The sequence below is a fragment of the Pholis gunnellus genome (genome assembly GCF_910591455.1).
Source record: "Pholis gunnellus genome assembly, chromosome: 3".
Lineage (NCBI taxonomy): Eukaryota > Metazoa > Chordata > Actinopteri > Perciformes > Pholidae > Pholis > Pholis gunnellus.
The window spans coordinates 8,236,586-8,298,359 of record NC_136529.1 but is presented as its reverse complement, the minus strand read 5'-3'; the positions used below and the strand labels follow the sequence as shown (position 1 = coordinate 8,298,359).

Below are 61,774 nucleotides of genomic sequence, written 5' to 3'. Positions count from 1 at the left end.
TCATCCTGAGTCTCATGGAGCTGCACTGGCATTGGTTTAGTTTCCGTGTTGGCAAGGAGTGGTAGGTTGGAATATGCCATGGAGGAAGATATATTGGTGGTATTGGTATCTTTAAACATCTTTTTGCTGTACGCTGTCATCAAGGGTGAAAAAGGGAAAGGTTACAAAATAATAATAAAAGGCCATAGTAACTTAAAAATAAAGTAATATATCAGAAGGCCAAAAAAGGCATCACTTGCAATGCCGGGATCAGACTACACATGTTTTTGACTCCGACCAGGCGGCAAAAAAAGTGAAGCCATGCTGAAGTGCCTTCAAGTTGCATTATCTCTACTGGCCAACAGGGGGCGACTCCTCTGGTTGCAAAAAAATCTGGATTGAATAGAAGTGAAAATGACTACTTCTCACTTGAAACTTCTTTACCGCTTGTTTGTACTTGTCTTCGCCCTCTCGTGTCACTTCTGCTGGCAAAAATTGAAGAGGGCAACGGACAAAATGCAGATCTCAAGGCTTTAAAACTGCAGTTCGCGAATAAATGGGTGACGTCCCCGACCAATCATGGCTTGCTATCTTCCACTCAACTTGCATAACATAAGGCATGAAAAAGGATGTTCCGAGGACAGACTTCAGTGTTTAACCAGACAGCGGCACCAACAAACAAATGCGCTGTGTGCAATGGGAGATGTTGCACTGACAGATTTAGTATAATCACGAGGGTGATAGTCAAAGTGTTACGGGTTCATCCAAATAGAATAAAACATCATTCCTCTTTCCCTCCCCATGTTTACACGTTGTGCATGGCCTCATGGATGATGAGGTTGTCAAACTAGGCGGTCGTTGTGAGACGTCCCACAGGCTGCATCGATAGTCTTCCTCCGGGACACATTACATAGGAGGGAGTAAACACCCCGGTGCTTATTTTCATTCCCGTTGCCACATGTCAGTCGGGTCGAGCCATCATTAGGCTGATATCGTATAATCTGCATTGGGCATAACATTATAACTATGAGCATTTACTTAATCTTGATCCATCATTGTTAGATTAGCAAATGCTGCATAGAATAGATAACTACGTTAGATGGGGGTGCTGATGGTTACTACTTACTTCTATCTCTCTCACTCTCTCTCTCATTTCCTGTCTGGCTCTGCACTGTCCGCTATCCAATAAAGGTGAAATTGACGTTACAATAACAAGAGGGCTGCAGGGAGTAATCAAGACTGCACTGCGCTGTTCGTGGAGGTAAAATTTGGTTTTATGCGGAAGGAAGAAATGATGGAGCAGCGTTAGAAATGGATCCCTCTTCAGCTCCTAAAAACGGTTGAGGAGTCAACGTTAACTCTCTCACAGAGATTGTTGGTCTGTTGGTTTAGTGCTGTCATTAGTCATTTTACTTGGGCTTCATTTCTTGGTAGTTCTTATCTGCTCAGTCAGTCGTTGGAGCTTAATAGTATGAGTATGAGGACCCGAGTGTTTATTCTAGAGTGACTTATATTGCTTTAAAGCAGCAAAATAATTTTCTGCTTCAGCAGACACATTGTTGGATGAAAAGTGGAAATAAAGCTTGAAGATCCACTTAGCATTACTTTGATCTTATTACAGCTTATGCCTGGCTCACGCATTCAGTTTATGTCAAAATACTTTTCACGGTTTTGAATATGCATTTTAAGCATTTTGTGACTGACTCAATATCAGACATGACAACAGAACTGCTGAGGGGGAAATCATTTTGGAAATTGACCTGAAAACTCGACGAACCTGTTGAAAATGCTAATTTCTCCAAAGTATCCTCAATGCAACCATGAAAGCATTTATCACCATAATGTGGTGTTTGAATTTTAACTGGGTTTTAGGTTTTGCATGTTTTTATCTTTTGTCAGCTCCGCTAATATTTGTAGAAAAGTTCCTCACTCATACAAAGTTTCAAATTCGAGACTTAAACCTAGAAATCAAAACTATAACCGGATTTATGCATCAGGTAGAAATCTGTTTCTAGTATTAACTTATAACTATTTGTCTACATGTATGGGTAATTAGCATTTAAGTATATAGATAGTTATTAATGTTAATAACACACTGTAGAGTAGTAACTCATTTAGGGACATGCGGTATAACAGTTGTAATCATAATAATCTTACTACACACAAATCAGTATGTTATGAAACATTATAATATATATATATAAATGTGTTCATGTATTAATGTTGAGCTTGAAGATTCCTCGTTAATTCAAGGACCTATTCGATTCGTCGGGGAGCTTTCAGCTGTATCTCGCGACCTTCAGGTTTGCTCAGTTGTCATAGAGAGAACTTAATAATACATACTCGATCAATAAATGTGGTCTGAATGAATAACACATATTTCACATTCATCTTTTATATAATATCTCTGATATATATGTTGTCAATCATTCATGATCTGTTATTGCTTCACATTAAGACTTCTAGTTGTTGAGGAACACATTTAAAGAAGTCTGTATTTATGCATACAACTACATAACAGTGTTGTAAACCATTTTAATTGTTTATAAACTGTTTATAAATGCTGCATGGCAGAGTTTGAAGATAAACGTATTATTTCCATCAACGTCATACTGGAAACTTAGTTTTTTAAGGAGTTTAAAGAGGACACAATCATTTGTGTTGCATATTAAAAAGTACTGAATGACGTACGGAAATAAATGTAACCGTACAATATGTCATGAATTAATTTCTCCCTTTAGAATTTTCATCCAACCCTCATTGTGATGCTTGGATGACGATGTATAGCGGGCCAAATGCAGTTTAGGCTTTCATTTGCATAGAATGTGACTGAATGGAAAAAAACAACAACCAAAGTGTGCTCTTAAAGCCAGCAGCTCTCTTTTAAACCTACAGTTTCCGACTCTTGCTCTGCTCCCCGTGCCTGTGCTGTGTGATGATGCATTAGGACAGCTATCTGATCCCCGCTGCGTTGTACCGTGTGTCCAGTAGCACAGAACATGCTGTGAGGACACGGGGTGAGTCAGAAGCGAGTCGACCACGCAGAACCACAATAGCGAGGGAGATAGAGAGATAGAGAGGGACAGAACCAGATAAAGGGACTAGCCGAGTGTGTCGGAGGACTCCAGCTCCACTGAGATGACCTCTGCCTCGGCACCCGAGGGGATGTTTTCCAAAAGGTCTGAGCCTAATGTTGGCTTCTGGATTCAAGCACTCGGCCTCCTCTGCTCTGCCGCTTCCAAAATAACACCACTCCAAGCCCGGCGGGGGGTTGAATGCTGGAACACGGCCACTGTCCTCCAACCCTGCCCACTAAATTCACTGCTGCTTTTCATAACTTCGAGTCTGCGAGTCACATAAAGTTTGATTGTGGCGAGTTATTGAACCAGAAGTAACCATGAAAATCAAGTTATTGTGCAGCAGAATTGGAAATCTGTTTCTCTCTTGCTCTTTCGCTATCTTTATAAAACACACTTGTAACCACAAATTCCCCAGTCAGAAAAATAGTCTGAATGGATGGCAATTTGTTCACCGGATGTCTTGGAGCCATTGTTAAATAGTGCAGACTAATGGGTCTTCCAACACTGTTGCTCTTGTCCCTGAGCACAGTGAGGCGAGCTTTAATTGATTGGTTGAAAAACACAACTGCGGGACTATGCCACACTGTTTTTGCCACATAATTTTGACTGAATGGATGTATTTTGGACTCCAAAATGCCACACTTTCTTTTCCCTCTTTTATACATATATTGTCAAGGGTGTGGGTTTGGTCTCAGAAATAGGGGGGGGGGGGGGGGGGGGGGGGGGGGTGTCACAATAAAGCCAGAAATTCAACAAAAAATATTAATATATGAACGCCATTTCCACAGTTTATTAATTTATATCAGCAAAACAATTGATGGTGGAATTGGTTATTGTATTAACCATATTAAAGTTAGTGTGACACAAAAATAGAAGTACTAAATTGCTGCATCATTAATGCACCAACTCAAAATGTACCAACATAAAATCATGCTTAGTTTCCATCTTGACTATAAAGAGCAGTGACCTTTACTTAATTATCCATAATTGATGTTTCATTCTAGTGTATTTAAGACAATAGTAATTCTGCATAACTAATGTAAAGACATGGATCATGATTTAATCTATGTTTTCATTTACAGTAGTTCATATTTTAATCCCAAAACATGCAGAAGTACTTTTTCCAGCGGTCTTCCCTGCACTTTTCTTCTCAGGCTGCAGTTCACCAACCTCCACCAAGATGAGGGCAGCATGTATGCTGCCTGAGATACGAAGTACGACTCAAAAAAAAGTCCCCAAAAGCTCTTTCAGCAGCTTGTAATGCTTGTTGTGAGCGCACTCTATTAATTAAAGGCGACTTAGATGAGCGTCTGTCAACATTTTGATCAACTCAGAAGTTCTCTCAGGATTATTATGGCTCGTCAATGCGATGAATCTATTCAGAGAGCTTTCATTAACTTGTACTTACATTACAGAAGTGTAATGAAACCACTGGTCTAAAAACATGTCACGATCTCGAACACGGTTGGCAGTAATACCAATTATATTTGATTGATAGTGAATGGGCTAAAGAATGAAAAAAAGTGCCTGTATTTTTAAATGATGAAGTTGAGATCCTAATTAGATCAAATATATACTAAGTGTAACACGCTTTCTATGTGTTTTAGATATGTCAATATGTGAGTTTGCCATTGTATCATTTGTCCATTTTCTGCACTTTTTCCTTCTTACTGCAGTTACAGGCTTGTTTTTAAGCTGTGCTCTATAAATACACTGACATGACTTATAACAAGCGTGAACCTGCAAGTTGGACACATTTTTTATCATTATTTGTTTTGATTTTGGAGCACAGAAAGACATAAATGAGAACAATTTTTTAGTTTTGCCCTCCTTGTATGATGCTGTCGTATTTACAGACTTAAAACATTTTGCACTTGGCTGCCAACTGAGCCATATGCTGTAGTGTAAATTGTGCATTTGATTACATGCCATGCACTATTCCCTAAGAAGTTTATAATTTTGTCAGGCAACCTGCTGAGTTAAAGCTGCCGCTGACAGGCTGCCTGATGCTCACCTGTCACTTGCCTTGTGATTTCCCCCGTGCAGTCAGTTGTGTAATGTGCAAATCTTTTTCCTGTTTCAAGTTATCTGGAGGATTGCTCAGGATTTGTGGGTACAAAGACACACTGGGGGCAAATTCTATCACTTTATGGAAATGGCCATTCCCTCAACCCATTCATCTAGGGATTTAAGTAGCGCACTTTCCCGCTCATCCTGTCATTACAGCCCTTCCGTGAAACTGTCGCTCCGACAGCGTTTTGAATCGGCATCAGCTTTGCTTCCAAGACATTTTATTGTTGTTATCAGGAAAAACACTTTAAAACAAGGGACAGACATCCTGTACATGTCAGAAATCTTCTCACACGCAGGAGAGGAAGGCACGAAGAAGTCACAATTATCACCAGAAAGCTTTTCATTTCACCCCTCCATGAAATGAGGTCCAGAGAGCAGCAGATCATCACAGACTCTCTCCGATCTATACGTAACACGAGGTTGTTATTTTGTCTTTAACGCTCATGACGTCTACTTTAATTCAGACATAAAAAGCATGGCTGTTTCCCTTAATTGTCTTAACACTCTAAAAATGATGTCAAACAGTGTGCGCTTTATGTCAGCACACTTAAAAGGGTTGGATTTTACTTACTTATTCACTGAAATTAAAGAGTACATAATGTTTGCAAACATTAGTGGAATGGAGCAGTCGATATAAAATGATTTGCTCTAAACATTGTACATCCCTCGGGCTAGCTGGACTTTTTCTAAACACATTTACCAATAAGATCCTTTCTTTTGAGTTTATAACAAGGTCAATGAACTGGTTGAATACGTGAACTTTTGTATATTTACTTACATTTCTGTATTGGGTGTAAGTTTACAGAAATAGATTTGTTAAAGTAAGTTTTATGCGTAAGTTCTAAGGGTTCAAGAGGTTAAGAAAAGTTGAGTTATATTGCTTCAGTATTTAAAGGAAAAGTGGATTTTTACAGTATTAATTGTAAAGCTTTAAGTCTGACATTCATTCATTCATTTCTTAATGTAGTCATTCAGATACATTGCATTCTTGGCTCAAACATTTGACCATTTGTATAGTTAGAGCTGAAATAATTAGGCGATACATTAATTATCAAAATAGTATTTGGACAGTTGTTCAGACAAAAGACCTCAGCTTGGACACTTTTTTTTCCACTGCCTGATGAAAAACTAAACAAATGAACGAGACAATAATGGGCAGATTAATCGTTTATGAAAATAATCATTAGTTATCTATAACCTCATGTATGCTAATATTACCTCTTGGTGAGTTTTGCTGTAAATCATCAGAGGAATAAAATGCTTTCAGATCTTTAGCCTGCTTCATTAACCTCTTAGCAAGCAGTTTCATTGCTTGTTATTCAGTCGTTACAAACTCAAGTTGTGAAGCCAAACAATTTTCAAACTTTATTTTATTTTCAAGTGGAAATTTTCCAACAATATTAAATATATCAGGCCTGAATATTTGAGAAGTTTGTACAAGATGACGCACAACACATCTAGAATATTTCCATTTGATGGAGCTAATACAGACAATGAACAACTACAAAGCTGGTTATGATTACGTTTATATGAATTTAATCAAGGCCCTAGCTATTAAGTGAAATACAATTTAAAAGATATGAAGTCTGAGAGTTGCAGCAGGACATTACCTTAAGGTGATGATGTACTTGGTTTCAGCAGACTCCATGTTTTCTATGTCAGTGTAATAAATGTCTATGTAACTGAGCGAAGGCTCGGCCCGGGGCATGACTGCTGGTACACAACCAACTGTGTGCCATATTTAGAGAGGAGGTAAACAGTGCTAACGCCTGACATAAACAGCAGCATTGTTTTGCCCTCCAACCACAGCGGCCACCTCGAGCTCGTCCACTCGGTGTCACGTATCGGCTGTAAACACACTCCTCTTTCTTAGTAGTCCCATTTACCCACTGCTGCTGCTGCTGCAAGACAATAGGTGCTCAGGGAGAAGTTTGTTCTGTGAAAGATTGTGCGAGTGTGTATGTGCGCACATTTGCGTGTCGGTTGTGTCTATCCATTAGGCCGTAATCAAAGAGGAGGCTTTTTTCACAATGAGCAGCAGTGAGACTCACTAACAGGAATAGCAGGAGATCAAAGGGTGTGAGGAGCGTTACTGTGCTGCGGTTGCTATGCAACACAAATTATATGCAAGATATAGTGTCAATTTAGTACTAGCTGCATATATCCTGAAATAAGAAAGGGAATAAAGTTAAAGGTGCAAGATCCGAGATTGGGAGCATTTCGACATGTCGACGGCGAGCTGGCGGACTATAGCTTTAGTGATTTTGGGGTTTTGCGTGTGCAGTTGATAGATACTCTCCCACAATGCAGTGCACAAAGAAAACAAAATAGTGTTGCTCACAGCTGATTTAAAAAGAGTAGATAGCTTGTGGTGAAACAGCTCCAGAAAGATCTTGGAAAACAAACAAGAATTTATTGATAATTTTGATTGAAAAGAAAAAAACATTTCTATTGAATTCTTTGTGTACTAACTGATAAAACAGCAAACTATGACAATTACATTAGTATTTATTTATTGGGGATCTTTCCCTAACCATAACTTAAGTGTTTTGAGATGCATAAACACAACCATGAAAACATTAGTTATTGGCTTTAGTCGACGTGAGACGATATTGAAGGTGAAATAAATCATATGTGTTGTGAACATTTTGAATGTGAATATTTTGTGACTCTGCAGACTCGTTCATTAAAGGTGCAATGTGTAATGCGGCACCTTTAATGAGCCCCTTACCTCCTCCCACCTTCCTCCAACATTCAAAATAGTCAAAATAACACTTCTATCTTATAATTTTCACATGTGGATTCTTCGTATAGTTTATGTTATAGCTTGCTTCGCTCAGTTTTGACAAGACCACAGCAGCAAGAACAACTGCCACATCAACCACATGTCAACGCCATTTGGAATGTTTGTCAGGTACAGTTTGTGTCGTCGATGCGTTTTGCTAAATAGCCTAGTTAGATGTCACTTATCAGTCTAAAAGAAACGTCGCAAGTTCAGCATCAACTCCGGTGGTGGAAAGCCACCACAAAAGCCTTTTCATATCACTGCCTTTCTTTGCCGCCTAATGTGGTTTAGTGTCGGGAGCCGGTGGTCGGGATGGTGATGAAGGTTGCTTGCCAAGAGCTTCCACCATCTTTCTGTGCGTTCCAATACTCATACTAGTTTGCCAAAAAAAGATTTAGTATGTCCCAACATATAGTATATCAAATGCAGTATGCGTACAGGATGTGCTACTGCATCCGGTAGCATTTTGCAGCATGCAAGCCAACATGCTCTTCTGGCTACGCTTACCCACAATCCTCTGCGCAGTGGATATTTGAGGAGGAGGGTCAAAGTTCAAGGTGCAACGTTATGGCGAAGTAGTACGTCCCAAGTGTATGCATACTGCGTGGAACACAGTGTTTGCGTTAAGTGTGTCGCTTACCGTGGGCGGTACCTTCAATGTGATTGACAGGCCGGACGCAAGTGGTGTTAGCCGGGGCTAGCTGTTTAGCATGCTCATTTCACTAGATACATAGACGTCTTTGACATAACGTCATCACTGTAACTTCATCACATTCTGCTGCACATTCTCTCACTATATAGGGTGTTATTGACACAAAGGGTGCACAGGTTGGACATGTGATACTGTGGAGAAACCAATTAAATTAACATGCTATCCAAACTACATATCCCACTAAATGTGTATGTGTGCCTCCAGCATGTACAACTCTGCCTGAACCTATCGCGAAATAGATTTACCCTGATCAGGCCATTTTGTGATGAGCCACCTGGTCTCAGTGCCACATCCATCAGGTGGAATAATTACCCTGTTAATAACCAGCTCCAACAGGCCACCTGAACACTGCCAGACACAAGAGGGAAGCTGTGGTATAAGACGCTTGTGCAGATTTAAATCTTGTTTGGAATAAAACAGTCACAGACTAACTGCGAGACATTTCATTCTCAACAGCTCAAACTCCAATTATTTCTGCTGTTCAGCTGTCAGAGCAGGTTTATTAGTTTTCTCCTTTTCTTGTTATCAATAGCGGCAAATAAGTAAGTTCTGTGTTTGCAGAAGCGGAAATACTTAATGTGCGCCTAATGTTTTGTTTTTTTCAAGATAAACACAGCTGAAAGATATTAAAAGTACTAAACTAAATGTGAGATTGCACGAGAAGTACTGCACTTGTCTATTTGGAAACAGAGCTGCAGTTTTGTTTTACCATAGTGAATCTTTAATTAGTGGTAATTATTAACCACTTGATCTGGTCCGGTGTTGGAGCCGGTGTGTCCTGGTGTTGAAACTAAGGGGGGGGAACAGGCGACAATTAGTTTTCTAGCTCTGTGGGAGTTAATTTAACTGGTTAGTCTCCAGAGAGCCACATCATTTACACCGGATGCTGCAGTGTGTTTCTCTTCACTAATGTAATGTTCTGAGAAGTCAGACAAATCCAGACAATGACTGTAGGCAACCACAACAGCTAGGTGTTGAAGCCACTGTGAAGTACTTTACCATGCAGTTCCTCAAATGACTTTTTAGAAGTTAAAAGGTAATAACGATGTTTACATTCACTATTTCTTACCAAAATGCATTGTGTTTATCCTTAAGCCCTAATACATTTGTTGAATGCATTTCCTTCCTCACATAATATAGCAGATTCTTTCTTTCTTTCTGTCTTTTGTTGGCACAACGCTACATTTCGTGGACAGTTACGGCCACCATCACATCGCCAGCTTGCATAGCTTGCAACCTCTCTCAAGTCCCCACATTTGATTTTATGTTTACATCAGTAAATCAAAATGTGCCTTGGTGGTTATCTTGGAACTTGATTTTCCAGAGGATATGGAGGTTTAGATAGATGTGTATTTACAGGCTGAGCTTGTCTAGATTGACATGTGTCTCATCCTGTCACAGTCAGCTCTTGTGGTTGACATTGTACGTTGGTCCACCTCAGGCTCCAACCCTTTTGCCCAAAGTCGGATCATTTGGCTTCCGCACCTGACCAGATGCGAACAAGCCTAAACGTAAAACTCACTGTAGTAATGTGGTGGTGATGTATCAGACCCTGTGGGTACATTTCTCTTCGGTTTGCATGCTCATAACATCCCGATTGCGTCAGTCTGTCTGATACTGTACAGAATTAGAGCCTTTCGCTAAGATCTCACCCAGCTCTGGCTGCCAGTACAAAGGCAGTCACGGCAAAAAACATCTCCCTCATATGCGAGCCTCTGCCAGATAAGCAGGAGTTGATCTCTCTTCATGAAACCAAGCATTTTAACTAATTTGAGTGGCTGCACTGGAACGGAGTTCAAAGCAGGGCTGTGATTTGCGACTGCTTCCTCACGAGATTGGAGGCCAGTTCTGTTGGCAGTAAGATGAGCCGCTGATTGCATTGCCTGCTCCACTCTCTCCACAGGCCTCTGAGATGGAGATGGAGAGTATTACTGGACAACAGCTCTCTGAAAGTACATTAAGATTACTGAGCTGAGCACATTAAGACAGACCACACAAACAGCATTACTCACCTCCCAGGTAGCAGGATGACAGAAAGTGGGAGAGAGTGAGACAGAGAGAGTAAGCAGACTTTATTTGTTCGAGCTGTCTCCGGATCTAAATTGGTGTTATGAATTGCAGTGTGTTTGTACACGGTTGCCAACTCACACTTTTGGCTTGAGTCGCCGGCTTTCAGACTTTGTCTCACGCTGCTCAAACTAATCTCACGCGAGGAAACCTGGCAAGGCACTCGATCTTGAAAAAAAGCATAGTTATATTGCTTACTCTGCACACAAGACAGAGTCTGAGCAACAGGCTTTTATATCCTCATTTCAGCACCAAGGTTGATCCGTAAACATTACAAACCTCAAAACAACTAAAGACCTTTCATTTCTAGTTTTGCCTCATTCACTTTGCTCAATGCCTCTTAATGTGATTAGTGATGAGCCTGTAACAGGTTAATTAGAATCACCAGTGAACCAGAATGAAAAAGTACCATGGTCGTATGATGGCATATTCTTTGTTTTACCGTGGTGCTGGCCTACACACCAGCACCTTATAAAGGTACTGGCCATTGTATAAAAAGTGTAACGTCAATTGAATTAAGGGACGGTGGTATTGATAAAGTCTTTAAGTCTTTACGTTTTTGGGTTGTCCATTTTGTCGTTTGGTATTCTCGTTGACCGAATACCTCAGGAAAGCCTGGATGGAAGTTCTACAAATATGGCATGAACATCAACTTGGACTCGAGGTAGAACTGATTACAATTTCAAAGGTCACCGTTACCTCACAAAAGATGTTTTTGGACTCAATAATTCATATTCTAATTATGACAATTTCACACAAATGTCTAATAGGATAAAATGATAGAGTCAGAGATGTAAACTGCAACTTGACACGTTTGCCGGAGGAATACAACCATAAGGCGGTAATTCTATTTTTTTTTTAAGTTAATAGGATCTTAAGTTTTATTGTTGCTTAAAGCTGTTTGTAAGATCCTTTCATCTGTGTTTATCAAATACCTGTAGCCGTCACTCAGCAGCTGGAACGATACGTGCATCTCCAAAGTGAGAGAGGCACTACCTTCATTAATTATTCATAGCTATTAATTATCCCCGACACAGCGACAGGATCGGTCAGGATCTAACGGATCTAATTGACCTTCTGTAGTTTTCTCCACTTCAGGGGACAGGCAGACTGTCACACACAGAACCCAGCCTGACAGGCTACAGTCAAATCACCTGTCGTCTCTCACAGCCAGACCTAACTTCACAGTGCTGTGTCAGCGCTAAAGAAAAGGTCTGGCTCCACACATCATCATTCTGGCTTGTTTTTGAATTCTTTCAGTTGTCTTGGGCGGCGCTAACAGAACGAGCAGAGATACAGCAAAACCCTCGCAAAACAGGGTTGTGTCTAGACGCTAACCCTCGAGTTGCAAAACTCGGAGGGGAAAGGGAAGCATAAGGGGAGGAGAATGCTGGCTGAAATACGTGGCCAATGGCAGGATGAGACCCACTGTCGAGGTCCAGTGAGTCCGACTCAATCATTTGTGACATAACGAACTGGCCGTTCTGACCTCACGTAAAAGCTATATGGGGATATTTTTATTTTTGGGGTTAACATTTTTACATTTAGATTTTTGGGGTTAACTGCTTAAATTCAAAGTTTCACAGTATTTGCAGCGTTGTGGCATTATTATACGCATGAATACTTTCCCATATACAGGACTTGACCTCTCTAATCATCAGATGAATAACAAAATATGGCAACTGTAACTATGAAAAGGCATTTTCTCTACACATGGATAGGTATTTTACCATTAAGAAAACTTTCATAATTCAAGTTATGACATTTTTTTGGTCAGCAACACAGACATAATGTTTAGGGTGATTTAGATGAATTATTTGAAGTACAATTGTATTGTGGGACTTAATGCTTCGTGGAGATGAACATTTGTAAATAGTTTTTTCTGGTTCAGGTTTTGTAGGTTTGCAGGTGAATGGAATTCAATTTGTGGCGCTCACAGCATTGAAATATATCTTTCCAGAATCAGTGCCCAATACCATTGAAATACATTTTTTATGGGGACATTTTCTCCTGAAGAAATAGTCCAGATGAAAACTGTTCAGAGTGAGAAAGTGGGAAATGTTCTCCTCCATTGTATAGAGTACTTTTCATCCCCTGTCTCAAAGTCAATAGGTTTTTTAAATGGGTTTTTTGGTTAGATGCCTGAAATAAAGTTTGTGGCTTTCAATATTTAGTAATACGACATGAAATATGTCAGTAAATACCAGTAACAGGACGGTACGGAGGACACGGAAAATAGTAGCAGGACAGCAATCAAAGGCAGGAGTCAGTTCTGCAGTTTCTCAGAGTATTTAATCAAACAAACTCCAAGTAACTCAAAAAACAGAAAACCTAGCTCAGTCCAGAGCTCGATCTCAAAACTAGAAAAATGTAACTCTTTCAGCCGGGCCGCTAGCCGACAGGTTTCAACTATCTCACAACCTGGAGATCTTGGGAAGAAGATCTGTTACTCTTTCATCATGTCCTCTCTGATTTTGAAGCTTTTACGGACCTTTTACGGAACAAAATGTAAAAAGTATCATCAACTTGTGTTTACCACATTTTCTGCAATAATCCAAAATCCAATGGTGGAGGCAGAAATCTTAAAGACAGGCTCGTTGAAAAAAACTTTTACCTTGTGGGGTAAAAGCTTTCCCAGCTAACTAGCTTGCTAACTGACAGCTAGCAAGCTTGTTAGCACGGTTGCTAATGGGACATTAAGTTCACACAGAGTTATTCATTCCGCTGCATGTTTATACTCCGACAGAGGAAGTTAAATAAAGCCGGATCGTGCAGCACAGCTAATAAGCTGGACTCTGGTCTCTGCCTTCAGGTCAGCAGTGTCAAGACGACTTGATATTCAACAGAGCAAATTTACATGTCAAAGTTCATCAAAGCTGAATTTAATGCATAACAATTAGCGCAGAGTGACTCCACCGCTGTGAGCAAATCCACTGATTGCTGCGATTGTGTGTGACTGGGCCTCAATGCTGCCGCTGATATGTGTGATCAATGTATTTATTTACATTTCTTAGTTAGTAGCCACACTTTGCGCACCAATGGCAACCTTATTGTGTGTGGTTCTCAGCAGGCCAAATCCTCAACACAGAAAAGGAGTCCATTTAAAGCTCTGCAGATCCAAGCGTTGTGATTTCAGGAGTTACTATAATTGACCACCTCTTGACTGCCAAGCTGAAGCTGTGGGAGCTTGTTGGCATGAGCCCAAGTGAGCCAACCTGCACATCTGAGTGTTTTTGTGATACTAATATGGCACACCGCTGATTATTTATTTTTCCTTTTTTTTCTGCAGAATGCGGGAGAGGGACCTACAGAGCATGTGCAGAAGGGCGCTGCTGCTGACCGTCTGTATGGTGTCTCTGTGGGGACAACTGACCAGTGCATCGTCACACAGAAGCCACATAGGTAAAGTACAACACTGCATGTGTTCCTCATGGTTATTTCTGCTGGGCATCTTGCCCAGACCAACCAAAGGCTGCTATAGCTGCTATACCAACAGTGTAGGTGGAGAGGCTGAGGATTAAAGAAACATACTGGTATTATTTTGTTAATTCATACTGTCCCTATTTCAGTCAATTCCCATGAAAAGTCTAAAAAAGAATTACCAGTTCTTTATGTAGTTTCGAAAATATTGGGATCTTTTGACTTCCAGGAGAGCTGGAGAACAGACAGTAGCATCGTCAGACTGTGGCAAATACTCCAGTTGGATAGATAAGAAAAACAACAATCAAATATGAATTATACAATACATTGGCAGTATCTTTTAAGTGTCTTGCTGAATAGACTGTAATGACTTGAAATTGTTGAAAAACAGAACATCACTCATTGATTGTCCATGCATACCTATGTTTATGAATGAATGGATTTTCCCAGCCATGTATGTTGAGACAATAAACTGACTCTTTCTGTTCGTGTTTAACGCTTTTAGAGAAGGTTTTATGAAAACAAATTGGAAAAAAGCTCCTAAAAATAGAAATTGTACAGATATTTATTGTCACCCTGAACAACAAATCATCACAATATCACTTGTAGGGTAAGTCCAATGGATTATAGTTCTCTCACTGACTACATCCTGAGAAAACAATCAAAACCAATTCCTTTCAGCTCAGTTCAGTAGCATGTGTTGGCCACAGTTCAACTCGCTGTCTTTTTCAACAGAAACTGAATAGATAGAATAGATATTATAGAATATTATAGAATATTGTATATATATGTATTGGATATTATAGAATATTGATAGAATTAGCCGAGCTTTCTTGCGGTCTTTGCTCACCAGCAAAGCACAGATTTACCGTGAGGTTGCAGTCATGCAAGTCGAGAATCACATAAAAAAAAGTACTACTAGTACAGTAAGTGTGTGCAAGCATGTGTGTGTGTGGCAGGGGACAATACCTTTCAATGTTATTTCCCTTAATGGAGAGATGGCCTTATCCCTGGGCTTATCGGTAGAAACTGTGACCACACATTGAAATAATGAGCCTTATTCCACTAGAGGCACACGTTGGCTGGAGGGACACAGCTGCACGTTAGCTGAAAACAACAACATGACCAGCAAAAGAAAAGAAGTTTGATTTCATAGAAGTCTATGAGACAATTACTCTACTTCTCATTTGATTTATTCCCTCAGCAAACATTGTGAACATGAGTTTATGGTCTCAATCGCCAGTTTCAGGTTTTCTTCAATACAGCATGATGTTCATTCAATAATTATGGCCCCATTTAGAGTGAACTGGACCCCGGGTATGCTTCCGGGGCGGGTTACCTTGTAATTGTCGGTACCAAGTCGCTACCACAGCGTTGTCCGATCTGGTAGTTGCCCGTGTTTATGTCTCAGCGCTTGAACCCTTTCATAGTTTATTTTACTGCAATTCTAACTGTTTTGTTTAGCTAAAAATGTCTATTTCAGAGTTTGATTGATGGTGACAGACTTTGTCGATCTTTATACGTCACCCTCCGACTTCCTCCTTTGCTCCCGTCATAATTGCTATGACCACTAGAGGTTTCCGACTGACAATATTGAACCTCCCTACGGTGATCCAGTTTACCTATAGATGATTACAGCTGTTAACGCCAGTTAGAAGGTAGATTAGGGCCATGCCACCTCAAATCATGGTCCCGATTTAATCTGAAAACAGCCATATAATCGGTTGTTAACATTCAAAGCCGTTTGTCAAAGACAGAAGAAGAAAAAGGCTGTGGTAGCAGAATTAACTCTCAGTCATTGTCACTTTTGACTTTAACGGTTCCTGAATAATTTAACCATGTCATAGTTTAATTTTAGATTCACTTGTGGCGAGCCTACAGGACGTAGGAGGCGACTACATGTTTTGAGTTAGAGTATAAGTAACATGTTAGTTCCTTTTTTTAAAATAAATTATTGGCCTGAAATTCACACAATGTACTATAACTATAAAGTATACACTACATACTTCATCTTCACATACTCAAGAAAAAGAAAGCAAGCAAAATGTCCGAGACATGAGCTCCGAGACAACAGTGACTTTGGAAAGCTGCTGCTGGTGTAGAATTAGTTTGGTGTAGAAGCCAAATGTTTGTCCAAAGATTTGCCATTTCATGTTTTTGTTCCTAAGATGCCATTTAAAATCTTGTTATTAAGTTAAGTGTGCAATATGGATGTGGTATGCAGTGTTTTCCTCATAATTACAATCAAGAAGTTCACGTTAAGGGAAATGCTGCAACTTAAAATTGTATTATAGACAATAGTGTGGTAACAATTTGGGAAATGCACTTTCCTATTTCAACACAACAATGCTCCTGTGCACAAAGTGAAGAAATGCTTTTCTGAGTTTAAAGAACTTAAATGGTCTGCACAATACCTTTGAACTGGAACACTGATAGCGAGTCAGAACATCAGCGGTCAGCCTCACTAATGCTGTTTTGGCTGAATGGGAGAACTCCTGCAGCCAGGCTCCAAGGCTGTGAAAGCAGCACGAATGGCCACTGCAACTCCATATCGCTCACGGGGCACCACATGCTTACTTTTCACCTTCTCATGAGATAATCTAACGCAGGGTTAGGCCACATGAGGCATGCAAGACCAATGTCACACTATAGCCCTAAAAACGTCCTCCTATTGGCCCATTTCATTCTTTCCAGAAGTAGTTACATTTATTGCTGGTGAACAAGATTGGTGGAAGTTAGTGTTAATGATTTCAACTCAGATGTGGATGTTTTCATAAGGATGGCAGCTGTCATATGTAATTAAAATGTGATAATTATAGGAGACATTTGTTTTTTTATTTTTTTTATTTTGCTACACTCGTTGGCTATAGGGATGGAATACATGTATAGATCCGTCTGAGATCTAATGTGGATGTGGTGTCATAATTAAGCTTAAGGTTGATAGGGCACACTGATAAACAAGAACATTAAAAAAAGGCAATTCAAATCAAAAAGATTGCCGACCCCCGATCTAATCAATACATAAAAAATGTTTTGAATAGACTTTATGATTACTGACAGTAGAGTGGTAAATCCCACTTGTGACTGCCAACGTGATGGATAAACAATTTAATCTTCAGGGCGGCGTACATCGCCGGCCCTTTGGTTTTGCATTTGTCCCGCTCTTGTGTTTTTTTTCGTGCGTATCCCTGTGATATATTAGCAGGGAGAGAGGGGGCCAACACAAGTAGCCCGGCCCCGTTCTCCCCGGGCTGCACTGACACTTAGGTAATCACGCCGCCCGTCCCTGAGCTACGGAGGTCAAGCCAAGGTGGACCCAGCAAACAAACCTCTTTAGCCCCTTTGTTTATTGAGGTGGGGGCTTCGCCAAAGCAATTGAACCTTTCACCACAGCCTGACTGGAGCAGCCTGAGCTTACAACGCGCACACATAACCCCTGTAAAAAGACCACCGCATCCCCCAGAGCACCATCTGCATTCATTAGCCAGTCATGAAAGAGTGGCGAGAGAGAGGAAGGGTGAGAGGAGAGTGGTCTGGATAGAGAGTGAGCGCGATAACAAGAACCCTTCGGCTGTGCAATTTCTTTTGGTCCTGTCGATAGGATTTAGACTGATGATGTGACCAGGTCAAATTGCAGCCTCATTACTCAGCTATTTAGATACTTGGATACTTTTTTTTTTCTTAACAGTATCTCACTCCGTCCCATTTGAAAAACAGTAATCAAGCTCTCTGTGGTTTCTTGGTTAGTTCCTTGCGAGGGGAAACGCTGAAACGTGGTAGAGAGGAAAACGGGCGTGAAAAACATTTCCCACTGAGGCTGTGTGATGCAAAGTGGCAGCAGCTCCCCTTTTTTAAGATAGAAACGCTCCGAGCAGTGCCGTTTACAGGTCGTAAACTCTGTTACATGTTTAAATATAAAGCATTCAGCCACGTGGCTAATGGATAACTCCACAAATTGGAATCAAAATGGCTTTGGAGCTCAGGTTTACGTTGGGTTTATATCACGGTCCCGTTCTACATTCACATGCACACAAGGGGCCGTGCTGCCTTATTAATGAGATGGAACTGTGCAGTGGCTCTCATTTGAATTCAGAGGAATATTTCCATATTTGCTTATGGTAGAGACTTTCTAAAAACAGTGTGATGCACTCTAACGGCTCATTCTCAAGCTGATTTTTCTTGCTTTAGGGTTGCTGTTATTTTGTCCCTGTTCATTTTCAGTGTTTCATTTTAGGAATAAACCGATTCTCCGGAGCCCAAATGAATGGCAGTATTCAACATACATATATATATATATATATATATATATATATATATATATATACCTTTTCAAAACTTTTTTCTTTTCCCTCCATTGTCCCAGTCAGATTATTATAATTGTTTGGGGAAAATATATATTATGATGTGCTACATTATTAAAAATTGTGAATTTGAATATGCTGACTAGATAAATCAAATTTGTTTCCGTGTTCCAGTCTGGAAGAAAAAAGGCCGTGAAGAGAGCTTTTCATGGTTGATGGGTCTTGATGAAAACCAGGCAGCAGCCAAGTTCTTTTTTTAGTGTCAAAAGGCTCAGATCATTTTAGAAATTACAAATAGTATAATTTCAGACAGTCCAACGTGGCTCTGGGGAAGATTTAGTCATTGGGTTTTGAACAATGAAAATATATTTAGTACCACTAAAGAAAGATTAAAAGGGAAATTGCAAGATGGTTGAAAAAAGAAGTTTATCTTTATACTGAACAGTAGTCCCATCATTTTATACTTATTAACCACTTTCTGCTTTTTCCTCATTAACATTCTACGGAGCCTCAAACTGACAAAATGTAGTAAAAGATTACCACAGCAGTCAACATGCCTGACCTTTTTGCACCAAAAGAGTGCAATAGAGGAGAACCATCAGATAAATTAAGCCTGACTGCAAAACAAGCCACTGATTCTAGTGGCTTGTTCAGTTTACAGACACAAATTAAGGCAAAACAATTCAGATGAGAAAACGTTTTGTGGGAAGATTTTGATCCCAGCCAACTGGACCCACACTGTGCATTTTCTACCTCGTTATTTCTCATCAGGAGCTTCAGTACACAAGTTCCCCCAGTTTACTGGCCTGTAATGAGCCCCGTAACGCAGTATACCTCCGCTGTTGTGCTGCAGCATACATCAGCCGGCCCCACGCTCCACACAGCAGGTCAGTGTGGAACCCTTGCCCAGGGGTAGCATGACATTATACCAAATCGGCGGCAGAGGCAGGTCACCCCGGCCCTGGGGACGTGTGGGGATGCGACTGCGGAGCATTCGTCCTGACATTTGGAGAGCAGGTGGAGGACACAATGGTAGACGGAGATAGTGAGTGGAGGGAGATTGAGATGGAGATGTGGGGCTGTTTGAGATGCACTGTGGGGATGACAGGGGTCAGCTCGCCCCATCTCCCGGTGGCAGCTAGCGAGATTAGAAAACCATCAAACGTCCTGTGCTATACGCATCGGAATGGCAGCAGATGAGCCATGAGTGTCTGCGTGTGGCCTTGGTGTGTGTGTGTGTATGTGTGTGTGTAGCCAGCAGAGGGGAGCAGGGGGAGAGAGTGTGTGTGCTGAGAGAATGTCAATAGTTTTATTCACATGTTTAGAGGAAATCAAAGTTCACTCCTGAGCTTGTTCTTTTTATCATGTTATGGTGATAAAAAAACAGAAAAGACCTTGGATACATCTGCAGAATTTTTAAGGGAATTTCTAGCTTCATACAACCTGATTCCTATTTTTACTTGGAGGGGAAAATGTGAAGGCTGTGTATCTGTAAGCGTGCAAGATTTTAAAAACAGGATTAAGGATCATTTGAATGGTAAATGGACTTGTATTTGAATAGAGCCTTTTTAGTCTCTCGACCACTCAAAGCGCTTTAACACTACATGTAATCATTCACCCATTCACACACTGATTGCAAGGGCTACCATGCAAGGGGCCACCGGCATCATTCATACCCGTTTATACATCGATGGCGCAGCCTTCGGGAGCAATTTGGGTGTCTTCCGAGCCACAGTCGCCCCATTTATTTGAGTACTGAATGTTCTTTTCTTAAATTTGGTTTTGTTTTAAGATTGTCATCTCTTTATGTGTTTTTAAAAAATGTCAACTACCGCTGTTTTGTTTTTAGGTCTGTTGTCTTTGTCTTTATATGGTGAAACTTTTACGCTGCCATCTTTTTTTATTTTAAATATATCAAGGGTTATGTTCGAAGTTGCATACTAACCTACTGCCTGCTACATCAATCAGTATGTGATGCCTACTGCGTACTCAATTAACTAGTCAGTGTGCCATTAACAGGAGACAGTTCACACTGAAGTAAACTCAAGCAATACGTCTTCTCTGCATCACATGATCGATGTACATGAGTCAATCACGACGTTAGCGGCTGAAGCTCCCTTTGAAAGGAGATTGTTTATCACAAATGTAACCTCTTCCCCTCAATTAAATATTTTCCAGTATTATTTTAACGCAAATTTAAATTATTGATAATTTTAGTGTTGAATTTTATTGTTGAATATGTTTTCTACAGTATAATTTGTTTCTCTTGCTGTCAATCGTAATTGTTTTATCCAGCCGGTTGTTTATTTAAACCGTCTGCCTCACAGTCCTCCGGTACACAGACTGAGGAGACACAATACATTTTGGGGCGGTTGAGTATTTTTAGTAAACCCACTTCAAATAATTCTTGCTAATCTAGTAGACATCATTTCTTGCGTACACAAAATACACATACTCTTTATTAGGTATTATTACCAACATTTCATGTGCGCTCGCCCTCAGTTTTACCTAAACAAACTAAACATCAATAGGCCTATTAACATACATTGTAGAAGTGCATCTTGAGAATGAGGGTTTAAGATAATCTGCATAAACTGATTAAACTGATTGACTATGTTGGCCGAGACGCAACGTTTTTTTACTTATCGGTATCTGTACTCTGCTTCTGCATCTGAGTGTTTAAGAAAATAGAAGAGAGAAAAAAACAGAAAATGTCCTGTACAAGTAGAATCTGTCTCTGTGTTTTATTGTCGCAGACAGGACCCATGCTGTGTCAGGATCAGATATACGCCAGCAGGCTACTATCTCCATCTCCTCTCTAATTACAGCTTAAACGTAAACCCATTATTCCTCGCTACATTATGAGTTACCTCCAGCTTTTCTGAAACTCCCAAGAAATGAGGATTTGGGGATTTTGATAGGAATCGAAAGGAGAGCCTGGTGATAACAATTTGAGCTGATGAATGCAATTAGCGGAGAAGTAATAACAGCATGGCGGTAATTGGGTCTTACAAACTAAAAGCCTGCCCTTACCCAGCAATTAGAGCAACCTCCTTTAAAGTTAGTCAATTGTATTGCTGTTAATGGTCTGTGCTTGGTTGAAGCTTAGCACGAGGAACCACAGTCCCCTTTCAAATTATCCACTCCTTGTCTCTGCTCTGTTGAACCTTTAATGTGTTGAAGAATTTCCGAAGCGATTAATTTGTTAGTGATGGTGATTCACTGCTCTACAGATGTTGCTACATAACATTAACTTTGGAATCAGTAATATATTACAATTTATGTATCATAAAGAGGAAAAGTGTCGTCATTCAGCTTTCAAACATTTTATTCCCATGCTCTGGTATTGTTGCTGTTCATTTTAAAGGAAGGAGGGGAAAGACGTACGCTTAGATTAGTATTATTTTGAATACTATGAATACAATTTCATCACACCTTCTGAAGGATAAAGGCCGCAAATCATTTGACTGACATTAATGGTATATACACAGATAATTCAACATCAATAAGCTCAAAGACCATAGAAAGGTAATTATTTTATATTTATGTAAAGATGCACACAAAAAACCCGTTATACTGTCATTTTTTACTTCATTACAATAAACTTTCTTTGCTTGACCATAAATAGTAATTATTTTGTAGATCGCTTGATTTGAAAGCAATCATCTAGATTTTTCTCTACTTTGTGTTTGTTTAGTTTTGATTTGCTGGTCCTGACGTTGGAGCCTTTCTTGGCAACGCACAATCTCTTGGTGGACTCTATTTCTATGTTCATGTGGATCACATATCCAATGCACTTTATTTGCCGCTCAGATAATTTGTGGTGTATATCCTTCTTCAGGATACAAACCACAAAATGGCGAAAACATGACACATAGAGTTATTATTAACTTAATATAGCTAATGTCAACCTCTGAGCCAGCAACGCTTTAAAAGAGTTTGCCCTTTCCCTCATTCCTTTGTGGGTAATTTTATTAATATCTTGCTGTACAAAGGTCACATTTTCTATTTCAATAAAGATAACGCTCTTAAAACAGCTTTAGTATAATGTCGTATAGGTCCTCTGTGCAAACAGCTTTTTAAGACCAATATATATTTTTATTCTTAAGTGGTGACTTATTATGGCTGAAGTAAGTGACCCTTTGCTAAGCCCCGCCCCCCTGCTGCCACTCCGTCAAGCTGTTGGATCTATACCCTGGAGCCCACACTGTCACCAACTGCCCTCTTTTAATAGATATTATCTAATTTTTGGGAAACCGAAGAAGTTATTGCAGAGAGAAGTGAACAAAGGTGTCTACAACATGCGTTTGAAGGATGTATCCAGGATATCAAACTGATTCAGCAGCGAAAACATTAAAAAGATAATGATAGAAGATAAAACTACAGATCACAGTGGAAAAGTGAACCCCCACATCACATCACCACATCATCAAGGAACAACACTGTTCCTCTTAATGTAAGCTCCACAGGTTTTTATATAGAAATTTAACATCTAGAAGCTTATATCTCCTTACAACCTCTCCAGGTAATGAGTATCACTAGTATACCACGTTTAATCATGACTAGCTCTAAATCCACAAAATCAGCCTGAAAATGAAGAAACTCTGAAACAATCCATGTGAGTCTTTAGATCAGAGCCGGTTAGTTGTCGGACCTTGTTCAGAGCTGACCGACGCTACGCTATGATTGGCCAGTCTGCGTTCAAAGGCGGGACTTAGCGAAGGGTCGATTATGACTGGAGCAAAGGGGGAAACGAGGTGACGTAGTATAAAGGTCAAAGTCCGAACCACCACAGGTCTTTCCCCAGGGAGGACACGACGTTCACAGCGTTCACAACATTCACAACATTCATGTCTTGTGTCAAACCAAAAGTTGATGTTGATTTTTTTTAAAGTTTTTTTAAATAAACATATGTAGGTTGACTTACGTGAGTTAAAATAAGCCGCCTTTTGCTGGTACTCTCCAGCGGTCATGTGTGTCATTTTGGGGGTCATTTGCAAAATTCTCGTTTAAGTATGAGGATGTGTTGGATCTGTCATGGTTTGCAAGATGGGGTTAATACGGTGGAGGAAATTTCTCATCGGGTGTGTGTGTGTGTGTGGTTCATTATGATATCATTTAGTTTTCCTGTGTGTGTAAAGAAAATATACAGGTAAAACTTGGACAAGAAGACTTGAACAATAATTAGGTATTGAGGTGATTGATTGGTGGCTGCCAGCATCCTCAGCATGTTTTTTTTTGCTTGAATCCCAAAAAAGTCCCTTCAACCTCCTACATTTTTGTGAGTGAATTAGTAGCAGCATGTATTCCAGCATGAAATCGCAGATTACACGTTTGCGTCTCTGATGTCTACTTCCATAGAACATTTCAAGCTCACATATATTTAATGAACCTTCGTAGGCAATAAGAATAGCACATGTCAAAGCTGCGGTTTAGTTGTGTTACGCTAGATGCTTTACAAATGGTTTCTCGCCGAGTGTTTCCCTGAGTGACACACACACACACACACACTGTATATGTCCATAAGAGTGTATCATAGCAGTTTAAATACCTTCAAAGCAGCAGGCAGCAATGCCTGAGTCATGGTGGGAACAAGCGCAGACAGGTGCAGCCACACTTAGAGAAGCCTGAGACGTGTTTGTGCATAACCAGTCAGACAGAGGACAGACAGAAAGAAAAGCAGGCAAAGATCATAGTATTGAACTTTATAGGGAAGGTTTTCATTCCCACTGTCAAGCTCCAAAGTAGTGCGTCAAAGTAAAACATAGCATTTACAGATAAAGCAGGTGACACTGAGGAAATGGGTCTACACTGATGGTGTGAGCAGATTGTCTGGTAGTTGGAGAGGGGCTTACAAACTCACTCTACCACAGTGATTGACTCAACGGAGCTGCCCCGATCTTATCAAGCAGATTTGATATTTACAACCCGATGTCTGGATGGTTCCTGCGGTGTGTGGGGGATTACAAACTTCAAAGAGCATCGACCACCCGCTGAGTTTATAGTGAGTTCAGGCAGAAGAATCAAAAACAAAAGTTAGAAATATGCACGGAATGAACGTCTTTCTGTTATGCTCCTATTTGCAAGTTACAAAAGGCTGATTAATTATGAATCAGTCCAAATGTAGTATCCAAATCAGCTTAATTCAAAGTGCCTGATTGGTAGTGGAGTCATGCCAGTTCACTTTTTTAGAGAGCACACTTAAAAACAAAGAAATATTGGCATTTGCTTTACAGAGAAGTTAAATGTACCTTTTATATCAAAGATTTTCAAACTATCACGCCGCTGGTCTCGCCGGGGACTATTTGTGTTCATTCGCGTGAATCGCTCTGGACGTGCCGGAGAGGGGGCGTGGCTTATCGCTCTGGAAGCCGTCGCAACTGTCCGCCATCAACCAATGAAAAAAAATAACCTCTATTTCTGCCTAGTACTTGTTGTGGAAGTCCCAGATATCGAAACGCCGTCATGTCTGGGTTCATAACATAGTCCAGAGGAGCTCCGTGGATTTGATCTTGTCGAGGTATTATCGCAGCGGCTGTGACACCTATCTGAACAAACAGATATGATGCACATATTTTCATAAATCAGCGTGCACTTTATAAGGATAAACTGGAAACAGGAACGGCTAATAGCATGTTCATCTTTTTAATAGTGCTATATTGCCTAAAGAAAACAGGCCTCATGATGTAGCCTACAGCGTAACTCACTGAATCAACACTGTGGCAACATTAAGCTTCCTGTTTACATCCCACTACACATTATGGTGGCTGTTGTTCTAAAATTCAGTTTGGGGCACATTTGTCTTGATTTTGCCTGATTTTGATGAACACATTCTGAGCAAAAGAAAAATATTCTGACGGCTAGCTTTGAGAAATAACATGATCAATTGAAATTAATCCTAAGTATTTTCTCTCTCACTGTGAGCGGCTGGTTCTTGTAACTCTGTCGTCATTAAGACCGGTTCCAACAGCTCAACATCTGTCTCTAAATTGGCGTGTAGTTTTATTTCAAGATGTCTGAGAACATGTTGGGAAAGTTTAACGTCCTCTCTAAACGCTAATTCCTTGTACTTACTATTACAGATATGCATCCTCCAATCGTAAATATAATCCATTTGCCTTAACAACTGTCCCCCGAAACCTCTTTTCCACGCAGTCTGATAATATAAATCCTGACAGACAGTCATGAGTGCTCATCTGTAGTCAGGCGATGTTGAGAGGGAAGTCGGAGAGAAACTCGTCAGCTGTTCAGCCTTGGGTGGTTTCTTTTTTTCTTTTAAAGTAATGCTACGCTATGGCCGGGTAGTTATTCACTAGAGGCTGGATACTGACTGAATAAAGTGAAATATAAGCTTCTAAAATGCAGTACATCAATTGCTTGCCTCCATCTTCCGGCTGCGCTCCATGACTTTTTGCCTCCTGGCTCACGCCTCCCCTGGAATGAAGTGTGCAGCGCCGGGTTTCCACATCGGACCATAAAAACAGCAACCGAGGCTGAGCATCAAGTTTATGTGAATGGACTGGTGCATAAAATGTAATGGGTGGAACCATTGGCGTTCTCCTGAAATGGCTTTTTTTTAAAAGGTTTGTCGACATATTTTCAGCAAGATGGTCTATTAAAAAAAGGAACATTTATATTGAGCTGTCAGTGGGTGGACAGGTCAGATGCTCCTTTAATAGTGTCCACGGGCGGCCCACAATTCAACAGGGGATCAGTGGCGATGGCTGCATCGCCGCTAACAAGATAATAATGTTTTCCAGGGCGAGGTTTTGATTTAGAGCGACTGTTTAAATATACCCCTCAGATAGCAGCATTTAATGTAATTACACGACAGTCTGATTTAGAGGAGAATCATCTCTGATCCTCAGCTATGAGTAATTTAAAGCAAACCATCCTTCTTGTATTCAAACTATGCTTGTTGTTCTACGTTTAGCGCAGTCTGTTGTCTCCACCTAATCCTCCACCTCATGAAGGAGGATCCATCTACGTCTTTTGAGATCGTCGTGTCACTGCTACAGAAATATTCAGTTTAACTGGGGAGCCCCCGTCCCCTTTTAGTTGAACCAATCCTTTGTGTTTCATATCTGTCACTCAGCTCTGAAAGGCATCAGTGGAATCTGCTCAAGATGAAAAACATGGGAATCCAGTCGGAGCGCAGAGACGGCAGCCGTTTAGAGCAGACATGACATCAGCTTGACAGATAACCAGCACGTGTGCGTGTCAGCTGAGAAACCAGAGGAGTGGAGGATCTCCGGCTTCTCTCTTGTCTGCCTCTATGGAGACCAACGCAGTCATGGTGACGCTGTTTGATTGCGCTCTAGAAAATCCACTTCCATGCATGCTATAATATTATTATTATGTTATACAGGTTACTGTAAACCATGGATGTTACTTATAAAGGAAAGCGATCAAGTACCCGTCAGCTGAAATGAGTGAAACTAAAACAACTGACTTAAAGGAAGAGGGGTTTCTGGATTCTCCTTCAGTTTGAGCTCAAAAAGGTTCTGGACTTAAGATGCTAGTAGTTTGCATCAGGAAATATTGTGTTGTAGGAAATGTAAAGCTGCAAAAAAAAAACATCTAGTGGATGAATGTTATCAATTTTATAATAGCATCTTTAATAAAAAATCATGACCTTTTGGATATCTTGTGGAGTTTGTTTTGGTAAACACAGTTAAGTGCATTAAGGGGCAAATTCGCAAAAGCATTGCACAGCTTTTCCTGCTTGAATAAAACAGAAAGAAACTTTCAAAGCACCCGCTAAGGGTGAAATGCACCCCTAACTTTGCTGCCTTGGTGCTCCTGTGCTATTTGCACTTATTTTAATTAGAAAACTTGCAAACATTTGGTGCAAAATGTTCCCCCTTTCTATGCAATTGAGCCTCATTGCAAAAACATTGTCAAATTCACAAAGATCAGCGCTAAAAGCCACATGCAGTTACAGTGAAATTATTAGCGTCTTCTGAGTGTTGGTGGTAACTGAAGCTACGCATCATTTAAATTAATTTCCTGAAGTTTTGAAGAATGCCTCTGCACCTCATCGGTCTAAAAATAAAATGTTCTTTTTCTCTGCCATTGTTCTACTCAGCGTGTGAGCAACATTTATACTTTTCCACATAAATAGTTGCAATTAGAAACAAAAGGCAAATCGCGCTCAGCTGTCATACATTATGGGCGCTGTTATGTTTGCTCTGTAACAACGCTGTAACAACGCTGTAACAACGCTGTAACAACGCTGTAACATCGTTTGTGAATTTGACCTTGAGGCCGGCAGAGAGCTATTGAAAGTGATGCACAATTGATGGTGCATTCAGCAGCTGCAATCCATTCTTTGTGAATTTGTCCCTCAGTTTTTCCTTGTGTTTATCCTTGAGGCATAACAAACCATCATCATGAATGTGTTATGCTTTGCCCATGTGCTTGTTTGTCAGATACAAATGTGATACAAACAAAGCGGGGACTCACTCATCAGAACATTGCTCCGTAGAGCTCCATCTGTGTTTTAGCCGCTTTAAAGGATGCAGAACTCAGATGCCAGCCTCCCGTGTCAAAAGTCATTGCTTTATATGCGCATCCCCACCCACACCGGCCTCCTGGATTGTTAAAAACCTTGCCAGTAAACCTAATCCAGGGAGAAATTATACTTCCACAAAACGTATTTGGTAAAGCAATTTAGTATAAATGAAGTTGGTATAAGAACGGGTCGGCCATGAGCACCACTGCTTTGTGTCAAAAAAGATTTCCCCTCAGCCATCCATGACCCTTAGCCTTGTGTTTGTTCTGGAGAGAGAGGAACACTTTGGGAAAATAGTTGTCTGCAGTTTTTGTATTCACACAGTAATTTGTAAGGATTTTAAATCAATGTTGCTTGTTTTTCATATCCTATTGGCTTCAAATTAATTCCAAGTAGCACAGAAAACAACTCAATAAATGTTGTCTGACTGTGAATGAGAGAACAAAACCCACTGTTTTACTAAGTTGGAACAGAAAGATAAAGGATTTCTCTTTTCCTTTTAACGTTATTGCATACGTTATTGAACCGGAGTCAAGATGAGACCGCACAGAGACGTTTCGCAGTTTCTGCTGGTAAATACAAACAAGAATGACATTACAGGTGATTTCTAATTGCCGGGTTTTCCTTTTCATAATACAACGTTTGACTAATAGTTAACATTCTCTGTAGTTATGCACCTCGCTTCATTTAGTGGTAGTCCATCAAATGAAATGATAATAAAAGCTAGATATTAGGTTTAAGCTTCAGCCTCAAGTGGGGTACCTTCGATGATTTCCAGGATGTTTCCCGATCTTAATGTAAAACAAAATACACGTATAGTGATAGACAATCATGGGATACATGTGTCAGACTGTTTCTATTAAAGTGCTTGCACTAGATGATCTTGCAATGTCAAGATGAGAAGATGGAAAAATGCTACAATGGTTCTTTGACGGTGTGTCTGAACATCCCTTATTACATTTTCAGTGACTGTCTACTCTAGAGAAAGAGTAACCGCGTCAAGACAACACTGTCTTTGCAGAAGGGTTTGAGTCCGTGTATGAGTCTTTTTCTGCCTCTCTGCCGCGGCTGTCCCTGGGTTTAATAACTTCAGTAGCCTCTCCCTTATAAAGCTGTATGATTCCTTGAGGGACTCCAATTGATCAGTCAGTTGTGGGCTCTAACATCTTGGCAGCCAGATGAATGGTACTGACATGGACTTCATCTAAACCGCAAAAGCATACACTCAGGGAATGTAAGGGCCCACTCATCTGTTTCTGCATTCTTTCTCTCGAAAGATTGTCCTCGGTGAGTCAAAGATTAAAACATAGAAGGAATCCTGCCACCAGAAAACAGACCTATGAGAATAAAGATCCATGAGAATAAAGATCCATGAGAATAAAGATCCATGAGCAAGCGACGCTCACACTTTATTCTAGTTGCAGTTGGGTTGTGGTTGGCTTGATTCTCTGTCTGGCTGCTCTCACAGGAATAATAAAGCACTGAATATGATATGCACAGCAAGCACTCCTTTAGCGGTAACTTACAGGATCTGTCAACCTGGTGGTTATTTCGTCCAGCATGATATAGCATTCATTCAACATTTTCTTACCATCTCTGTTGTCGAGAGGCAATGGGAAAATGGGAAATAGAGACTTTGCCAACAACTGCGTTGATGGGGGATCACGAAAAGTCTTCCAAACTGAAGTAGGTTGTTTTGACATAACTTCTCATAATGATCCATATTGGTGAGATGGCAAGAGAGGATAATTCAAACAGGGGTCTCCTACGCACCCATGCAATTGATTACATGTGGAGCAGACACAAAGCAACAACAGCATTCATTTGGAGTCTCCACCAACTGCTGAGAGATATATCTGACTCTTTAGCAACTAAATGCAACACCGTGTTCACCCGCTAGTGGCTAACTTTGTCTGCTGTACGGTGCCGGTCAGGTAGCGCACAGAGGGTACAGCTTTTCTGCTCAAAACGACGTCAATGAGAGGGGGTGTGTCTGAAACAAAGCCGTACACTTGCGGGCCATGAATAAGAAAGTTATACGCTAAAATATTTTGAAATAAATCAGGTGATGATTCTCTGTTGATATCTTTCCCATCTAGAAGTCGAGTAAAACATTTTCCTGACCAATATTCAGGTTGAGAGATACTGGGATTTCATTTGAAACTAAACTCCTGCTTCAGTCTCTCTCTCTCAGCTTATTTCTTGGGTCTTGCTGGGCCTGATTGCCGGCTCAGCAGGTTTACAGCTGGATGGAAATGAGTGAATCGCCTCTGAATATGGTAATCCCATTAAACACTGGTCTTGTGAGAGTTCTCTTCATGTTCCTCACCAGGCATGAATGTTTTATAAACTAATAATAGTATGTCTTTGGTGTGTTTGCAGCCTAATTAAAAGCCTTTTTTTTAAATGTGGAAGCAAACCATTTGAATGGTTTTACCTGAAACTACATTTAATACACAAGCACACACACACAGACACACACACACACACACACATACACATTTCCTTTTAATTAGTATTTTGTCTGTACGAGGTGAGCAGCTGTGGTCCTTAAGCGTCACAGGCTCGAAACGATGCTGCACTTCGTTGTGTTCAGCATGTTCAGAGGTTTTTGAGTCGACCAAAATGGGTATTCGGGATCTGGAGCAAACAGTATGATTTGAATCATTACTAATTCATAGGCTGTCTCCATTTTATGGCCTACAACCTCTGTTTTTATGGCTGCTGCTGTTTCTGCGGTCTGGGCCTCTGGCCAGGATGTGACTCTTTTTTTAGCGTTTTGATCTGCCTCCGCATTTGCCGACTGGAAAAGGCCGGCTGCCAGCACACTGCATGAGGTCGGATTGAAACAGAAAATACACACTGCATGTTTTGCTCTCCGTCCCTCTGTGGTGAAAGCCTACTGAAGCCGGACTTGTTGCGTCACGCCTCAGTGGATAAAGAAGTTTGTTTCCTGTCAGGCAGATGCGTCTGTTCTTGTCAACAGGGTGGTCAAAAAATGTCATTTGATTCGAGGTTAACGTTTTCGGGCACTCAAAATGATTGGTTACCAAGGGCTGTATAGTGTGCTTGTGTGACCTCTGCACTTGGTGTTTAGATGACCAGGTTATTGATTAGTGTGTGTTTTTACAAGTGACTGTAAATGGCTGTGTAATTGGTTTGATTATTAAAACGGTTGAGCTGTAATGTATTTCAGTAATTACGTTCCTCCATACAATCTCCGCTCCCTGGGTATAGGCGTGAAGATGTGCGGGAGCTTACACAGCTGATAACGGTATAAATCCTGTCCGTGATTCACTGCTTATTGATTCCTCTCTGGTTCAAAACACAGTCATTGAAGAAAGATATCATATTTTGCCCTCATCAGCGTTGGTGTTGTTTTTCGTGTCAGTGAATCTGCTTCCGAGTGGTGTAGCTAACCATTAAATTGCCTTATCTGAATATTTCACTGTCTAAAGTTATGTAACAGGTCATTGGCATTCAAGACTTTATGTCTTTTTCTCGTTCTCTGATGAATTCAAAAATGTATGTCCACTGAGCACCTTGAAGACAAAAGAGAGAAAACTCTTATTTAAACAATCCTGAGACGCAACTTGTTATTATAGATGACCTTCAGTTTTGTTTAACTTTGTGTTACACATCATTAATTTTCATGTTGCAGACGTGTTTGTTTGTTAATGATATTTAGGGGGTGTGCTTGGATTACTAACAGTGACTGGTAAAATAACAACACAATGAAAACTATTCATAATTCATAAATGTGATTTTGTTATTGTTGTACAAAATTAACAAGGAGGGCATTTTGAAGTATAATGACATTGACCAATATTTATTGTGATTTTTTTTATTTGTACTGGTAGTGGCAGTAGAGATACACTCAAAAATGTGAAAATCCATACCACTGTCATGTCTGTAAGTTAAATATGAAGCTAGGACCAGCAGCCAGTTAGCTTAGCTTAGCATAGAGACTGTAAACAGGGGGAAACCGCTATCCTGGCTCTGTCCAAAGGTAACAAAGCACCTCCAAAGCTCATTGAATAAAAGTTGATGTCTTATTTGTTTAATTTATACAAAAACTTTTGAGTCATTGCTGGGTGCCTGGCAACAGCATGGTGACAATTAAACTCCATGAAGTCACAGCTTCCAGGCAAGAAATGTGTTTGATCGATGATTGTCATTTTCACACTTTAATTTTTGTACTTTTAATACTGATTGTGTTTGACGTCCCTCCTCTTTGGTCCAACATGTATTCAGGTAGGCATATATCTACTATGAGTTCATATTTGCCGGCCAATATTTGGCTCTAGCTTTAATGTCATCTGTGAAATAGCACATTTACTGTGGTTGAGAAGTGTTGATTGGGTTTCTCAGGGTGTACCTGTTAAATTAGGAATCACTGATGCTGTCTTACTTTAGCACTTCAGTAAATCATTGATTTCAGAAGTTTTCGCTGCATACCAGCATAACAGAGAGGTTTGCATATGAAACACAAAAAGCACCGCCACTCCCGATATAGTTTTAAAGTTGTGGATGTCAACTTTAATGAGTGCTTTGTGATGTTAAGCAGTTGCGGGTTTTTTCAAGTTGGTTATGTAAATTTGCAGTCTTACAGTTTTCCATGTTGTTTTACCATCTGTCTTAGCCTGAGCCTTCAAACTTAGCCTATTATTTTAAAACAAAAAAATGATTCTGCCAGTGGAAGCAGGTAGTGTAAAATGTCTTCATGTACATTTTACCTTGTTTCAGAAATGTTCAACAAATTGGCAGGTTTAGGAACGATGTTAACCAAAATTGTTGCACAAAGAAAATGAATCTATCCCCAATGACAGAATCTTTTTAGTACTTAATCATATGCTTTTTTTCAACACAATGCTTCATCAGTGTCACAATGACATATATAACATCCTATGCATTATGTTTGACACATCATTTATTTCAGATTCTGGCTTGTTGCGATCGGTAAGGTCTCCCTGTCAGCATTCAAATCAACGGCATGCTTCTGTTTTTCTGACGTATCCCCCCGTTGTTCTTCGATTACTGTATGCTGTGCTTGACTGGCCAGGTGAGTTTGATCCGCCCAGTCATGCATATGACAGTTGGAGCAGTGTGTTGTTCTTGATGCCTCCCTACCTGCAGGTTAGATCAATTCTTTGATTGCTGCCGAAGCTGAAAGCAACCCGTGGCTTCGTTGTAACCCGCATGAATAGTTCTTTGACAACAACAGGACAGCGCTTTTCCTAGTGACCGGCAACAAGTTTCAGTCCACAAATGAATGTACAGCATTAAGGTTTCGGTTGTCCAGTGGGATTTCTCAAGGCCTTTCTGAGCTGGGACTGGATTTAGTTTGACACATTACTGCCTATTTTTAATGTATACGTGGCCTATATGAGATGATAGTTACAAAGGTCAGTTTCAAAACCCTGTTTATACATTAAAAATACATATTTAGTGTCAGATTGACCTTAGATTTAATATAGCCAATGGTATACTTGTTTAATTATGAAAGTCTCACTTTCTAAGAAAAGTCATCCATGTTTAATCAATGCTTTTAATGTCATTCAATGAAATCTCTTTATTATTAATTTATTGTGGGTGAAAGTGACTGACAGCCGGTTGAAATAAACAGATCATTTTGTCATTCAGGAGGAAGCTTTGGAACATAAAATCATGTGAAAACAAAATGCCTCAGAGAGTAAAAATGTACCCATAAAAAAATAATAAAGCCATGGTTTTCTTTTACTCTGCCCCTCTTTTGTCATCATGTTAGTGAACTGCTGCATAAAAAACATGAAATCAAGTCAAAGAGAGTGGAGCGGGTGACGGGCTAAATATGGAAATTGAAAGGAGAGTGCATCCGTCAATTTGTCTTTTTTTTATCTGTCAGAGGATTCACACACTGCAAGGTCTAATTTATAAATGCACTGTATCCTCATAAAAGTAATGACAGGTTTGTATTTTCTTCTTTTAGCTGTGCCACACTATTCACCATGAACCAATGCACAGTGCTGTGCAGCCCACAGTGTTTGACACACAGCAGTTTTATGAATAACTGCTGACTGCTTGTCAGAAATAGGCACATTTTTTTAACACTACTCACTGAATTTCTCTTTTGGTTTTTGTACATTTGTACGTGCAAGTTGTAGCACCTTTATATGACTCAAGGAGGGAAAAAACATTTATAATGTAAAGAGAATAAGTTGAGCACTTACAGTCTGAGGAAAGAAGCTGCTCTGTACTCTGGTAGTACAGCTGTTACTTTATATGTATCGCTTGTCTGATGGCAGCAGGGTGAACAGGCTGTGGCTGGAGTGGGTATTCTCTTTTAATTTCCTTTGGACTCTGCGCAGGCACCTCATCTCACCAATATCACGTTTTCTCCGTAGACGGGTACCAAGGATGTTTTGGGCGGTTTAAATCACCCGCTGCAGACTTCAAGTTATTTCAGGTTTTTCTATAAGCCAAGTTCTATTGAATTGCCTGTGTTTTTTCCCTACATAACTTTACAGCTGTGAAGGCTCGACAAGAAGAGGGAATTTTACTCCAACTAGCAGTGACGTGAATGTTGGTATATTTGTTATTAAACGTGAGGGATGCATGAGGACCATGCAACCGAACTGGTGTTCTCTTAACCAATGTAATTAATACGAACACAAATAGAGAATGTAATATTTGTGCACCAAATAAAAAGCATAAACGAAAAAGAAAAAAAAATGTGACAACATAGAAATAGATTTCATGTTTTATCACACAGTCTTAATCCTTTAATGCTAGGAGAAAACCTCTAAAACATACATTTGCTGTCCTGATAACTTGAAACAGATATACGTGTCATAAGTGTCCAGGTGTACAGAAGATATACAGTTTGTTTTACCGTTTTGTCCTCTTTTTTCCAGCCCTGTGCAGAGTCTGGTGGCATATTGGAATTGATCAATCAGGGATCGATGCGTATGATTGTAGTGCAGAGTGATCTGCTTCAGAGTGGTATTGATTGGCTGAGGGGTTGGGCCTCATGCCAGTTCTCATTAGTGGTCCCTGTCCTTTCACCTCTCTTTGTCTCTCATCTCTCCCTCTTGCTGATGTCGCTGCCTGGTGATTCTAACTGATGACAGTCCTAAGTGCTTTAATAGAAATGTATTGATCACAGGTGTTGTGAGCCATTCACACAAACACACACACACACAGAGAGAGAGCCCAGCAGCCTATCTGTATGTTGCACTTCACGACTCTTACACTCAGTGGCTCCCATTATAAAGAGCAGGGTTTGTACTGTGAACAGGGTGACTCTGGTGGTTGAACAGACCATTTTACAACCAGAGAACCAGAGGTTCAATGGTGCTCCAACCATTGTCAAATTGTCCTTGAGCAAAACATGGACCTCTTAACAGCCCAGAGCCGCAGCTGTATGCATTCATGTATGTTTGACTTAAAGGACGTAAATAGAAGTAATATATACACCTCTGGTTGTGTGAAATATGCCCAAAGTGTTTTCTAAATAATGAATGAATGTTGAATTATTCATAAAATGTTCTTGCCACTAAAATGCTTCTCCAGAACCCTTTAGTAGTCATTAACTTCTAACAAACTAGATCAAAAGCAGAACACAGAGGAAGAATGATAAGAATACTTCAATTCAAACTCTAATAAAATATACAATAAAATGCAAAACAAATAAAATACAGTTAAAGGAGAATTCCTCTCACATTTTAAAGAGAGGGAAGAAATTAGTTTGCTGATTACAAATTTTACATCATCCTTTCCACATTAAAAAAAAAATATCCTGAGTGAAATAGTTTGGGAAATGGGGGGATGGGAAACTTCTTGCGAAACTAATATGGCGTCATCCTAAGATAAAACAAAAAAAAAACACCCTTCATCTCTAAAGCTCACTAATTAACACTTGTTATGTCTTTTGTTTAATTCAATACAGTTGTGGTTTTACAGTGGGTTATGCTAAGCTAAGCTAACAATCTCATGGCTGTAGCTTCAATGGAGCGGGATCAATCGTCTCATCTAACGCCCTTATAGCTTAGCATGAAAAGCTAATGTGTAGTGTGTTTCCTAAAATGCAAAACCGTTTCTTTAATGTTGAGAATTTTACGAGTTAATCGATCAAATGTATCTTTCCATTTCATTAAGTCGAGGGTGCGCTCCACGTCTACATTTGTAGTAATATTTATTTTCTTCATTAGTTCAGTTTTGTTTTGTTCTTAACCCCGCTCGATTGTCTCACAGACACCATCTTCAGTATATCGTAACAACAGCAGTTGATGGTTGTTTCGTTACCAACTTCGTCTGACCACGGCGCTCTGCTCTCTGACCTCTCATCCTGTCTACACTGCATGGCGGTATAGGGTCCAGGCTCAGAGTCAGCGACCTTCGCCAGCAGCTCCAGTTTTAATCAGCAGCTCTTTCCACACGGGCAGCCCCGACCAGCCGCTTCCTGCACCTTAATGAGCCGAGCGTCCCTGGCCAGACATAACCGCAGCTCGCTCTGTAGCTTTTCCCTCCTCCTTTCCACATCACAGCAGAGTGGGCGTACATACAGCCAAACTACATCCAATGAAGCCGATCATTGTGCAAGACTAGCAGACAAGGTTGAGAGCATTTTAAAGGCTTTCAGTATGACATCTTTCCCCTGACGCTGTCTATTTTTGACAGCTAATTCAAATGGAATGTAGGAGTAATATATAAATATAGTAAATATTATCTTACTGTGTTGCCGTCTTGATTTGTGATTTGCAATGCTGCAGGGCCAGTTACAATTAGTGAGCTCTTTCTAGATAATCAGGTTATTTACAATGATTGTCTTTGCTCATTGCACCTTTTGTGATTGCCTATTGTCCATGCGCAGCTATCTCTTAAACAAAGTTTGAATATTCTATTCAAGCTATCCCAACTTTTGAAATTAACTTTGATCGGGGGGCTGGCTGGTGGCTTAAAGATAATCACATCAAGGGCATGGAGCCTGACCTGTTTTTGCATCAGTAAGTTTCTGCTCGGTCAAAAGCACTCAATCGGCAATTGTTGTCTTGCCTTTTGTGGGAATGTGAATAGCACCTTATTGATTGGAAGCAAAATGTTTTTAATGTTGTAGATGAGATTTCAGGATTGCTAGCTAATGGGAAGATGGGAGCTTGCTGCAATCTATTTTCAAGTCAAGTTCCAAATTGAAAATCTTTACAGGCATAATTAAGGCTTATCTGAAAGGAATGTCAAAACTTTTCAAATGCTTTTTTATTTATTTTTTTCACCCATCCAATCCTGATTGTTTCATGTAAATACACCAACATGCACAGAATAGTGATGAGTCTATGCAGAAAAGTAATGAATATAAAATAGAGAGCAGTATTGATGTTTGACCCAACTTAATGGGAGTGAAAACAACGTCCTTGTAATTGATATTGTAATGTTCTTCCACGTAAATAAGCAGTTAAGTGATGTTAATCCAGTCATTTTGTAGAAGTATATGTGTTTTTGATGTTCTATAACTATATTAATCTTATCCCAATGGATAAATTGTCTTTCCCATCCTCTGGTTGGGGTGCAGGGTCAGTGGATTAAGTGTGTTGCTCAAGTAATACGTGGGCAGGTAGAGCTGCAGTGGGGTTCAAAGTCAGGCTCCTCCACCTGGGGGGGCGACCTGAATTCATAAGTAGCCATTGGATGTTTGAAACAAGACTGTGCTGAGAGACTACTCAAATGTCCTCAGCATAACTAGCCATAGTGGTAACAATCTTCACATCTAACTTCCAGCAAGATTTTTTCCTAAAATGTTGAACTATTCAATATTTCATACAAAATACTGGCTCAAAATGTATGTATGAAGTTTGTATCTAGTACTATAGTGGAATGTTGACAAATATATGTTATACATCTTATATATTTTATTCCACTGTGCCACACAAAAACAAGTGAAAACAGGGGCACTGTATGTGAAACAGATTTTGAAACAACTCAATATATCCCGTTCTGGTGCCGTAAATATCCACTAATATGTATTCATCCGCAGATGAAAATAGTTCCCAACAAATGCACTTTTTACTCCTGTTTGAGTCATGTTTGCTAAAATATTTTCTCAAAATGACTTTTTTAAATTTATTTTTTTAAGAAACTATATGTTTGTGAACCTCATTTAAAAGCTGAGTGAGACAGACGTGGAAGTCAGTGAGAGAACAGACAAATGCTGTTTTTTACGGCCTTTTTTAATGGGATTTAGAATAACACAAGCCTGATCAAACAAAAACTGCCAAAAAGCATTTGACGCACGTGAACATAAAAGAAAAGACACAACGTTTACTAACATATATTTATCGTGTTCTATGATTTGTTGCTCTGACGGTTGGTGACAAGATGGAAATTACTGTTGCATTCTAACCATTGCGTACGTTTGTGCTTCTAGTTCACGTGAAAGCGGGAACCTGTGAGGTAATTGCTGCACACCGATGCTGCAACAAGAACAAGATCGAAGAGAGATCCCAGACTGTCAAGTGCTCCTGCTTCCCTGGACAGGTGGCGGGAACAACAAGAGCGGCTCCATCTTGTGTAGACGGTATGCCAGGCTTCTCATTATAGTTTTGGTAATGATAGGAGAGACTGACTTCTGATCAGGGTAGAAATGCAGGGACAAAATGGTCAGACCTGTCACAACGCTTCTGGTGCTCATTATCTGGGTATGAGATGTTTATTCTATGAAAGAAGAAAAAAAAGGATGTTGTGACCCTGCTGCTGTGTCTCGAAGGCTTTATAATCCTCAAAATCAAATCGCCCACCAGTTCATTCATTCGCCCCTGTTGTCCGTTGTCGAGACCATATCAGACCTTGTGTTCAGCGGAGTAAACAGAAGGCCAGGTCAGTTAATATCATGTCAAAGGTAGCCTCAGTTACAGGTGCATCGATCCCCATTTCCTCTTGTCACTGTAATGGCTCCGACAGGGAATTCCTCAGATTTGACAGTTCTCTTTTCACTTTAGAAATGTCAGGGGAAGCTGTTCCTCCCCTGGAGGCCTCCTCGGAGCAACTTAAGACCTTGACGCTCAACCGTCTGCTGCACGCTCTGTTACCCCCTCCTACATACTAACATTCACACTGCTCACACACCTGCTCACAACGCTCACCGGCTTGACATTGACCCACACACTGTAATTCAGACCTGAAAACACACTGGGGCCAGACTGGCGGATCTCCTCTATCTGGCAGAGATCAAGAGATGCTCTCTTCAATCACTGTGATGTTTATAGAGACCAAAAGAACTTGCTGTTGCTTTAGCCAGGGCAGAAGCTAGCTACACTTTAAAAAAAGCATGCTTTGAATTTCCTCCTTCTTCTTTTTTTTCTTACTGTATTCTTCTCCTCACAGCATCCATAGTTGCACAGAAGTGGTGGTGCCAGATGCATCCCTGCATGGATGGGGAAGAGTGTAAAGTGCTGCCAGATCTCAAAGGATGGAGCTGCAGTACAGGAAACAAAGTTAAGACAACCAAGGTGGGTACATATTCTTCTATTCGGATGAGTAAAAGTCTGGCCACGGCCTGGGATAATAACAGTTGTAACAAAATGCGACCCTAGAATAATGGAGGGCTTGATATGTGCTAGAAAATGAAAGAAACGAGATAGCACCAGAGGAGTTTTTTTCAGATGAGAGCTAACAGCAGGAGTAGGAGGCAGCAGGAGAGGAAGATGTGACTCACAGGGGAGATTCAGTGGAGTGTTTCTTAGAAAGTGGTCAGTTAAGTTCAGCTATCTATTTGGCAACATCTCGTAATTTGTTGTGGAAGGTTAAGTACAGTCAGTTTATTGTATTTTTACTTAAGTTGCTAATTCGGCAAAGTAGATCGGGTATCTAGAAATCGGGCAACACTGAGGGATCGAGCAGGAGGCCGAAGAATTCTTCCTGTAGCAGCGGAGAATCAGTGTTAATCTGTACAACATATTGTGAAATATGTCACTGATATACTGTACAGAGTCAAGTCACAATGCTCTTATAATGCTCTATTATTTCTGTGTGAGCTCATCGGAGAAGAACAAATAAACAAATAAGGTGCAGTGATACGATGCATTGCTTGCTGTCGATCTCCAGTATCTTAATTCCCCACATGGGGAATGTAGTGTTGATGATGCAGGATGACAGTCGCCAAAACTGTCCAATCAATGATTCACCTGAAAACAAGACACCAGCATGCTGGTGATGCCTCAATACTGTTCACTATTGCTTCCCTAGAGTGAGTGAATGCAGATGTTAATGGGGATTTGATATTAAATGAAGGGTCAACGATCTTTTGTCTTCTGTCTGCATGGACCCAAAGTATAATTTCACAAAGAATCTGAATTACAGGTTAGAAAGGATGTGTGTCAGATAGATGCACAGGAATAACAATAATTATATATAATAATAAATAAGATCAGGAATGAACTCTAAGTTGAGAAGAGAATGTATATAAAAAGATAAAATAAATATAGAAATGATCATCGTAAAACACTCAATTCTCAGTTGGTGGTTTAGGTGAGGAATGACATTTGGACGCATGTGGCACACAACAATTAATTATCACCTCTATAATAATCAGCATGATTGTACACAAGTGAGTCCAGAGGTACAAATTGGAAAACATTCCCTCTTGGGAACAGAGCAGAGATCCAGCTCACACGTCTCCACCTCATCCTCTTGGTTTTAGCATTACGGGTAAGGGAGCAGGCTGGAGTCGGGTCCCGCCTTTGAACTGTCAGAGCAGGCTTGCATATCACTTCAAAAGTGCCAGCGAGAAGCAAAACAAAGGCAAGTGAAGGCAGGAGAAATAGAAACAAACAACAAACAAAAATCCCCCCAGGAAGCCAAATAGTCGAGTAGGATGTGCTGAGGCAGGACAGGAGGGCTCAAGCTGTAGCATTCCTGAGATTAATAGAGGTTATCTGGACACGTGTTTTGGGTTTCAGGGTGTGGAGGACCTGAAGTGGATGCTAGGTGAGGCGGGAGAGGGGGGGGCACATGGGGCCCTTAGCCATCCATCACAGGCTAGTGTTTGACTCAACAAACGCCTGTAGTTCAGCTGCCTCTTCCATTATTCATGGCTACAGGAGGCATGGACGAAGCAGAGCTTTTTATTTTAGCCGGGTTAATAATTCATGCCCTCTCACACAGCCACGGGAAAGCAGAAACAGAGGCACAGACAAGCAGGGGTCCAGGTGGCTAGTAGAACCCGTCAGAACCTCGACTCTTTTTTTGATTTGGAAGTCAGCGGGGGTCGCTCCATGCTCGCGGCCCTGCTGCCTCCTACAGAGAGCCGGCAAGGGACAGCCGGTGTATGCTGGAGGACCTCTGTGCCCGAGCTTCCCGGACAGTTAACATCATTCTGAGGAACAAACGGAGCGTTCTGCTGAAGATTGAGCTCAGGGTGTGTTTCTTTTGAGAAAAGTAATCCAGCTTCTTTTAAAATGACTTACCTAGCCTGCATCCTTTGATAGAAAATATATTTGGACTTTTTTAATGTGATATGCCAGAATTCAGTCAAGTCACAAGTAAGCCCCCCCCCCCCCCCCTGCTAATCTGTCAGAGCTACCATGGAGCCCGCACTGTCACAGAAGGGTTTACAACATGTGTAGAATGTAGCAAAAACAGGTTAAAAATCAGAAGCCTACAGATCACAGTGTAAAAACCATCGCATCACCTGATGATCAAGACAGAAGAAAATGAAATTAAGGAGCAACACTGTTTCAATGTCAAAAAAGAAGCAATCAAACAGCTCTGCAATTCTATAGTACATGCCTTTTATTTCATATTTCCTCAAAGTGGATACATAATATAGATGTAAGCAAACATCTCAGTTGCAGTACATGCGCCATATAGTCCTAAAAATGATTTATTCTTTAATGTCCAGCGGTGGGATTGTTGATGAAGAATGATGTGTCATTTCACCTCATGATGAAGTCCCATCAATAAATCAGGCGACGTGGCACCCTGCAGGCTGCTTCTCGGACAACTCCCGTTGTTCGCTCTTTCTCTGCATGTCCGCGAGCAGCTCGTTTTACAGTCCTGCTGGTAATGTCAGGGATTATAACCCTGGCAGCTCCGGCGTTTCACTTTCTATCAATCAGAGATCAAAAGACCCACAGAGCCTTTCCACTTGACAGGCGCTGCGATGCTTGTTCAGAATGTGTAGAGGGCTGGTGATGGATAGCTGTTTGAGGCGGATTTCTTTTCGAGACACAATGGAAATACACCTTCAATTTTCTTAACCACTATCGTTTAAAGCTGATTCTGATTCTGATTCTGATTCACTACCCACTGTGTAATGACTTCCAGCTTGAAATGTAGAATTTTGTGTTTTTGTTTCTTGCTTGTGAGACAATTTCACTGTCCTGTGCTGTGCACTAATGTGCAATTCTCAATACATTTCGTACCACAGTATGCATGTACGTAGCTCCTGGTTGACGAAGGCAGAAGCTCATTAGGCAGTCATCTCCTGGACTGTTGCTGAGGCTGACCTCTAGATACCTTCTCTCAGTGAAGGATGGCTTATTGGTGCAGTTGAGCGGTGGGATTTCTATGAGAACGCTTATTTTAGAAGATAGATAATAACCTAGCGATCTTGCAGGGAAATCCCACATAAGACAAAAAGTTTAGTTCTCATGAAAGTATAACAAAGCAATCTAAGGACTACATATGTATTTAATAAAGGCATCAGGACCTAATTAGAAATATATATATATATACTTTTCCCACTGCAACTGTTGCCGAGTGGAGGTTGGGGGTGTAGCATTGTGAGATGGAGGTGCTAAAGCTGCTGCATAGAGTCTTTTTAAAACACAGTGAGAGTCAAGTCTAAATTAAGGTTTAATTAACAAGCCAAGAATATTCACATTCGAAGCGTCACTGTGAGGCAGTAACTAACATGGACATTCGTACTATCTACCCAGATTTAAGCAGTGCAATGCTGTCCTAACCAACCTGTAAGAGTCGCTCATGCAGTGACAATAACAATCCCTCGCTGGCTTCCCATCCACAAAACCTGCCGGCTACATTTCGCAGCAACAGCATTAAAAACAGCACGTCAGACTCTCCTGTTGCTTGAAATTACTTTCAAAGAAGTTAGCAGAACTCTCCTGATTGAGAGGGTTTATTTGCAGATCCTTTGGAAGCTGTACTCTCAGCCTACTCTACCAACCAACTTCAGTCAACGTATTAATGTAAAACCCCTTAAGGTATAAGTCGTGCAGTTGTTTTAAGACAAATAAGTGCTTGTGGTTTCAGTCTGCTTCATGTGTCTCATTTTCCCCTCAAAACAAACTAATGTCACTGAAGTTGAGCCATGCTGTGTGTTAGATTATAGCGCAGTGTATTGTCAGTCAGAAACAGTGTGTGAATGAACAGAGTTTTAGTGTTAAAAGGCTGAAAGACGACGTGAGATGTTTAGTCGATGGATAGCCTGAGAAGACGCTCCTCTTTTCAGTCTACTGACGATTGATCTGTTTTTTTATAGTACCTTGATACATTGCTGGAGGCTGACCTGACATGCAATTTGCAAATTTAGAGCAACATTAAAACCATGAAATAATATTCTTCAATAAAAGTCCAAAGGGATGAGACGAGATGATTGCATTCATAACTGAGGAAATTGAAAGATTATAGAGCTTAGTTATTTTAAGTAACTTTGTCTCGATAATAATGACCATGGGACACACACACACACACACACACACACACACACACACACACACACACACACACACACACACACACACACGTGCACATGTGTGCTTCAGTAGGTCTCCATCAAAGGTAGAGTCTTAGCACCTACAGCTGACCCGTCAATTGTGCTCTTTCATCCTGAAGTGGCTTAAGCATCAAACCCTGAGGATCTGCCCTCTGTTCTCCTGAGTCCCCTCTGTGTGTTTACTCACCGGCAGCCCTCACAGTGACACACCGCAGCACCACGCCATGCTAATTGCTTTGATAAGACTTCACTTGGCTTCACACGTTTGTTCCCGCCGCCATATACATTGCTTTGTTTCACTCTGTTTATTTTGTGTCTTTTATCCCTTCCACTTCTCCGTTGTGAGGTGAAATTCCCTTTCAGTGCTGCTCCTGCAATTAGAATTGTGTTCATGTTTGTGTGTCTTACCTTGTTTTCATGTTTCTTTTATAACAACAAAGAGCTCAGAAAGCGTGAAAAATAGAAATCGTGTACGTAACAACAATAAAAAACATGTTTGTAAGAGCATTTATTGGTTGATCACTACGACACTGCAGCCTAAATATGCCGGATCTATAAAAACATCTGATAATTCTGTTTGACCAAATAACACGGTTTAACTTAATGCATGAATGTTTGTCGACAAGCCGTCTGCAGCAGTAATAGCAAGACCAAATCATTTTCACATGCTCCCTCACGTTGTGGTTCCTGGGGATTGTCACATGGAAGTGAAAATGAAATTGTGGCTCCCTGAACAGCAGGACGGGCTGCAGCTCTTAGCAGAAAAATCCCACTTCCACAAAATATTAGAATTGTATCGCTCGGAAGACTGATTGTGAGCGGTAAGCTCCTCGCTGGTTCAACTGGTGAGACCCCACCAACTGCTAATTGAATGACAGTAATGTGCAAGTTTATTTGTGTGTGTGTGTGTGTGTGTGTGTGTGTCACAGTGCTTCTTACGTCAGAGGGAAAGTCAAAAAGTTACTTGTCTTCTACTTTTAAAGGGCAAACCAACAAGGAACAACATTCACCTCCCAGAGTATATTTATTGTTCTGCTTAAAGTGAGGGTAGTCCAAACTGCATCTTTCAATCTTTAAGATTAATATTCATGAGAAACGTCGGAGAAAACTCATGCCAGCAGTGTGTCGTCATGAATAAAGATATCCCCTGTTTGCATGGAAATCATTGAGCATTATGTTATTTGCATTACTGTACATCTGACTTCTAGCTGCTCACCATCTTCTCATTTCTGCTGCGTAACACCGCAGATGTTTGAATTATATACAGACCAGCTGGGAATACGCCCACCTTGAACCTGTCACAATTTTGACAGATGGGCTGTTTCGAGACGTGCAGCACCGAAACAAGAGTTTGCTTTAATGAGATTACATTTTGAATTAGAGCTGAAATGATCAATATAATAAATAGTCAATAGACAAGAACCTGATTGAGTCAGCCGCTATTTGAGTTAAATACTAACATCTGCATGCTATTATAAAGATAATGACAACATGCGGATGCTTAGCAGGTATTGTTTACGCAGTTCACTATCTTAGTTTAGCCCGATAGCATGCTAACATTTGCTAATTATAGAGCTGTTATGTAAGCAATTACTAGCTCGACATATGTGAATACTATGTTTTCTTAATCTTCTATTTAAGTAAATTGAATTATTTCGGGTTGTGATTGTAGGTCGATGAAATTAAGCAGTTTGAATATGTCAATTTGGGCTTAAGGGAATTGTTGTGGGACTTTGTCCATATTTTATGGCTTTCAACAGGCCAAACTATCAGTTAATCGAGAACGTAATCTTCGGATTAATCGATAATAACATAAACTTAAGTTGTCAAGTGATGTCTATTCTTTGAAATTATTAATATTTTATTGTACTACTGTGTATAGACGTTTGTCCTTGTTTACAAAACCACTTTTTTTCAACACTTGACTTTCTAATTTGAAAAATATGTTGTCTTTTTTCAATTGTGTGTCGTCCCTTCTGCTTATTTAAAGATGTCTCAACTAATAAGCACACTAAGTTTAATTATTCCACTGCTCTCTCTGTGGTTTCTGTCACATTGCATGTCAGATAGCACTGATTTTTAGAGTCGTACTTCTACTATTTGTCATCATTAATGAGTCAAATCTCTTTTTATCCCCAGCATCCATTCATGTAACTGACAAAATCTTCTTCTGATGCCTACCGCTGTTTTTCTTTTTCTTTCTCTTTCTGTGCAGGTCACGCGATAGTCCCCTGTTTCAAGGATAACCTCATTTGAAGCCAGACGTTTGTTTCTTTCACCAACACCGCGGGACGTTTGGATATCATGTGTTTTTGAGGACTTGTGGAAACCAGGGACCAACGAGGACAATAATCACGGACATTCCACCGAACGAATGGAGGAAAAGTACCAGGGAGCATCATATCCAAACATATTCCTGACTTTAGATCCAGCATCACCAGTAGCTGTCTCTGAACTCTACTGACCACCAGATCTCTCTTTGTATAATAGTTTTATTCCTATGGACTAGAAGACTTAACCATGAAGATATTTATTGACTTAAAGACTATGGATTACACCAGAAAAAAAAACCACCCCTAAAACAAAACCACGTGATGTGAAACTTTTGTGTTATTTTCTTGCCACAAAGAGCCCCAGGGACTCATGATGCATATCTGTGTTGAAGATCTCGTGAGATAATAAGCATTTTCATTCCTTTTAGCCTTATGGAGCGGAGATATCTCTTCTGATTCAGTTTTTTTTTTAAGTGTTTGGCTCTCTTAAGTTTGTTAGAATGTCGAGTCTTGTTTTTAAAGACAAACGACGATGCCACAACAACAAAACACAGAAAGAAATGTGATGATGAAGGGTCAACACAGCTGAGTTCTGGCAAATTGTTTTAATGGTATCTGTTGTTTTCAAAGCCTGGTGACTACCATCGATTACAAATGTCAATATTATATCAATAAATCTAACTCAAAGAATATCACTGTTAAGAAAAATCTGGATTTTTACAGTCTTGTGTTAATGCTCTTTTTCTACCGGGCCACCATGCTGTGTAGGCAGGAGCTGTTGAGACTTCAAATCAGCAGGTCAAGCCAATAGTTTGACAAAAAAGAAGGAGGAGGAGGAAGAGGAGGAGAACGCACAGCTAACCAACGCTGTGTTGGAACGGAAAATGTGACATTCAGCAAATGTAAAAATGGGCCATGTTCAAAAATACGAGGGGAAAATCTCACGGCGCTGTTTCTTAAAATGAACAGACCACAGAAAGCCATCAGAATTCTGGTCCGGGGAGAGACCGATAACTAGCTCTCACCCGAACACAACCCCTAATCCTATTTGATACATTTCCAAAACTAGACGTGGTCGTCATCCAAGCCTGCTTTTGTTGTGTTAAGTTAACGCTACCCATCACCAGCCAATGATTGGTTGTAGGGTGATGATTTCCAGACAGGCATTGCCTGTTAGAAATCCCAAAAGGATTGTTAGTGTGTGTCATTAAAAGCTTACAGAAAATAAACCTTCAGTCTGGGCAGCAGGAGGCTCGGCAAAAAGACGGAGAAAGACAGAGACCAAAGCACAATAGAAAAGAATTATATCGCCCTAGTGGCCATCCCAGCCAGTGGAACCTGTGTAGTCCAATGGCATATGAGATTTCCGTCCATTTAGACGTGTAGGCTGTATAATGTGGTTACCATCATTACTGATATCAACATGCAGCTCCATCCCCTCTATCTGTGGAAGCCAAACAGGTTTGAGGCAGGCTGCTCTGAGGAGGACGATGCATTTTTATTTCACCTGCGTCCATCATTTTCACCTTGGGGACAGAAACCATGGCATATATATATATATATATATATATATATATAGTGTATTATACAGGGACCCCTCATCTGATGTGATAATAAGAGACATTTCTGAAATGTATTTTTCCTGTATAGCTGTCATGATTATGACGGCAAGACAAACATCAGCACACCATCTGCGTAGGAACGATGATCAGAGAAGCTGTAGAAATGTTGCAAAGGCTGGTTGATACAAAGCAAAGCATAATTCAGCACGATGAAGCAGAGAAAGCTTTCGTCAATCGTGAGGGTGTCTCGACTCCAAACAAACCACTGCTTTATGGGGAATTACATATTTTGTGAGTCAATTTCCGTCTGTAATTGAAACAGTGCATTCATAGCAGAATGCTCCTTATACTAAACATAATTAATTAAGCAGAAATGTAGATGGCTCGCTCCCAAAGATCAGACCCGAGGGACCGGCGCTGAAGGGGAGGCGTGTGTGTGTGGGCGTGGGGGGGGGCTGCTATGGTTAGCGATCCAGGTTGCCTCTTGTTTGGTTAGAAATCATTAAATTACAGTAATGACTAATTTCTCATTCCTGCGTGCAATTCGCCGGAGACCACCATGGATTTAATAAAGAGCTGCCGATGAATTACAAACAGGCGAGCGGCTGAGGAAAGGCTACGTGATTATACAGAGTAATTCAAAAGTGCATTAATAAAACAATACAGAAACATGGCTAAATCATTTGAGATAAAGGCTATTTGCATAATTCATTAAGATTAATCAGACCAGGCAATCCACCACAGTGCTCCGAGGAACAGGGAGAGAAGACATGAATCCAATCCCCTGGAAAAACCCTTTCTATCTACAAACAATGATACAAATCTACCCTTGGATCAGAGAATTAACCTCTGTGCACTTTACAGCCCCTGCAGTGTTGAAACACAATCCTTCAGTCCTTCACCTTTATGTGGGCTAATATTCTATTATTAATGGAAGATCCTTTCATACCACAGCTCCTCTGGGATTTGTTGCTCTGCCATAAAAGACCTTCACAAAAGTTGAATGGAAATGTATTCCGCGGGTTTGGAAACCACAGTGCGGATCTGACGGCTGGTCGTTTGACAATTCCGTTCGTTTCTATTGACTTCGGGGTTTCATTCTCTGCAGTACAATGAGTCGGCCGGGATGCACATGGGATGAGTTTGGTCACGGATCACATACCGTGGATAAGTCACCTGTTGTGCTGGGGAAGACCACCTGTAACCAATGCAATCCCCACTCCACTCACTATAAGCTCAGGTGGGACCGATATGGATGTTTAAAAGTGACATTTTCTTTCTTGCTGAGTTAGATGAAGGAAATTGATATCGCTCATTGGTGGGGATTACATTTCACTTTGCTGGTTTGGATGGTTTTTGTGTTCACAGAAAACACCTAAGTTAGGTTTACGCAGCAAAATTACTTAGATTAAGAAAAGATTGTGGTTTCGGTTCAAATAAATACATTTGTTACGTTAAGTAGGCAACGTTGCGTAAGATATGTAATAATACGTAACTGAAACTAAGTCAATGTCTCCTGGGTGAAAGTCACGTTTTTGGGGATTCAACCAACCACCCCAACTTCCTCCCCATTTTGGACTTAAACTCTCAATACTTCGTAGCCTGACCTACTCGTTTACCCCTGTTATAAATATGGCCACTAAAGACAGCCCTTCATGTGCAAAACTGACTCTAGACCGGTGGGTGGAGCGTCATGATTTGATGTGTGCGCTGAATCGTGACAAGGAAACAAAAACCTGAACCCCCTTAAAGGCTCGTGTCTGGTGGTGTGACGTCACGTTGGCTATGTGGACACTCCCGACCCTTGCAGACGCGGCAAGCATCAATCATGCTTAATAAAGGCCACTGACCTTGCTGGTTCAAGCTGTTACATTCTGTTCAGTAAAAAACGTGCCACTACAAGCGCTGTTTATAAGGTCAATAGTTCATTACCCACAGATGTGAGCAGAGTTATCAGGTCATGATTGTTTATGTGACTTTTGTGGTCTTTAAATAAGCTTTGAAGATGGAAATTAATGCGCAGTATGTCGGGGCAGAGCTGACAACGGCGCTCCCAGTCACCAGTAAGTGGAGTTCCACTGCTGAAAGCTATGATTCATTCCGTGATGATAAGTGATTCATTGTAGTCAGTTCAGTTGGTAATTTTTTTTCAGCTATATCTTATCTCCCAATAACAAAATAGCAAATGTGTTTTCATTCAGCAGAAAACAGTATCAAAGGCACAGAGATTATTATAATTAGGCCTTCCTTCGTTTACATGTCAGGCATTTGAAAGATAATACGATTCCGTGTTAGAGTCTTTAAATACATGTCAGTAGCTTAGCTTAGCCCAAAAACTGGAAACGTGGAAACAGCCAGCCTGGTTCTGTCCAACTGTAACAATACCTGCCAACCAGCACCTCTAAAGCTCACAAACTAGCCCGTTATATTCTGTTTAATCCAAATAAAAAAACTGAGCTTTAAAAATGTCAAGTTTCTCTTTTACGGGGAGAATATGTTTTAGCTGTGAGCAGTGACGTCTTCACTGGTTACTGGATACGCAGCACGTTCTCATTGGGACTTGTCACATGCTGGTGCTTTGTCGTCACGTTCTAACACACTGGGTAGCCCAGCGCACAGTAATAGAGTAAACACGCGTTTCAATCAAAAACCCTTGCTTAGGTTTAGGCCGCAAAACCACTTAAGAGCAACATCATGGTTGGGCTTAAAATAACTATTGAAACTAAGTAAAGAGCGAACAATTTAATATCATTTCAGAAAACACGTCACAAACATCGTTAAAGTAACTCAGCAAGCATGTTGGGACACACCGGTCTCCTGGTTCAAAGGCTTGTGTTTGTTTGACCCAGTTGTTTGGGTCCAGAACCCTTTTGTCTGAATGACGTGCATGGATGGGTTTACATTGTAGTTACTTTAAAGCCAGGTGAGTCTCAGGCAGACACCAAAGGGTACCGTGTGCGTTAGCATCAGACGCCAAGGGCGTGACAAAGAATCCGTATTTTGACATCCTGGGAATGAGCTGCTCCCTGCCAAGATATAGTCTGGTAAGTCTTTGTGCTAAGCTACGCTCCCTGGCTGCTATTGGTAGCCTCATGTGTACAGGTATGATAGTGAAATCAGTCTCCTCAGCTAACTCATGGCAAGAAATTGAATAAAAGTATTTCCAAAAATGTGAAACAGTTCCTTAACAGCAAGCAATACCGTTTTCTGTGCCGGTAAATCTCTAAACATTACAGTTTTGTTCTCATACAATAAACTTCTCCACTGTAACTCCTACTAATGGGATTCTTCAAGGTAGGTTATGGTATGTATGTTATTAGTTTTGCTGGTATCATTGTGGGTTTTATAGACTGAAGCCTCTGAAGCTGTTGATTAAAGTTCCCCCACACCTCCTCCCTGGAATAAATCCCCTGGTCAGCCAGCTGAAATAGAAAATAGTATTGAAATAGTATTTTCTAGCTCTGGTCAGGGAGGTGCACACATGTTATTGGAAGTGGTTGACCCAATTCACCAATTCTATTTTTAATGGAGGGCCAGCAATATTTCAGTTCAACCCTATCTCAGAGTTCCAGCTTTCAATTTGTGTAATTTATTTAGTTTATTGAAGGATTTCTAAACTCTAAATTAATTAGGATAAAAGAACAAGTGAATATAAACTGAAGACTAACAACCAATTTGTTTGTTCGGCTTATCTAAATCAAACAAGATAGCAATCAGAGATTGGTAGAGACGATGTTCCTTCTCCCAAAGAAAAAAAGAAACAAACATTTTGATCTAAATGAAGAAGGTCTTGCTCTTTAAGAAATGTGCATGCAACAAACACCATCTGCTGGGTTTACCAGGGCTTTTGACAGGATGAATTAGTTTAAAAAACTGTCAGATACACCAAGCAAAATTAGATTTTCTCATTTCATAATGAAAGCTGACAGAGTGTAATGAAAAACCACTCGATCTTCAAACAGCCAAGATGAACTGTAAAAGTCTGGCTGGAAAAGTTTCCCGCTTTTTTAAAAATCTGATTGTGTTCTCTCTTTTCAATATCTGGTGCATTTTTCGTCCTTAAATTGGATGTTCTAATTCAGTTTGGGTCGCAGTTTGATGTTATTTCTGACGGCTGTTTGTGTTATTCTCGTCTTCCGTAAGCAGTTTATTTTGTGATGAGTTGTACCTCTCTCGCTCTGTGTGTGTGTGTGTGTGTTTGTGTGTGTGTGTGTGTGTGTGTGTGTGCACTGCTGTGACCTGAGGCATAATGGGATTATCCTGCTCAAGGCAAGACGAAGATGCCTTGAATTCTAATATCAAAGTATTCCTCGCTGTACCTGACACCTCCTCCTCTCTGTGTTTCTCATGCCTGACTGGACTGAGAGGCGATTAGCACATGAATCACGACGCAGCCCGCAAGCTGTTTCGCCAAGTCATTCACACATCCTGTTGAGACTTCCTATCCAAAGTTGTTTTTTTTTATCTTCCTGGTCTATTTACTACAGCACATACTGTACCGTCACATGCACACATCCTGTGTGAAGCAAGTGTCTGCTGGACAAAAAAAGCTGCAATCTGACGGAGCTGCTCAGCAAGTCTGAGGCGGTGCGGCGTCCTACAGGCTCCCCGCGTCCAAGTATACGGTGTTGACAAGACATTAGTGCTGGCCGGCGCATTTGCTCTCACCCCTCATCAGAGACACTCTCGGCTCCCACACTGCATTATTGCAAAGCCCTTGGGTCAGTGAAAAGGCCCGCTGTAATTTGAAAAGGAAATGATCTTTTGTAGAACTTACTCAAACAGACCAAAAGCAGGAGGAGAAGAAGGGAAGAAGAGGGCAGAGGGTGAGTGGGTGTCTATCGGCAAGGGGGGTTTGATGGAAAGGTGAAAACTGCGACTGTACTTCTGCTGTACTTCTTGGCAACCTGTGAACTGGTTAATGGGAAAGAGGTTCGCAATGAGCTGATATCTATCCGGACGGGCGGAGAGGGAGAGGCAGAGACACACAAAATGACATTCTGATGGATTTCTAACTGCCCTCTTTTTCTCCTTGGCCCCATTTTGACTGTGCATTTAGTTATTTATTTTCCTTGTTTCTTCGATGCCGAAAATAGCATCCCATTCTTTGCTAATGGTCAGGTTACATTACACCAGGAGCAGGGCCAGCCCCTCTACGACATTTATTTCATGATCGAGGGCACTAGAGGATGCTAGAGAAATCAAAGTGGTCTTTATATTTTTCTTTTAGAGGCAGGTAGGATCCTCTGTTATGTTGTGCAAATGTCCTTCACTGCTCACAGGATTCATATTAATACATTTTCCCCTTTTCATATAGCACAAATCATCTTTTTTGACCAAATAAGGTAATTCCCAAAAGCATGCTAACACACTAAACTAATATAGTGAACGCGTTACATTATAACACAAGATCATATCTGCTAAAAGCATGCTGATGTTAGCATTTAGCTGAAATCATGACAAAATGGTGAGCACTCAGGTAGAAGTCATACATCCCTTTAACACAGAATAAGCAAAAGCTGAGTTCAAAAGCAGTTTACAGTGGCGCAGTTGTTGAGAATCAGACGTGTGTGGGAATCCTCGCGTTTGATGCCATTTGCAGATAGCTACGTCTGCATCTCAAATATGATGCACAGAAAATTAGATTACCCACACACTTGAGGCTGTTTTTGTTTTTTTCAGGCTGAGATGAGAAATTAAACTATAAAGTAAAAAAGATGAGGTCCGAGAAACTTCAGAAATTCAGTTCTGTCTCGTTTGATATGTAGGTTAGTTTTCCACCGACTGAAGTTCACGCACCACCCCGCCACAGCCATATGGAAGTGTGCCGGTGGACCTTGCTGATTAATACAAATGATTTATCAAAGTAAATAGCTCGAGCTGCTTACTCTCCGCTCAGAGCCAAAGAATGATTTAAGATTTGTGGCCCGTGAGGTACAAGGGAACTTCTTCCAACAGATGTTCCTGACTAATTATCTATTGTTGCACGGATCCCACAATCCCTCAGTTCCTCTATTGTCTTCCGGTGGGAGCCTGGTCATCCCTGTTTCATATCCTTGGCTTGGTCTCCACTTACCTGGGGCACTCCTCTCCATCTGTGAAGGGAGCCAGAGAGACAGAGAGAGAGACTAGCCCACCAGCAACACGCAGCGCCACACACACACCTTTAACTGTCATTTTCAAGAGCAAACACCTCTCTATCCTGCTGCACTCAACGGGAGGGAAGTTATATAAAGTGCAACAGTCTACAGCTGTTATGTTTAAGTGTGCTTTGCAAAAAAAAAGAAAAGAAAAAACAGCTGTAGCGTGGTGCACTATGCTTTGATGAAGCCATGTGGTTATTTATGGAAACAGACCTTTGGACATTTATGCTGGTTAGGCATTTTAAAGGGAACAAGCTATTCATTCAGATTCAATTTATGCACCCAAATTCAACAAGTATAAATTCAACCAGAGTGGAAAAGCATAAAACTGAGAGACAAAGTTTTCTGCTCTTAGCGCCGTTCTCTGCGATGAGCACGTTGCCACATTTATTCCCATTGAATAATTTAACAGAAGAGCGTTTACATGGAGAGCAAATTGAAACAGTGTGCATGCTTTCACAAACACAGCCTGAATATTTCAGCAGGTGTAGGTCAGAGAAAAAGGTCCGGGTTTGGCTGCACAGCACGCAACGGGAGAATACGTCTGGTTCCGTCAGCTGTCTGAAAGTCCCACAGACTTAACTGTACTAGCATCTTCCATCCTGAGTAATGGACTCGCTGGTTGATAAAAGCCTTCTTGTACACAGAGAGGGCCCCTAGAAGCACCTCAGACAACCCAGGCCACAGCAAAGCAGAGCTAGAACGGATTAAGATGCGCTTGGCTGCCTTTCGCAGTCCTGTCAATGTGGGCCGTGGCTGTGGGCTGGCGCAGATCACAGAGACGCAGGAAGGTCATCGCCGCCGGGAAAAGGAGGCAGTGAAAATATTGTCCTGACAAGATGTAGAGTGACTTCTGCAACCCGAGGCTTGTGTTTCAGATTAAACCACGTTGGCTGATAGAAGAGACGAAGTCACAGGAGGTGTGAAAGGGGGTCTTGAAGGGTGTTGATGCCGCCACCTTTGAATTCGCGGCCCCCCTCCTCGAAATCAGTTGACATAGAAAGCTTTGGAGGATGCTTGATGAAACACTGTTAATTTCCTCTCCATCTTTAAATTTAGTTGCACCCATGGTGTTAAATGTTCGTAGATATGGCGTGCCATTCATGACTTAGTAATGCTTTACAGCATTTCATCGACAAAACTGAACACTACAACTAATGTATTATGCATGGGGGTTTCTTCATAACGCAGCAGACTCAACAATTACTAGTATGCATATCAGCTACCATAACATATATCTCTGCAATGATCTGTATCACATATCATCCTTGGTTTTTGTGGCCCTGTTTTTAGCTTTTTAGTTCCACTGGAGGTGGAATCTTTAAAAAATGTGTCACAAATGTATTGTTTCATTTAAAAAAATAAATAAAAGGTGAAGCAATTCCCTAAAATAGTTGTGCTCTGTAGTTTTTTAGCAAATGTCACTCAAACAGGAGTAAATAGTGCATTTCTTCGAGTCTATTTTCAGCCGTGGATTAGTACACATTTGGAGCTCTCTTGAGTGCAGTATGGTGCATGAAGAATCGCTTCGAAATAAATGAAAGTGCTCATGTTCATACTAATGAGAAAACATGTCACCCAGTGCCACAATGTTGCACACTTTTAAATATTTATTTTTTTTTACAACAATGGAGGTAAATGCAGGATAACCACCGCTTCACCCGGCTTTATTGCAAATAAGCTGCTGGAAGTATTAAATAAGCTTAAACTGGTAGAATAGATATCCGCACACTTCATTCTGTTCGGAGAACCTTTTATTTTTAGCTTTCGGTCTGAAGGACCTTCATCAGAGCATACATGGTTCAGCTGGAATGACAGGTGTAGAAACAAACAAATGGATTGGGACTGTCTCTACACTGCCATTCCAGCTGAACCATGTATGCTCTGATGAAGGTCCTTTAGAGACCGAAAGCTAAAAACAAAGTGTTCTCTGCATTGATTTATTCTACCAGTTACAGCAATGGAGGAAAATATACTATATCAGGCTTTGGCCACATGGAATACTTGTTAGCAGGATCTATTCATTGTTGGTTTGGCTTTTTTTATATAATTTGTTTACAAAAAAGTAAGAACATTTATATGTTGTACTTCAAGCAAATATTCTTTCACAATATTTCTTGCATTCGTCTCCTGTGACAAGCGTCACTGTCCCAGAGGACGTGTTGTCTAAAATGAAAGTATTATTGTTATTAGAGCGTCCCGAATCCAAAGATCTGTGTTCAGGCTGAAGTAAAGTTACTACTTTGTAGAGCAAACAGACTTTTGAATCAGATTTTGAGACAGCTCAGCATAAATCTCAACATTTTAAATCATACATTTAAAGCATGCAGATTCATTATAGATAGACTGTATCCGATAGCAGACCAACGGTTCATCGCTGAAGGGAAAGCTTTTTATCTGCGTGATGTTTCATGCTCCTCGTTGGGTTCACCCCGGCTTGTTTTTTTTAGTTTATCGCTCATTAGGCCTGCCAGTTATGGAACCGTCATGCAGGTCTTCCTGTTTATTCCTCCGTACATTGGCAGTTTAGGTGCTCTTCTGGCAAAGTCCAGAAGGGCCTCAGCAGCACTCTCCATTAGTTTGGCTGATTCAGGGTTGTTAGCCATTTTTAATTTCCCATTAGACACACAAAAGCTCAATTCATGTTCTCTCTCAGGTAACTCATTAATTTGCTGTGATGCATACGAGATGGCGAGTGAGTGTCTCTTGCCAAGAGTTGGCTAGCATTTTATGCATAAAAGTAATACAGAGCGGAGCAGATGGTTACATTAGGGACTGATGATACTGACACAATGCAGCGTGTGAATATGTCTGTGTGTTAGATTACATACACCCTATCTGTGTTTATTATATTAGAATATTAGGGAGTGATGGTGTGTGTAGATCCCGTATTTAGTGCATGTGCTGCATGTCTGTGCGGTATAGTGCGGAAAAAGGTGCCGTTAACAACCGACTGCTGTCTCTTCAGGTCAAGAATGAGTTTGCACAACTGCAGAAAATGAAAGCAAAATAAATCAAACAGCGACAGATACATGAAATCTAGGGATGTTTGGAGCACAAAGAAGGGGAATGCTATGGTGTCAGAACAAGTGAGGCCTAACAGACGGCTGGGTGGGCTCCACGCTGCAGGACTTTGCTTTCATTAAACTCCATGTGAGTCTCAACTCGCTTGCCTTTTATCAGCCTGTTCTCTGAACATTACCACCATTTTTTGTTGGAGTACCTGCGCATGACTCGGTTTTTATAAACGCACTGTAAGGTAAGTTGGCTCTGTGGTGGATTTAATTAAGTGATCTAGTCTCACAGACATGGACAAATGCAACAGACCTCATCACTTTAGCTCATGCTAGCTATAATAAATATCAACTGCTGGGGGCCCCAATTCATGATTATTTCTTTCTGAATTGCTAAACCTATAAAATTACATATTATCCAGAGCTATAGATTACATCTTGTGATTGTGTTGTTCTACCAAAAGTCTAAAACCCAACGATACATTGATACAAAGCAGATGCAAGCAGACATTTGAGAAGCTTGAACCGTCTAAATGTTTAACATTTTTTTACTTCAAAATGACTTTGTTTGTGATCAGCTAGACTCCGGTTTGATTGACACATGGTCATTTTAAAAAAAATATATAAACCTGCCAATGGCACACAGCACAACATACTGGCTGACATTCAAGACTTTGAATAAGAATTTTTTTACCTTCAGCAAGTGAGAGACTAATTGATGGTTGACATAGGCAAAGATGATTCTATGTTGTGTTCGTTTGGAAAAGCCTCTGCTGCTTGTCTATCATAACTGTCCTCAGCAAAGCATTAAAATATGTACTTTCGTAATATGCAGCCTTCTCAAGGATTGCAAAAATATGAGACATGAAAATAGTAATCAGTGGGAAGATGAAAAGGAGCCCTCATGGAAGAACCTCTGAGGGGCTGGAGACATTGCAATTATAGAAACTATTGACTTGTGTTTCCCAAGGTATGATCAATTGCAGTGAAATAATGACATCTCTGTGTTGTTTTGACCCATTCACAGTGAAGGCAATTTATTTTGTGTGACAAGAGGCTTGCTAGGGACAACTCAGCTGATGTGTGCCAGAGATCAAGGAGAGGAGAGTTTTCAGCTGGAAAGACAAAGCAGGGAATCAGAAGGTCATTACTTTTGTACATTCAGTATGTGGCGTCAAATATTTCTTTCTTATTTATTTATTGTCAGCCACTCTGATGATCTTCTAGAGTTACCGGTAAATAACACTGAATAATTCTTAAGCATTTTTGAGAGCTCAGGTAGATAACTCCAGTCACAAATGACATATTCTGCCCTTTGCAACATCTTTCCAACATCTTTCCAATACACATGTACATTTTATTGTCATCTGAGCTCAAACTAAAAACAACTTCCCTGTTGTTGTTTGGCATGTGCTACATTTCATGCTGATGAATTGTATAGCCTCAGTGGTGAAATATATGTGGAACAATAAAATACGTTGTCCCACATATAACACACATATCTTCACAATCTGCTCAGCGTTAGATAAATATTTTTTTCAAAACATCTGATTTATGTGACGGCTTGCTCCACATTTAAACTGCTGAGCTCCTGTTCTACATTTATCAGTGATTTTACACAGTCACACTGCCACTCTTAAACTCACATGCACTGATGGACATCTGATGCAATCAGCGCAACATATCATTTCATAAGTAAAAGATGGTCGGCTTAAATTGCCATGAAGTCATATGCAGATGTTGGTTATAATTATCTGCTGCATAGCTGATGCGTCTTAGCCTGGTGTGGAATTTCACATTGCTGGGTTTAAGATTTGTCTGTCTATTTTCTTTTTAACTCATTCATTTGTGACTAACTGCTTGTATGAGATGAGTGTGATGTGGTGTAAAGTCACAACCCCCCCTGGAGTTGTCTAAGGGAGGTTTATGATTGTCACTCGCTAATCTCAGTTGGTGTTTGTGTGTAGAAAGTGAGGAGGGGAGAGCCGAGTCATACACTCTGTAGATATACTCTCTATTCAAACAATCTTCATTGTTCTTCTATTCAAACTTGGCTGGCTGAAAAGTGTAAATAGCTTTGTGTGTGTGTATATATGTAATAGCTTATTGTTTTTAGTTGAATTACTATGAAAATGTCTTTTGTGACATCTAAAGGTCCCTGTCTTATTTGGTTTGTGCTGTGGTTCTCAACCTTTTTGAGTCTCAACCCCCCCCCCCATAATCAGGTTGGCATTCACGACCCCCACCACCCCGATATCACTGGGACATCTAACTCATAGAACCCCGATGCAAACTCATTGATTGCTCATAAACTGTCGTCATATCATAACCGCATCGTTACCGTATGCAGTTAAGTGGTTGAATGCTTTTTGGTGTCATTTGCACATATGTTTATTGTAAGCACCACAGTTAAGCACGCGGGGGTTTGTTCAGTGAAATGAGTATGGCTAACTTAGTTTTTTTTATACTGGTGTCTCAAAATGAATGTAATGATTTATTGGCGGTAAAATGCTACATGTAGCTCCATAATCAAAGGTAAGCCGTTGAGCATAAACAGAGCTTTCTTCACGGACTTGTAAGAGAATATCTGGTCGAGATAGGGTGCCGGATCCATCATCACATGGTTTCGCTATCTACCAAAATTCTCTCCAAAATGAACTCCTCTCTTACACTCACACATCTGTGTTTCGCAGTGACACAGACAAATGGAACATGGGGATAGTAAAAAAAAAGTACTCCAAGTCCTTTCGCCCGCTCACAGAAAACGATCCATCAGGCTCCTGCCGACCCTTCTGCCTGTGCGTCTGCGTTGTCTGCAAATTGCTTAAATCCCAATTCTACCCACACATCCATCCTGACTGTATTGCGGCTTTCTCACATGACTGAATGGCACATGTTGGCCACACAAACCTGTAATCCTTCTACAGTAGGAGCTTGGAAATCATCTGTGGCTCACTGGTACCAGTGGCTTGACAAAAGGTCAATCTACACTTATCTACAGCAGGGGTGTTCAGTTCAAACTCAGCGAGGTGCAGCTAGAGAGAATTTTGTCATGCTAAGGTCGGGAACATCACAATAATGTCTAAACTTGTGCTCTGATTTAGTTCCATATTTATTGACACAACCTAGTAGTTGTATTGACATCTGTCTGTAGTCAACAACTGACTGTCAAAGTAAGTTCAATTGAATAATATCTCAAAATGATTTATTGTCAGATTTCCAATTGAACTGGATAAATTATAAATACATAATCAAAAATAAATGTTTTTCTCTCATGTCAAGTAAAAATAAGTACTTATTTTTCTAAAACTGAATTTGACTGAATTGTCCATGCCCTGCAGCTTTAAATTCATTTAATTCAGGTGTGAAGTGATGTCACTCAATAAAGCCAAGCTATCCATATTCTCATCTTCTAAAAAGAGAAATTTGTGTGCAGGGACACTATCTGTGGTTCTTAAAACTTGTTTCAGCTCTACTCCTCGTTGACAGTGAATTAATGTATCAGGATTCTGATCATATTGGGCTCTTAAGTTTATTTTCCTGTGCCTTCATTTCAGATGTGAGCGGTACGTTTGCTCAAAAGATTTGTGCTTTGTTCTGTAGTGGCGCTTCACATTAACGATTTCATTAATCATCACGGTCTCTGAACACATGAGACACACTGGTTTTGAACTGTCCATGGAAAGAATAAACATATAAGAATCTGTCCATTCTTGGTTTAAGGCTCTGGTTAAACTGTCCACTTTTCTCTTTTTCGAGCACGCCATCTGAAATAACTTCTCTGACTCACGTACTTCTCCGACTGTTGGGTCTCTCTCTCCGTCTCTCCCTGCGGGTGAGTTCAACTTGTGACTGCTGACACAGTTGGGTCCGGCATATTTCATCACGATTTTCAAGATAGTGTTGCTAAACAGAAAGTCAAATCGTTTTGCAGTGTCTTAGGTTGATGCGCCTGCAGTTTGGTGCACAGATGATTTGACTTGTTAGTTAATTGACCCTTAGCTAAGTCCCGCCCCTTGAACGCAGACTGGCCAATTGTTGTGTAGCATCGTCCAGCTCTGACCAGGGTCCGGCAACATAATGGCTTCAGAGTGAAGTTAGTGACAGCTTAACGGAGTAGCAGCGGGGTGGGGCTTAGTGAAGGGTCAACTGCCTGACCTCTTTTATGACTAACAAATAGTAACAATTTGCATCAATTGATTTCATATTCAGCCCACCTTTTAAAGCGCTGTAAATGTTACGGTGAAACAGTCCTTATGAGTTTAACGGATAAGGCTGACAATGTTCTGTAAAGATCTTATTGTCATCAAATCCCATAAAAAGATCAAAATCAACAGTGAATTGATCTTAATGTACGTGTATAAGAATTGCCTGTGATGCAAAAGCCTGATTTACCACTGTTAATGTCCACATACACCAAACAGGTATCATTATTCTCACTGGTGCACCTAATGTGTACAGCTGAAAACAGTCCCCATCAAATGTACTATTAACCCTTGTTTAAGTCAAATACACTGAAAGAACAGTGCCAAGATGTTTTTAGGAAATGACTTGGCTTACAATACAATCATTTGTAACCCTTTTTTCAAGAACAATGATCCTTTAATCAGATTTTTTGACAATAACGATAATAAAAAAACAACAATGCCATCATAAGTCCCTTTTTCTACCGGTGTGTCTACATACTGTAGACATAAGTTACAATCGCCTGAAGTTAAAGTCAAAGATACTGTGCTTTTATTTAACATTTATATCTGCAGTCCGCCTTTGAATCACACGAAGGAGCCTGAATGTTCTTATTGTTCTGATAATTGTAGCCTACTTATAACATTGAATCTAATATGAAAGGTTAGCATACATTCTGTACCAAATGTATGTTTGTTAACTGTATATTGTTGATCAAAATAACGCTGTACCAAGTAGTAATGACACTTCTCCCGTCAAATGATACCTGCAATCAATCCTCTTTGTGCCCAAAAAATGACTATTTGTATGGTTTTGCTTGCAGCCAATCACTCATTAAATCTTTTGCTATCTGTATCTTTTTAAGGGTACTAGTATCGTAATTGTTTTAAGGGATACCCACTCCTGGTCGTGTAATTAAAAATGTATCAGAGCACCCCGTCTTCTTATGGGTGTGTATTC

The 61,774-nt window shown here is 40.5% G+C and overlaps 1 protein-coding gene across 1 annotated transcript; it reads left to right on the top strand.

Moving 5' to 3' along the window:
* Nucleotides 1-13,986: 13,986 nt before the first annotated feature.
* Nucleotides 13,987-41,280, top strand: LOC306715818 (chemokine-like protein TAFA-2; the record flags this gene model as incomplete). The annotated part of the gene is made up of 5 exons (XM_079186295.1): nucleotides 13,987-14,098; nucleotides 38,331-38,480; nucleotides 39,287-39,411; nucleotides 40,861-40,888; nucleotides 41,066-41,280. 5 exons carry the CDS (start codon nucleotides 13,987-13,989, stop codon nucleotides 41,278-41,280), a joined length of 630 nt encoding a protein of 209 aa, XP_079042421.1.
* Between the last annotated feature and the right edge of the window lie 20,494 nt (nucleotides 41,281-61,774).